At 40.4% G+C, this 72,089-nt stretch overlaps 4 protein-coding genes and 1 non-coding gene across 11 annotated transcripts in view; 2 read left to right on the top strand and 3 right to left on the bottom strand.

Moving 5' to 3' along the window:
• usp40 (ubiquitin specific peptidase 40) overlaps positions 1 to 4,386 on the top strand; it is a 12,676-nt gene extending 8,290 nt beyond the window's left edge. Inside the window, exons 27-32 of one of the 2 annotated variants that reach the window (XM_053637869.1) lie at positions 577 to 695; positions 840 to 905; positions 981 to 1,212; positions 1,438 to 1,548; positions 3,267 to 3,346; positions 3,664 to 4,386. In XM_053637869.1, coding sequence (XP_053493844.1) covers positions 577 to 695; positions 840 to 905; positions 981 to 1,212; positions 1,438 to 1,548; positions 3,267 to 3,346; positions 3,664 to 3,745 — 690 coding nt within the window. In that variant the 3' untranslated portion in view covers positions 3,746 to 4,386. Of the gene's footprint in view, positions 1 to 576; positions 696 to 839; positions 906 to 980; positions 1,213 to 1,437; positions 1,549 to 3,266; positions 3,347 to 3,663 lie in introns of those variants that run through there. The other variant, XM_053637871.1, reaches the window with a different exon arrangement.
• A 3,727-nt stretch (positions 4,387 to 8,113) lies between these two features.
• On the bottom strand, positions 8,114 to 18,435 carry LOC128615650 (SUN domain-containing protein 2-like). 4 transcript variants are annotated; one of them, XR_008387244.1, is made up of 15 exons: positions 18,393 to 18,435; positions 15,608 to 15,704; positions 15,397 to 15,494; positions 14,952 to 15,006; positions 14,765 to 14,826; positions 14,545 to 14,642; positions 14,034 to 14,087; positions 13,685 to 13,732; positions 13,335 to 13,419; positions 12,900 to 13,003; positions 12,594 to 12,761; positions 12,275 to 12,364; positions 11,948 to 12,083; positions 10,523 to 10,619; positions 8,114 to 10,332 (listed from the first exon to the last, which is right to left on the bottom strand). XR_008387244.1 is itself a non-coding variant. In XM_053637872.1 (13 exons), exons 1-13 carry the CDS (start codon positions 18,424 to 18,426, stop codon positions 11,970 to 11,972), a joined length of 1,107 nt encoding a protein of 368 aa, XP_053493847.1. In that variant the 5' UTR covers positions 18,427 to 18,435; the 3' UTR covers positions 10,928 to 11,969. The 4 variants fall into 4 exon arrangements, 1 of the variants encoding a protein (XP_053493847.1); XR_008387245.1 differs by having other exon boundaries at positions 18,387 to 18,418; XR_008387246.1 differs by lacking the exon at positions 14,034 to 14,087.
• A 23,754-nt stretch (positions 18,436 to 42,189) lies between these two features.
• Positions 42,190 to 42,271, bottom strand: trnas-cga (transfer RNA serine (anticodon CGA)). The gene has a single exon. It is a non-coding gene; the product is annotated as a tRNA-Ser (tRNA).
• A 1,150-nt stretch (positions 42,272 to 43,421) lies between these two features.
• cavin2b (caveolae associated protein 2b) lies at positions 43,422 to 50,059 on the bottom strand. Its single transcript, XM_053638357.1, has 2 exons — positions 49,194 to 50,059; positions 43,422 to 44,837 (listed from the first exon to the last, which is right to left on the bottom strand). Exons 1-2 carry the CDS (start codon positions 49,671 to 49,673, stop codon positions 43,998 to 44,000), a joined length of 1,320 nt encoding a protein of 439 aa, XP_053494332.1. The 5' UTR covers positions 49,674 to 50,059; the 3' UTR covers positions 43,422 to 43,997.
• A 21,199-nt stretch (positions 50,060 to 71,258) lies between these two features.
• slc44a2 (solute carrier family 44 member 2) overlaps positions 71,259 to 72,089 on the top strand; it is a 16,844-nt gene continuing 16,013 nt past the window's right edge. For all 3 annotated transcript variants that reach the window (XM_053638155.1, XM_053638154.1, XM_053638153.1), the window contains exon 1: positions 71,259 to 71,384. In XM_053638155.1, coding sequence (XP_053494130.1) covers positions 71,348 to 71,384 — 37 coding nt within the window. In that variant the 5' untranslated portion in view covers positions 71,259 to 71,347. The remainder of the gene's footprint in view (positions 71,385 to 72,089) is intronic.

The raw sequence follows: 72,089 nt of genomic DNA, 5'->3' as shown, positions 1-72,089 counted from the left end.
CCACCTACAAAGTCAAGAACAGACAGCGCCCACCTTAAAGCACATATCACTCCCCCCACTGCACCACGCTCCCTCTGATCCTCTAGCACTGCTCACCTGGACCCGCCATCGGGGTAGAAGGAAAACCTGCATCATGGCTCTTCTCTGTCCTGCACCCAGGTGGTGAATGAACATCCCCTGGCTTGAAAACATCTGAGTCACTGACTATCTTCACAGAAAGATTAAAGACCTACTTCTTCAACAAGCACTTAAATTAGCACTTTCTTATTTAATAAAAAAAAGTCAGTGTCCTGTGTACTCACCTCTCTAACAGGGTGTTTAGACTGATAGTGCTCTTACTCTGTGACCAGTATGAGGACATATGTTATGATAGAGCACTTCTGTACATCTCTCTGGATAAAAGGCAGCTGCCAAATGCCATGGATGCAAACGCCAACATTTTTCTAACCTTTAGTTACAAACTGCTTCACACCTCATACACCACTGAAAGCAAGACAGATAAAACCATAACGGTGCACACAAAATAATCCCTAATATATCACAATCCATTATAATGAAGACTGTGTTTGTGTGTAGGTGCTGACTCTACCTGCACTGGTGCAGGTGTGTGTTCCATCTCTTGAATGTCTACGTGTTTGGTTGGTGGAGGGAAAAAAACTCATTAGAATTCTCAGAGGAAACCAACTCACACTCAGGTACACACACATATACACATACACGTATACACTCAAATACAAATATGCATATACAAACACACATTTGCACACACATAAACACATACATATACACACATATACACACACACAGGTACACACACTCTGTCTCTCTGTGTTTCTCAGGAAGTTGAAGTTGTCTGTGGGATCTGAGGTGTGTGTGCAGAAGCTGCAGTGTGAGGAGAATCTTGGGTAAGTCAAAGTGTAACACGCACACGCACACAAACTCATTGTTGTGTGGTTAACGTGTGCGTTTTCACTGTTTAGGGTGAAGGACATCCTGCTGCGTCTGCAGGTGGGTGTGGCCAAGGAGGAGGTGGGCATGTTCGAAGAGAGTGCCTATTTCCCCACACATGAGTATGTGTGGGAGGCGGGGCTAGACTCCTCACCCAGGGGGCTGTACCATGCAGTCTCCACCCACTGCGGAATCTCACCTGAGAACCTGCTGCTCGCTAAACACCTGCCTGAACAACACACCTGGATTACCATCAACTACGAGGTGAGACGGGGGGGAGTGAGACAGCAAGAGTGACACAGAGTGTCACAGTGAGAGTGAGACCGTGAGAGTAAGACAGTAAGAGAGATATTGAGAGTGAGACAGTGACTAGTGAGACGAGTGAGACAAACCGAGAGAGAGCGACAAAGAGTGAGACAGATTGAGTAGAACAGGAATATAATGTATATATTTGTGTGTGTGTGTGTGTGTGTGTGTGTGTGTGTTCAGATTCAGTCAATGTCCAAAAAGAAGAAGAAACAGAATAAGAGTAACAGTAAAGGAGTGAACCTGCAGGGGGCGCCATACTGCCTGAGAGACGGAGACACTATAGCCGTGAAGGTACACACACGGAAACACTAACATACATATACACTCACACACAGAAACACTAACACACATACACTCACACATACCCAAACACACATACACATAGTAACACACACGCCATGGGCGTAACCACGCATTCTTTGGGGGGGGCCGTGCCCCCCCAAAGTTGAGGAAATACCAATCTGTCCCCCCAATATACAGTAGAAAATATTTTCTATATGTCCCCCATTAATGAACCCTGCCAATGGATCTGTCTTTTCTTCATCTATTCTATTTATTTATGTCTATTCCTTTTTAATATATTTCCATATGTTAAGGAAAACACGTATGTGCCCCCCTCCAGTTGTACACTTGGTTGTGCCCATACTCAATGCAAGTTCGTTGATATATTTTAGCAGCTAAGTCTGTAAGAAATGGAGACAGCAGCCAAGTGTAGAAAAGTGCAGCAGAACATACAAGCTTTTTTTCAGACAGTAAGTAACTAGATACCTAAATAGTAGGTAACCTTAGCTTAGTATAGAAGGCATTATACCATGGCTTGGTTTGTTCTTAAGAACATCAATTAACTTTTGATATTTGCACACCCACGAAGTAAGCTAGGCTAACGTCAGTTCCAGTTTTTGACCATTAACGTTACATTCACTTGCATATCCTCCCGCCGAGTTCGTTGTGAACACTCACGTTGTGACAGACTGTTATAAATGCAAGTGAAAGTGAGAAAAGTTGCACAGCATTTCGTTCCTTTACACTACATTTGGGCTAAGGACAAGTGATTTTACAAATATAAGGCTCAGCATAATGCTGAGATGTGCTAGCTTGGCAACGAGAGATATGGAACTAACGTCTGAGTTGTGGCCATATTGAGCTATCCATTCAGAACTAGTTATGGCAGTTTGTCTTTAGATTTAAGAAAAGAAAACTCCAGTACCCTTTACATAGCTAACGTTTCAGGTTACCACTATATATTGTTGTATACTTTGTACACTTATTACATAGCAAGGTAAACAGCATGATGACATTAACATAATAAATGGCACCAGTTACACAAACAGAATATTCAGTTTATCAAATTAAAATGATCATCTAAGTCAGTCATTGCTCTTCTGAGAAAATAATGGTACCTGGTCACAATGCAGGCAGCACAGCATTGCTTGGAAGCATCCGTGGGGAAATTGTATTTACAACATATATAGTGTTGAATTTAGTTTCATAGGTAGCCATCCTTTCTGAGTTTGTTTAAAAGTCGTGATTGCGTGTTTAAATGTTAGCGTGTGTGGTTTGCCTGCACACATCTTAGCTCGCCTCTGCTTGGTATGGTGGGTTTCATGGTAGGCTATGGAGCAGAGAATACATCTGCCCACAGGACGTCCACAGCACCGCACAATTTCCCCATGCTGTGGGAGCTTCTATTACTCAGAAATCATGTGAATTCAAACGGTAACTGTAATCCTAAAACTATGTTCTAAATATGCGAATTTTCAGTATCAAACTCTGGATGTCTGGGGGGCTTGGACCCCCTCAATGTCCATACCATGGTTACGCCCTTGACACATGCACAGTAACACAAACAAAGTAACTTTTATGAACAGTAATGCTTACCACAGTAACACACACACAGAGCAGTGAAGGTATATATACACACATACACACACATTTCAAGTGTAGTGTCATTGATTCAGAACCTTAACTCCTGAGACAACATTAATTTTAGTGTGTGTGTGTGTGTGTAGAATCTGATGATTGACAGTAATCGGGAGTTCGGTACAGTGAAAAATGAAGAACAAATACTCAGAGAGCAAACAGAGCAAAGGTAAGATGTACACACACACACACACACACACACACACACACACACATACAAATATATACCCACTTAAACACACAGTAACACACATACACACACACACACACACACAAATATATACCCACTTAAACACACATACACACACACACACACAGGCATAAAAATACATGTACACATACAAATACATACCCACATACACTTACAAACAGTAATACAAAAACATACAACACTCACTTACACTCATACACAAACACACACACACACAGAAGCAGTAACACGCATACCCCCCTGCTCCATGTATTAATGTGTGTTTCCTCCACTAGAGGACACAGTAGAAGCTCAGAGAAGAAAAAGAACAGGAAGCCAGAAGTGGCCTTGTCAATCAACGTGGGTGTGTTCAGATAGCCCCGCCCCCAAAACCAGACCACACTCACAATCATTGGTGCCATTTGAGATTCTCAGCCAATCAGAGAGCTGCTAAGTAAAGTTGTTTTATTGGGTAGTTGAGAGGTTGAATATATCACCTATTCACACTGTGATGTAACGGTAGGACCGCCACCTGCTGGGGATTATGGGTAAAATTATTGTGTGATTGTTCACTCTGATCCACAATGCATTAACCTTTAATGAGCTTTAACAGTGATGACATCACTGATGATGTCACCAAGGAGGGCACAGCTTAGACTGTTTATGTGGTTGAACTGTATGCAAAGTGTGTGTGTGTGTGTGTGTGTGTGAGAGAGAGAGAGAGAGAGAGAGAGAGAGAGAGAGAGAATGGGAATTATATAATGATTATATTAATGAATTACATTTTTATGTTGAGGAGGCTCAAATTATGATATTTCTGTACAGTTTAAGCTCTCTCTGACCTACACACACTTACTTTCTGTTGATTTTAATTGAACTGCGATGAATCCTATGTTGATGATAAAACGGTTAAGTTGTAATTTTTACTGTTTGATTTTTTTTCACCATTTTAAATTTTTTTTTAGTTTAATTTCAAATTGTTCAAATATAAAAAAAAATTAAATAAAATCTTGTGTCACTGAAAACTCGCCTCAGTCACATGTTTCAGCATTAAAGGGAACATTTCAGGAAAAAGGTCCTAAATGTGGCCTCTGAGCTGAAATACTCTGAAATACTGTTAGCACCCCGAAGCTGATTATTTTCAACAGCACCAAAAAAAGTTTTTTATTCCTCTTACACCATGACAACTTACCAACAATTATGATTTTTTTTAAATTACTTAATGGCACGTAATACTTTTTATCTGTTTATTGTTGCACTTAATATGTGTGAAATTAGTCAGTTCCTGTTGTCACTTACATTATAGCAGCTGTAAACAGTCGTTCCCTCACCAGCCTCTTTATTCTCTATCTTTAAGTTAATAAGACAAAAAAAACCCCACAGCTTGTCATGTTATCGAGAAACCGCAAAGAAGAATAAACTCCTCTGTCCTGAAGCTGTCGGAAAAACGTTGCAGCTTTAACTCTGACTGTTACAAAGAGCTGACACTGGAGACTCCTTCCATAAACGTTACATAAACATCTCCTTACAGGTCAATATAATTAAAACATAAATCCCTTTATTATCAGTGTAGCTTCCGCTGTACACGTCCCTGAGAATGAGCTGTTACTATGGAAATGATATCGTATTATAACGAGAACATTACTATAAACCTGCGCTACTGTCAGAGCTGCTGTTATAGAGAATTAATCGACACCTTCTGACCAATAACAATCCAGAACTTAGCAGTTACCTCAAAAGATGTGTTTCAGTAACACTATTTGTACATAAACAGTGTCATAAAATTGAATTAATTCCTTCTCATCATCTGAAGTGTAACGCTGCTTTTATAGTTGAATGAACACAAATCCCCACAGCCACGCCCCCAAATCTAGAAAGCCTTCCCAGAAGAGTGGAGCTTACTATAACAGCAAAAGGGGAATAAATCTGGAATGGGATGTTTAAAAAGCACATGAGGGTGTGACAGTCAGGGGTGCACATACTTTTGGCCTTATAGTGTAGCTCGCTAGCTGAGTATTGCTAGCTGTACAGCTAGTTTGCTAAACCTTTGCAAGTGTGTATGAAGTGTTATTGATGTCTGTCTGCAATGACAAGTGTGTGGATTTTGTTACGAGTGTGTGTTTTTGTTATGTGTGTGTGATTTTTTTGATGAGTGAGTGTGTGTTCGTTACAAGTGTGTGTTTGTGATGGGTGTGTGTGTTTGTTATAAGTGTTTTTGTCAGTTTGTTTATGTGGGAACACTCATCTGCAGTTCTCAGGTGTGAAATTTATTTATTGATTGTTTTTTTAACTGATGATTTTTTCTTATTGTTGATTGATTGGTTTGTTTGTGTGTGTGTGTGTGTGTGTGTGTGTGTGTGTGTGTGTATGTTTGTGCACACGCCTTTGAAGCAGCTACAAAACAGGACTTCACACACTGAAGATGGGTTAGCTGATCCTCTACTTTTCTGTGAACTGTTCCTTTAACCAAACTGAAAGTGAAATTGGCTGAATCCTAGTGTCACTACACATGCGCACGCAGTCCGGTATCGTTACCTGCGCATTGGCTGGTCAGTTGACTGATCGAGCTCTGTGTGTGTGTGAGAGAGTGAGTGTGTGATCTGTGTTAATACTCGGTGATGGACAGCTCGGTGTTGTTAGAGGCTCTCTCCAGTCTGACAGGACTGACGGTGAAACCGCACACCGACTCCGCGGGGCTGGATATTGATATTGGGGAGCTCACGGTGTACAACTTCGTGTCCTCGGCGCTGCTTCCACTTATCCTGTGTAAAGAGGAAGTGAGAGAGCCGCAGCCTGAAGAACCTAAAGAGCTCCGAGTTAATCTGGACACGTTTTGCGCTCCTGGATTTAATTACGACTTCCGGAACCTCAAAGATGACTCGCAGTGCGTGCGCGGCGGAGAACCGTACAAACGGCCGTGCGGATGGTTCCGGTTCGCTCTGAAGGTTCTTAATAAATACCCGGATGGAAACACCTGGCTCGGCCCCGGAGGATGGAGGAGCGAATCTGCTCCCGGTGAATGGCCCGTATCCTACCACGGAACCGGAAGAGAAGGACAGAACCAGTTTACCGGGCCGCGCGATCCGCAGGAGTTCGGTATTTTCTCCACTCCGGATATTAAACTGGCCGAGCAGGACGGAGAACTGCACAAAGAGTTCACCTCCAAAAACGGAAAGAGTTACCGGGTCATCATGCAGAACCGGATCAACCCCGAGCACCGGGTCAAAAAGTCCGACACGCTGTGGCTCGTGCGCGTCCCGCTGGAAGTTTACGCGCTCAGCGACGAGAAGAAACGGAAAGAAGAGATGAAGAAGATCGTGGATCAGTCCATCCGCCCGTACGGCGTCCTGCTGAAGGAGATGTAGAGCAGCACACACTCCTCTGACGTCATCAACAACATTACTCCTTCAGCTTTAATAAGGCTTTCATTCTGTTATGGTCTGGTCTATATATAACTGCTGTTTATTCATATCTGTTAATACCATATAAGGTCATGAGCTCTATTATTGTCTATTAAAACATAATTAATTATTGCTTCAGATGGAGGAAAACTTTACAAGCACAATTCTACTTAATTTCAGCATTAATCCAGTAGTTATTCAAAATGTCACATTATATAGATATATTAGCGAAAAAAGTATCAAAATGATTAAAATCCTGATATTTAATTTTTAATGTAATAATTCAGTGTCAGTGAGAGCTTGTAAATAAATGTATATTTTAAAAAGATTTATTAAATTTAACAGTTTTAAACACATTTTTAGTATTTTAACACACACACACAAAAAAAACAGATTTCTTGTAAATGGGAAAGTGTTGAATGTATTGTGTGTGTGTGTGTGTGTGTGTCTGTGTGTGTGAGGGAGGGAAGGAGGGAGAGCGAGAGAGAGAAACAAAACTGAAAGTAAGCATCAGTAACTTCCTTATTGAGTGTGTATAAATTTGTGACCAGGTTGCCATTCAGCAACAACAACAACACACACACACACACACACACACACACTGGAGAAATAGATGCATGTGTATGTATCAGTATCACAGTGATTAATGATTAAATGTCAGCTTTAAATCCTCAGCTGTGAGCTTTATATTAAGTGTTTTTCTATCTGCTGTATAAAATAATTACAAATTTGTCATACTGGTGTGTGTGTGTGTGTGTGTGTGTGTGTGTGTGTGTGTGTGTGTTTGTAAATGAAATGGAGAGACCTGACAACAAAAAAGAGATAAATTTTAAGCAAGACAGTGATTAAATAAACTATTTAATATCAATGATTGATGATTTTAAACTCATGCAGTTTGACTTTATTACCTCCATCACCAGGTGGTAGATTTATATATGGAATTATCATTTTAACCTGAAGATTAAACTGATTAGATTTAGGAATTGATCCAAACAGGGTCAAGGTCACAGCTAGGTCAAATGTCTGACATTTGTAAGCTTCCTTCCCATTAGAAGTATATTTGAGTATATTTGTATTTGAGGAAAACACATTAGTAAGATGAATTAATAGACTTATTGGCGATGGAGGTGTCCCAATCAGCACCACTGGCATGGAGTTCGACTTGTTCTGCACTGAGAGAGGACTGAAAATGGAAGAAACATTCAATTCAATTCAGTTTTATTTGTGTAGCACTTTTAACAATGGACATTGTCCCAAAACAGCTTTACAGAAATATATAAATTCAGGATATAGATTTTTAAATGTATTTATTCCTAATGAGCAAGCCAGAGGTGAAGGTGGTGAGGAAAAACTCCCTGAGACAATATGAGGAAGAAACCTGGTGAGGAACCAGACTCCTCATCTGGATGATACTGGATAGGGTGATTATAAATTAATCCCTTCTATAAATGTTCTAATACTACATGGTCAAATAGTGCAGTTTTGTAACCAGGAAAATTCATTACAGTTTTTACATGAAGTCTGTTTTGTTGAACTTCTCCACTGTTCACTGATGGAGACTTGAGTGCAGAACTGTTTGTGGCAATTAAAGTCCTAAAGCTATCATAGCATAACTGTGCAAATGAATTGAGGTCCAAAGCCATCTTATGGTTTTAAAGTGGTACCATCCTCAGTAATCTCAATCATCTTTAGGCTGCACCATATGGGGACATCCTCAGCAGCAGCATATAACTTCCATTTGATGAGAACTGAACCAGAAGTAGGGCATTAGGATGGAACAGGCAGTTCTGGAGAGCAGAAGGGGTCAGGATCACTGGAATCTCTGGAGTACCACTCCACCATCAACAAACCTGGGTGAAGGTGTGAAAGGGTGGGGGCTGTTTTCAGCCTGGCCTTAAAAATTGAGACTGTGTCTGAATCCCCAACACTAGTTGGAAGGTTGTTCCATAACTGTCTTTGTAAGAGAAAGCTCTTCCCCCTACAGTAGACTTTACTGTTTGAGGTACCAACAAATATTCTGCACCTTTTGATCAAAGTAGGCATGGTGTATCACAAAAGACCAAAAGTTCACTAAGGTACTGTGGCACGAGACCGTTCGGTGCTTTATAGGTCAGTAGCAGTATTATATAATACATGAGGTCTTATCTCACTTCATGTGTTATAAAATATTATAAGAAATCTCACTGCAAACAGACATGAGTTAAAAGCTGAAACCAGAATGAAGGTAAATGGGTTTAAACAGTCATGTAGATTACAGCTCCACACTGCCCACTGTTATATCACTGATGGTTTCCTTCAGTCTTGTCACTAATTATCAGTTCACTAATTACTAAAATAAAAAGTTTATGAAAGTCTGAGAAAACTCTCTCCTTTCTGAGAGAATGTCTCTTGCCCTGTAGTGAGTCTCTGGTCTGATGAACTCCATCAGTGAATTAATTTAGTCCACCAGTGTTCGACCCTGTATAGTAAATCTCACCAGGCCCTTCAGAAGTGTGTGAGAAGTGTGTGAGCACTTTAATGTAATATGTGTTTGTGTAAACATGACCTGGTACAGCTACATTCCTGACCTTTTCCTTCTCCTTTCATTTTAGCAGAGCTGTCACACCCATCTGTTCCATCACCACCTTCTACACACAACATAACACTCATTCATTACCATTTCTTCATTTAACTGTCAGTTTATCTGAAGTACAGAAATGTGCAAATATTGCAATGGGAGTAGGATGGTGTTCAGTTTAGTGTGTGTGTGTGCGTGTGCGTACATGTCTCGCAAGCTCTGCCAGCTACAGTACATCACATGCTCTCTCTCTCTCTCTCTCTCTCTCTCTCTCTCTCTCTCTCTCTCTCTCTCTCTTTCTCTTTCTCCCTCTCTCTGTCTGATTGGCAGTAATAAGATACAGGTGTGAATCAAGACATGTTATATGCTGGTATTCACATCTCATGTGATATTCCCATTTCAGAAATGTTTCTGACACACTGTAAGACACTTCCATTCGTATAAATATCTGAGCACACAGCTGTAGACTCTATCAGTGTGAACACAGATCTTCAGAACCTGTCAGGCCTCAAATCAGGAATTCATCATGCCGGGAATGGACAGAGAAGTCGTGTTGGAGGCTCTCTCCGCTCTCACCGGTGCTACAGTTAAACCTCTTGCTGACCGAAAAGCGCAGGAAGTTGCCAATAAACTGACAGTTCAAAATTTTCTTTCAGCTGCTTTAACAACGGCACTGAAAGGTGACGGGGAGATGACTATGAATGAGTTACTAAACAAGTTAAAAACCAGCGAGAGTGAAATCTCTGCATTATGGAACGAGCTATTCGTGGACATGGAGGAGTTTTTTGATCCAGATTTTGGTTATGATTTCCGAAACTTGACAGATTCCTCAGCGTGCTCGCGTGGAGGTGAGCCGTACAAGCGGCCGGTCGGGTGGTACCGCTTCGCTCTGAAGGTGCGGAATAAATACCCGGGTGGAAACGCATGGCTTGGTCCTATTAGATGGAGGAGTCACTCTGCAGCCGGTGAGTGGCCCGTTTCCTTCCACGGCACGAGCATCGAAGGCGCTAAAGAAATCGCAAGCACACATTACAAAGCGGGTCAAGGTCAGGCGTATGGTCGCGGCATTTATTCAACTCCTGACATTAGAATTGCAGAAGTTTATGCCATGAGCAAGATATTCAAATCCAAGAAAACCGGGAAAACCTACAAAGTCACCATGCAGAACCGAGTAAATCCACTGAAACGGACACTTACAGTTAAAACTGATTACTGGCTCATCCCCGTTCCTGTGGGCAGCACAGCGGAGCAGGAGAAGGAGATCGTGGAGAGTTCAATCCGTCCTTACGGCATTCTCATTAAAGAAGTGGAAAGTGTGAATAATTCAGTTACTCATTATAACTGATTCAACATTTTAAAACTTTTCTCCAGTTTGACTGTGTACTGCAAACAGGTTGGGTGTTTATTTTTTGGTGGAGGTTTCCAAAATTAAGCCTATGTTCTGATTTTCTTGAAAGTAAATAAAATTTTTGGGGAAAAGCAACATGATCACCAACCCTACTGGATAATTAGATACAACATGATGCAAGGGAAAAATAAAACATTTTTTTTAAAGTACATTTTTTAAAAAGGAAATCAATAAAACCTGTTTATAAAATGTGATTTATTAAAAAAGCTTAATTATGATGTTTGTTTAAATTGCACAATTAAAATGTGTTTGTATAGAAATGTGTTTACGTACACTGGTACAACTGGTTCTCTGTTCCACATTTTTGTTTTCTCAGAGCCGATGTGTCCAACACCAACCAAAATATTCTCACAGAAACTAATTAAAAACCTGCTTCATTTATTAATATCCATTATATAAGATCTATTAATAATGATCTTAATTTATGTTTGGTGTTGTGTACAGATGGTGGAAACAGATGGAGGTGTGTATGAATAACCTTTAACTCTTTTCTTATTTACTTTGCATCCAGAGTCATAAAATATATGCTTTTGTGTTTGTCTTCTGATTATTTGTCTAATTGTTTGTTATATTTCCCATGAGGATTATTTTGAAGCACGATTTGTGCTCCCAGTGAATGAAGCAAAAATCACTAGTGAACAGCACATGGAGTTGGTCTGATGCAGCAGCCAAATGAGTAAAATAATGAATGTTTTGCTTTAGCACCTGATTGATGAGGGTTCAAGGTCACTAATGTTTGTTTAATGTGCTTATATTTTGAATGTTTTTGTTTTTATATTAGCTTATTGCTAATTAGGCTACTTTAGTTGTAAAATAGCTGGTGCTGCTTTGTACAAAATTGTTTGTTTTGGTGTTTATTTTGTACATTTCTATGCAGAAAACACCATTTTGTATTTTATTTGTTTTATTTCTAGCTCTTACGGTGTGCAATGCGTAATAAAGGAAGATAATCACAATCATCAGTGAGGAGCAAAAATTTTTCATCAACCGGGCTGCTATGTGTGTGTTTCACAGTTTTATAACAGCTTTATATGACATCATCATCATGTCTGTAAAGAATTTCAGTCTTTTATGTCTAATTGTGTCACTGTGTAAGAATGTGTGTGATTTCTCTGCACAGTGTGAAGAAATCCTATTTATTTATTCTAAAAAAATTTGTTCATTTTGTATTATATTTGGCCTTTTTGTTTATGTGTTTGTTTGTTTGTTTGAACCTTTGATTGTAGCTTTCCTTTTTTACCAGACAGGCTGGCTGTGGACCCTAAAGCGATACACACAGGTGTATTCAGGGTGACCCCAATTACTGAGGATCCTCAGCTCCACCAGTTCATAAGCCTCACTCGGAGAGTTCTGGAAAACACAACCATCCACAATATAATACACAGGAAGTTCCAGGAGTCCGAGTCCACTACCAAGAACTGTTCATCACGTATCGCTTATCTCCAACATGTACGTTTCCTTTGAGAAACGTCATTTCTTAAAGCGTTTTCAGTAGTCGACATTGGGGGGAAAAAAAGAAAAGAAAATTTGTTCTTTCTTACCGGAATTTCGAAGGTCTGGATCGGTTCTCCGTCCTGGTCATAAGTGAATTCTCCAAGAAGTTTTCCTCCATCTTTCTTGTTAACCTTTCCCTGGAAGACGTGTAATAAAGTGTCAAATGTCATGTTTAATATTATTAAATATATTTTTTTAAAATTGTAGAGCAGAAAATAGCATTTACACATTATTATCGCTGATTGGTTGATGGATTAAATTTATTCGCTAGATAAAGTGCAACATATCAAAACTTCAGTATAGAAAAAGTTCTAAAGCTTATTAGTGATAGTTAATGTGTGTTTATGTGTTCATGTGTCGACTCACATAAACTGCAAAGTCTCTCGGCGCGCTTCTCGTGTGGCCATTGGGTGAGAGCACTCGGGGCAGGTGCTCCAGCGTCACGTGGGTGATGCGTACAGAGAAGGGCAGAGAGATGAGAAGGTAACCTTCAGAACCTTTAAATCCCCAACATTTACCAGGGAAGACCTCCGGCTGTGATCACACACACACACACAAACACACACACACACACACACACACACAAGCAAAAGACATATATTAAACCATTTACACAGGAACTAATGGCGTGATCTATGTGTGTGTGTGTGTGTGTGTGTGTGTGTTAGTTACCTGTATAGCTTTTTCAGGGCTATTAATGTTGCACCATTCACTGAAGCCGAACAATTTGCAGTATTTAGATTTATCTGTCTCTGTACTGGCTATCACAGCGGCGCCTACACACACACACACACACATTCATTAACAGTTAAAGAAATGTATTTAAAATGAGAGAGTGGGATTAATATCAGTATAATACCTCTGCCTTACAACCTAAAACTGTTTGAACTCATAAGTATTCACCCCCCTTGAAGTGTGCATTTGCACACTTTGTAGTGTTACAGCATGGGACTGTCAATTGTGTCTTTTTACCCGCACATACTCTGAGCACACAGTGAACGCTGTTCTGTCGCACCACTCGGGACTCGGGAACTCCAGTTTTATCCCATTCTAATTTTATTTTAAAATCCCGATGACTCATTTAGACGTGAAGGACGTGAGAGTTACCTAAAGACTCCAGCGCGTAATCTGCCATTCCAATACCATCAGCTCGGAAATGGCTGAGCGCCCTGCGTATGAATTCTTCACCATCCTGTGAAAGAAATCAAATCAAAAATCAATAAAATGTTCATAATGTGATGAAAAGTCAACATAAACGAATAAAGCAGCAGGCCGAGTCGTCCCATTCCCCAGCGCTTTATTTCCTTTTACTGGCCAATTCATTTCATTTCAATTAAATCACATGAAAATAATGTAGCAGAGCTGGAAAGAGAGAGAGAGTGTGTGTGTCTGTGTGTGTGTGTGTGCGTGTGTGTGTGCGCGTGTGGACGTGTGTGTGTGTGTGTGTGATTCCTCACCTTTTGTTCTAGCCTCTGTTGTCTTATCGCCAGTTTCTGGAACTCTTCCTGAAATGACAAAACAAAAAATTCCATGAAGAGGAAGTCAAAAACCCTAAACATGCTACCCTACACCCTAAACACTGCACCCTACACCCTAAACACTGCCCCTACACCCTAAACACTGCACCCTAAACCCTAAACACTGCACCCTAAACCCTAAACACTGCCCCTACACCCTAAACACTGCACCCTACACCCAAAACATTGCCCCAAACCCTAAACCCCTCAAATAATGTAGCAGAGCTGCCAATAGGTGTGTGTGTGTGTGTGTGTGTGTGTGTGTGTGTGTGTGTGTGTGATTCCTCACCTTTTGTTCTAGACTCTGTTGTCTTATCGTCAGTTTCAGGAACTTGAACTCTTCCTGAAATACCAAAACAAAAAAGACTGGAGGCAGTCAAAACCCTAAACACTGTACCCTACACCCTAAACACTGCCCCTACAAACGAAACACTACCCTCGACACACTATACTGCCCCTACACCCTAAACACTACCCTCTACACCCTAAACACTGCCAACTACAACCGAAACACTACCCTCTACACCCTAAACACTGCCTCTACATCCTAAACACTATCTCTACACCCTAAAAACCTGTCCCCCTACACCCTAAACACTGCACCCTACATCCTAAAGACTACCCTCTACACCCTAAACACTGCACCCTACACACTGCACCCAACACCATAAACACTATGCCCTATACACTACACGCTAAACACTATGCCCTACTCCCTAAACTCTATGCTCTACACTGTACAGTAATGTTAGCTAGACTGGTGTATCATCAGTAAGTGTTAAGGCAGTGATGTCACTTACAATCAGAGCTGCTTGATTCTGTATGAATGTGTCCTGTGCCAAATATGCTGCAGACTGAAACAGCTGTTTAGTAACACTCGTGTAGCAAAACCAAACACCTGCACACAAAAACACAACAACAAACACATTACATGACAGGTTTATCATGTAAAGCTAGCATGTAGTGTGTGTGTGTTTAATAACTGATGGAGAAAGATAATGAATGCATGTACACACTCACCAAACGCCAGCAGGCAGAGGAGGAGGGGAAGAAGAACCATCTTCCTCACAACTAAAAAACATCTGAGGAGAGATGGAAGCACAGTATAGTCATGCAGGAGTACACACACACACACGTGCACACACACTCATTCACACGCGCGCGCGCACACGCACTACACGCACATACACACAGAGAGAGAACTTACATCGTGGGTGGGGAAGCATGCTGAGGAGATATTTCAGATGTCAGCATGGGATCTTCTAAACAAGTATAGAAACAAAGTTTAGTTTACACAGCTCTACATAATAAACTTGAGATGTGTGTGTGTGTGTGTGTGTGTGTGTGTGTGTGTGTGTACACAAGTTTAGTTTGGCTGAGTTTATGTTGTAGTTAAGGCGGATTACATGGCCTTACAATCGAATTTGTTCCCTTCCAATATGGCGGACATGTTATTGTATCACACTAGCTAACGAGAGCGGTTAATGTGGCATCTCCTCATACCCTGGCCAGAGAAAATACTTGTTTCTGATTGTCTGGCAGATGTGCATTATTTTCTTATATCAGGACCTGACAATGAGTTTATGTCATGTCATAGTCCATCTTACTTAAAGACATGTTATACGTGATATTGCACGTTTTCAGGAACTCACTTTTTTCCAGGCTCTGGAAATCACACACATTAAATTCGCTAATTAAGTTGCGACAGGCCCCACCCACTCCGCACTTCCCTTCCCTTTTCTTGAAGATCCTGAGGTGAGAGAGAGAGAGAAAGAACAAACAAATATAGACAGGTAGAGAGGGACAATTTTGATGAATTAATAAACATGTGTTGCACACACACACACACACACACACACACACCTGATGGGGGTCTCCTTAGAGCAGATCTGTTGAATCGTGGGGTCCTCGGGATTATAGTACCCTTTTGCGAGTAATCTGGGACTGCGGCGTAACATTTCTGCAGGATGAGAGGAGAGAAACAGAACTGAGCACCATTACTGTAAACTAAAGACAAACATTGATACTGATGGAGCTAAAATACCTTCAACATTCTCGCACAGACAGCCTTGACGTATTATTATTCAGTTTATCTTCATTTAAATGACATTATTTTTTTTAAACATGTAAAATAGCACAAATATTCTATTTACAAATTTCATTGCTACAAATCCAGCTTTAAACTTTGGGAGGCGGAACCTAGGGGCCAAAAACAATACCGAACTGCACTAAGAAATAAAATGTGTATATATACAGTATCTCACAAAAGTGAGTACATCCCTCACATTTTTGTAAATATTTGATTATATCTTTTCATGTGACAGCACTGAAGAAATGACACTTTGCTACAATGTAAAGTAGTGCCTGTACAGCTTGTATAACAGTGTAAATTTGCTGTCCCCTCAAAATAACTCAACACACAGCCATTAATGTATATACCGCTGGCAACAAAAGTGAGTGCACCCCTAAGTGAAAATGTCCAAATTGGGCCCAAACTGTCAATATTTTGTGTGGCCACCATTGTGTTCCAGCACTGCCTTAACCTTCTTGGGAATGGAGTTCACCAGAGCTTCACAGGTTGCCACTGGAGTCCTCTTCCACTCCTCCATGACAAAATCACGGAGTTGGTGGATGTTAGAGACCTTGTGCTCCTCCACCTTCCGTTTGAGGATGCCCCACAGATGCTCAATAGGGTTTAGGTCTGGAGACATGCTTGGCCAGTCCATCACCTTCACCCTCAGCCTCTTTAGCAAGGCACTGGTCATCTTGGAGGTGTGTTTGGGGTCGTTATCATGCTGGAATACTGTCCTGCGGCCATGCTGTGCTTCAGTATGTCACAGTACACGTTGGCATTCATGGTTCCCTCAATGAACTGTAGCTCCCCAGTGCCAGCAGCACTCATGCAGCCCCAGACCATGACATTCCCACCACCAGGCTTGACTGTAGGCAAGACACACTTGTCTTTGTACTCCTCACCTGGTTGCCGCCACACACGCTTGACACCATCTGAACCAAATAAGTTTATCTTGGTCTCCTCAGACCACAGGACATGGTTCCAGTAATCCATGTCCTTAGTCTGCTTGTCTTCAGCGAACTTTTGCGGGCTTTCTTGTGCATCATCTTTAGAAGAGGCTTCCTTCTGGGATGACAGCCATGCAGACCAATTTGATGCAGTGTGCAGCGTATAGTCTGAGCACTGACAGGCTGACCCCCCACCCCTTCAGCCTCTGCAGCAATGCTGGCAGCACTCATACGTCTATTTCCCAAAGACAACCTCTGGATATGACACTGAGCACATGCACTCAACTTCTTTGGTCGACCATGGCGAGGCCTGTTCTGAGTGGAGCCTGTCCTGTTAAACCGCTGTATGGTCTTGGCTACCATGCTGCAGCTCAGTGTCAGGGCCTTGGCAATTTTCTTATAGCCTAGGCCATCTTTATAGTAAGTAAGTAAGTAAGTAAAATTTATTTGTATAGCACGTTTCACACAGCAACGCTGACCAAAGTGCTGAACAGAGCACAGAAAGTAAAATAGAAACAGAATTAAACCAAATAAAAGCAGACAATAGACTTATTGTAGAGCAACAATTCTTTTTTCAGATCCTCAGAGAGTTCTTTGCCATGAGGTGCCATGTTAAACTTAAAGTGACCAGTATGAGGGAGTGTGAGAGCAATGGCACCAAATTTAACACACCTGCTCCCCATTCACACCTGAGACCTTGTAACACTAACAAGTCACATGATACCGGGGAGGGAAAATGGCTAATTGGGCCCAATTTGGACATTTTCACTTAGGGGTGTACTCACTTTTGTTGCCAGCAGTTTAGACATTAATGGCTGTGTGAGTTATTTTGAGGGGACAGCAAATTTACACTCTTACACAAGCTGTACACTCACTACTTTACATTGTAGCAAAGTGTCATTTCTTCAGTGTTGTCACATGAAAAGATATAATCAAATATTTACAAAAATGTGAGGGATGTACTCACTTTTGTGAGATACTGTATATATATTAGTACAGCTTTCAGTTTACACCTTGTTCATGTTTCTAGATTGAAGTGAGTCACCGTGTGTCCTAAACCACATCAGTTACCAATATTTAAAGGTGTAATCAGTGATTTTGGTGTAAGTTAGCTAAAACTGGCTGTTTTGAACCTCAAAATCCAAAACAAGCAGCCACTCTGTGCCCCTCAAAAAAGCCACGACTCAAAACATGTAGATGAATATGATTAGCTAGTTTGTGATCAAGTACTGATGACCAAGTTATAGCAGAATTGATCAGGAGAACTTTTTAAGGTGGATTGCTAATGGCATTCAGGATCTATCCGGCATATAAACTAGCTCTAGACAATTCAAAATAAAGCAGAAGACAGAAACCCCTAGACCAGTGGTCACCAGCCCTGTTCCTGGAGCTCTACCTTCCTGAAGACTTTAGCTCTAACAATAATCATGCCCACCTGACCATCTAATCACTTCCTTAAGAAGTTCTCAATGGACTAAAACAGATGTTAGATATTGGTTGGAGATTAAACCTGAAGGAAGAGGGTTTGTGACCACTGCTCTAGAGGATATAGTCCAGTACACAGGCGCTGTTTCACTCTCACACAGCAAACAAGAAGTTGATTAAAGCAAATTACACATACATTTACCTTGATTTGCTGGTTTCTGGTTGCTTTGAAACATTGAGATGCATTTGTGAAATGTAGAACTACAGAATGAACAGCACGGGTGAACCATAGTTCTGTGATGTCATGAGAATTCTATGTAACCGTAAATTCGGAAGGGAGAACATTCTATTGAGGAGGCTTTTTTTTTGTTTTGTTTTGTTTTAAATCGGTAATTTATGTGTATGTTGGCTGAACAAGCCGACAGCTTTAACACTGAGAGAACACACTCTACACATTCAGTATTTAATTAAACCATTGGGCAGAGCAAGCACCATATATATATATATTGTAGATAGATAGATAGATAGATAATCTCATTACAACAGAATGCACTACTATTTTACAATAAGATTATATATTTTATGTAATTATTTCAAAATTAAAATATGAATTAGTTCAATTATTTCCTCGATGTGGGAATGTACAGTCAGGTCCATAAATATTTGGTTATTGTTCTTAGTTATTTTAGTTGTCAACCACAGTATAAATGAACACGATCTCAAATCGCAGACTTTTTGGGTCAGCAAATCCAAACCAGATCAGCACTTTTTATATGTGAACCCAACATCCACGCACAAACTATTATAACCACTGATTAAACAGGCATTTCTGAAATCCATAATCAGCAGACGCTGGGTTTCATCTTAAGGTGGGAATTGGGGCCGAGCTCAAGGAATATAAAATAAGATCATTCAAATGCTGACCCCACCCACTTAACCATCAGAGATCTATTCTTGAAAAAGAAAAAAGAATAATCTTACATCATGCACCTTTAAGAATTTGATTAAAACAACACCTGGAATTTTACTGAAACATTCTGCTAGTGTTGGAATTTTATAAGCAGCTGTTCAGCCAAAACTACCTTAGAACTTAATCACTGGCAGAGATAATACATTATAAGTTAATGAATAGATTTATATTGTCAACATTCAACTGGCTCGTTATAATCAGATACTTAAGGAATTTGAATGCTTAGAGCCAAAGTGCTTTTATTTCTTAATTTAAACACAGTAAACATAGCAAAATAATAACAATACTCAACAACAGACATGCCAATTTTTTTTTTTAGAAAAGTTCTTTATACAGTGAAACAAAACAAAACTTTAACAACAAATAGTTAAAAAAAGAGATAATAACAAAATTTACTTTTTCTTCTGTAAAAGTTCACAAAAAACATGAACGCACAAATAACATATTAACATTGTAATAAACCCACAACACAATTAAAAATGCGGCACCTGCATGAAGAACCTAAAATGGATGACAGAAATACCAGAACATGTTAAACAACTGACTCAAAAGACTAGCGATCAAACATGTTGACTAGATCTTTCTCAAAAACATTTCTAATTCCCATATGTGTCTGGTTATCAGAGTCTACTAATAAAATCCTGCTGTTTGCTAAACAAAAACGGTAGCTAAGTAGCTATATGAGCTCACTCATTTAAATGGTTCTCAAACTGGGGGGCCGCCAGATGGTGCCGGGGAGGACACATTGAGATTCTAGAACATTATTATTTTTTAATGAATTTTACCTGTTTGTAAGTTGGGATTGTGATCCTTTACACGATGATGTGAATAAAAATGAGAAATATGAGTAAATTATATCAGTTACACAAAGCACACTAAGACACACACCAAACAGAGACATGTTGATATACTAGTGTACAGTACTGTCATCCACACACTGATAAAACCTAAGACTATTGATAATGGATCAGTTTTTAGATAGAGAACGTAGTCTCTTAGCAAAGACATTTTATACTGTGTTTCAAACCAGGTTTTCTGTATGTAATGTAAATGAAGTTTCATTCTAAATGTGAATTAAGGATAGCATTTGATGCGATCACTTTCCGTTCTCACAGTACAGATGTTGTTACAGTAGTGACCCCAAATGCTGAGGTGTTAGGATTATCGAAACAAATGTCTTTCTGAATGCTAATTACGGTCACGTAGCCCTTTGTTCAGGGATGGTTCTTGATGTCCCACTGCTGCTCCCATGCTATAATTATATACACATATTGCTGAGACTCAGATAAATTGTCCCATTGATAGTTCTGCCTTTTTGGGGAACAAGCTTATCCTAACACAGTTCGGGGTGGAATCTGCTGAGAGGCAGTCTGCAATTTCTTACAGTCCCCACTTTGATGCTCTTGGCCCAAAAGAGGCATCATATCCACCACCTTTATACAGATTACACCTACATTGGGCAGGTGTCCAGTGGAGAATCTTACCCATCATTGGGTCATCACCTCATACACACTGGTTCCTGATCCCTCCAATTAGGCAAAACTTTAACATAAGGTTTATTTTATAATTTGGTACTATGTAAAATGTTTAGGAATAGAGGTATTCAAGAACCATCACAGGCAGCCAGAATGTCCTAACATAATCACTGAGTTATCTGCAATTTGGCATCTTAATAAAAAAACACATACAACATAACATAATGCATTGGCAAACAATGAGGAATATACATATGCAAACAACAGTTTTGAAGGTTACATCCTAAATTAAACCTGAATAAGCCATAGATAAGTCTCCATCATGCATCCGTCATGGATTGAATGACCTTGTTTGTTGGGTAACATTTACATATGGAATGTAATAATTTCCTATAGACCATGTTGTTTCTAGTCTCATATAAAATGGGGTGATATTACCAGGCAAAGTGTCTGGCTACAGTTGACAAAGATAGAGAAGTGACAGAGAAGAAGTGATCAAGAAGGGTCATAGTTGCGTAATGTTAAAAGCCTTTTTTTTATATTAGAGATGAAAGATAGGGCAGATGTGATGGTTTAAACATCCTGTGCAGTCTCTTCTTCTTCATGTAGTCCCTAATGGAGATAGTCATCTGTTTGCAAAGCCTTCAGCCTCACTAGGGCCTTAAGCTTGAGTTCATTCTTGCAGGGTTCTTGTGCACTAATCCTACAGGATATTCCCAGATTCTTCCAGATGAATCCAAGTACCCTATCCACAAATCCCAATAACTTCTGTCTGAAGGTTGTTTCCCTGGGATGATTTACTTGTATTCTGTTAGGTGGTCCGTGGATGAGCTGGTTGCTACAGCACTATTATACCTCAGGAATGCTGTTAGCGAGAGGTCTTCATACCTTCCTGTCACGCTCTCCCTGGCACTGTTCATTCAAATCTGGAGATCACACCGTCAGATTCACTAGAACTGGAACATGGATCCATTGGATGTTGTTGATTAGCACTCCGGGATAGGGTCTCGTCACCACACCCGATGGAGGAACTGGTTGCTGTCAGGAGGGCTACCATCATAATCATCGCCACATCTTTATTTCCTTTGGTTAGGAGATACTGAAAACACATGCAAACAGAAAGAATTTTTTTTGTCCCATACAACAAAGCACACAACACCTTCGAAACACACACAATAAATAAAATAATCAGTAAAACATTACAAACACATACACTCACTTGCTCACATCCTTATCTACACCTGGCCACAAGAACATGTTTTCTATCTTGTCCTTCACTTTTGTTATACCTAAGTGTCCCCCCGATTGTGGATATGATACAAAATATCATGCCGCAATCTTGTAGGTGGAACTAACACTGGAGAGTCACCACATCTGTACAGTAACATGTTGTCATGTATGATTAGCTGTGCATCATGCTTGGCAAACGGACCGTCCACAATAGATTGCTTCTGTTACTGATGGGTCTCCCTGTTGAGTGCTTTTCAGGCCTACCGGTTCTCTAATGTTGATAGCTGCAATTGATTCTAGCTCTGTGACACCTGAAAATTGTATTCCTTCCACAGCAGCTTTTGTTGCTAGCTCATCAATTATTAAATTACCATCAGCATGTTTGTCTGGTTTGCAGACAGGCCCAATTGGGGCTAATGATGGAGAAAGGCAAGGCCTATTAATACTCTGTTCTAACAGAGAATCCACAGTACACTGTATGTAGGGCTTTGCAGCATCTGGATAATTGTACTGTCTGAGAGAGGGTGGGTCACCTCCATGAACCTTCACTTCCATCACACTAGTATCAACACAGCCATAGTCCTGCTTTGAATGAACAAAAACACTTCTGTTCTGATCCAATAGTTCTGATAACTCTAACTCTCCCACCGATAACAAGGTATCTAAGTCATAATCCTCTGCCTTTTTGATTGCATGTACAGCATGTATATCAGAAATTTCCACAGCCTTATCTTTACTCTGAGGATTACGCCAAATGCAATTGTTGCCATAGTCAATGACATAGCCACGCTTAGTCATAATGTCTGAACCTAATATACTGTGACCATCACCAGTTCTACTGAGCCAGGCTTTGTCTTTGAAATTATCTTTGCCAATTTGGAACGGCATATTTTCTGTCTGGGATGCAAGAGAAATTGTTCTGTCAAAACCTTCTAAAGTTATTGCGTCTTTACCATTCTATAGGGGCTTGTCGGAATGAAGAATTGTTAATGAAGCACCAGAATCAATCAATCATCGCATCGGCTTCCAACAATGACATTTACGATTGGTCTACCATGATTATCTCGTGACAGGGGTGCTACATGTGAAATGGAGGCCTGTGATCCTTATGCTGAAGAAGGCATGGCTTTAAAGCTCTGCTTCTCCATGTGAGCACGCAGTTCCTCATTCTCTTTGATCAGTCTGTTTACCGTAGCCTGTAACTGGTTAAGATCAATTTTAGGAGCTGTTCTCCTAGACTAAAATTTGCATTCTCTAGAAATATGTCCCTCTTTGCCACATGAATAACACACTGGGGGGTTATCAGGGTTATAAGGACGTGGTCTCTCCTTTTCATCTCCAGTAGCATGACCCTCGTTTATCCAGGAAACCTTGTGACCATTTAATGCTTATTGCTGAAACAGGATAAGATTTCGTTGATTTAGCATTGCTGTTGTAAAACTGTGTCATTTTGGCAATAATGTCATTATACTCGGAGAGATGCGTCACATGCATTGCCACAGCAGAACGGGTGAGTGGGTCACACTTGCTAAGTAGGGCAGATTTGAAGCTGACATCATCTTGAATAATATCAGGATTGCCACTGAACGTTTTAAATGTCTCCAATAACCATTCCGAAAATGCCACTGGGTGCTCCCCTATCCTCATGGTCATCTCAGTTATTTTATCCCAATCAACTGACATCATTCCTAAAACTTCTAGCAATGCCTGTTTCCTTTCCAATTTATTTGCAATTCTGACCTTCACTTTCTCATTTAAGGCTCCAGACAGACACAGAGTTAGCACCACGCATGCATCTCCATTTGTAAACTTGTACACGTCTGAATATTGCTCCAGGTTTTTCAAAAAATCTAAAGGATTCTGTTAGGTGGGGTCAAATTTTCCAATAATCTTAATCACAGCTTCTAGTTCGTTTGGTTTAAACCCTCTGACCATCCTAGAAGTCATTGGCCCCTCCCCTTCTTCGCTATTTCGCATGGAAGTAGTGGAGTGAACTGGTGGCATGGGAAATCTAATTGTGCAGTCAGAGTGTTGACTACTGCTAAATGATTGAGAATCTCTCTCACAACCCTCATCACCAACTTCCTGAAAACCTGAAATTCGGTTACAAAGCATGGTACCCACAGATCTTTCACTGGTGTTTTTCTCAACTGTACTATTTTTTTTTATCATAAATTGACAAGCAGCCTGTGCTTCATCCAACTCACGGGACAGTGTTTCAATGGATGATCTAAGCATGCTATTTTTAGTTTTAAGAAGTGCGATCTCGTTCTGCATTCTTATCTTTTCCTCTTTCCAGGGGGTGTGGTGGTTTAGTGGTTAGCATGTTTGCCTCACACTTCTAGAGTTGGGGATTCGATTCCTGCCTCCTGTGCAGAGTTTGCATGTTCTCCCCAAGATTCGGGGGTTTCCTCCGATTTCATCCCCCAGTACAAAGATGGATGGGTGTTCCTCACCTCATGCCCAGAGTCCCCTGGGATAGGCTACAGGCTCCCCGTGACCTTGTGTAGCATAAGTGGTACAGAAACTGACTGAAAGTGTACTTAACTGACACACAGTCCTATGTGCAGTCATAGCAGTGGTTCTGAGCTCTGTCACAGAGACTGTTTACTTGGCATGTTTAGTTTGTTAGTCAATTTACTTGTTAAATCAGTTTACTTAGTTAAGTACCATGCTACAGCATGAAGGGTCATCTCCTCACAACTCCAGGGTTCAATCCTGAGCTAAGGATACGTTTATATTTACAGTATTTAGCAGACCGTATCCTTAACTAGGGCAACTAACAAAAGTGCTTTGTAGTCTCCATCAAAAATATCCTCATGCTTTTTCACTAAGTCATGAACTAAGCATACTATCAGTCTAAAAACCCCATTGGAGGAGGCTAGTACAGTATGAAAAGAAAACGCTACTTGTGAAGAGCGTTAATGTTTAGTTGTCATTTGAAGACTGTCAGTCACTCAGCTGATCTCCAGCCAGTGGAAGTTCATTCATCACCTGGGTACAGCACAGAGAAAAGTCCTACCTTGTAAGATGTATTTTCATTGAGGACTGCCATAAAATAGTTTTCAATAAACAACTTAGTTGTAAGAAGGTGTGGACCAGATGATTATTATCAGATAAAAGGTAAAAGTCCATGAGTTTCAGATAAGACACACCATTTCCCTGAAATCACAGAGAATGACTCTCTATAAAAGCATGTTGGTGTTTCCCAGCGTTCAGTCTCTACACAGACATGAGTAAGCCATGCCGGGGATGGACAGAGATATTGTGTTGGAGGCTCTCTCTGCTCTCACTGACCGTAAAGTGAGACCTTACACTGAACGGAAACAGAGCCATGTGAGTGTTGCGGATCTCACTGTTGAAAATTTACTTTATACAGTTCTACTTGCGCCAAAATTATTAAATTCCTCACTCAGCTCACTGTCTGCGTGGATGAGCTCTTTGTTTATACGCGATGACCAGACCGGCGACAGTGAGATTTCGGATTTACAGAACAAGCAGTTTGTGGACTTGGACAGCATTTTAGACCCACAATATGATTATGATTTCCGAGAGATGAGCGATTCCTCAGCGTGCTCTCGTGGAGGTGAGCCGTACAAGCGGCCGGTCGGGTGGTACCGCTTCGCTCTGAGGGTGCGGAATAAATACCCGGATGGAAACGCATGGCTTGGTCCTAATGGATGGAGGAGTCACTCTGCAGCCGGTGAGTGGCCCGTTTGCTTCCACGGCACGAGCATCGAAGGCGCTAAAGAAATCGCAAGCACACATTACAAAGCAGGTCAAGGTCAGGCGTATGGTCGCGGCATTTATTCAACTCCTGACATTAGAATTGCAGAAGTTTATGCCATGAGCAAGATATTCACATCCAAGAAAACTGGGAAAACCTACAGAACCATCATGCAGAACCGAGTAAATCCACTGAAACGGACACTTACAGTTAAAACTGATTACTGGCTCATCCCCGTTCCTGTGGGCAGCACAGCGGAGCAGGAGAAGGAGATCGTGGAGAGTTCAATCCGTCCATACGGCATTCTCATTAAAGAAGTGGAAAGTGTGAATAATTCAGTAACTCATAACTGATTCAACATTTTAAAACTTTTCTCCAGTTTGACTGTGTACTGCAAACAGGTTGGGTGTTTATTTTTTGGTGGAGGTTTCCAAAATTAAGCCTATGTTCTGATTTTTTTGAAATTAAATAAAATTTTGGGTAAAAAGCAACATGATCACCAATCCTACTAATAATTAGATACAACATGATGCAGGGGAAAAGATAAAACAATTTTTTTTAAATCAGACAGAACTGAAGAAGTGCAGTCTTAAGGCTTTAAAATATTCAATAACGTCTACTATTCTTTTAAACAGATTATAATGTAGACGTGTTGTTGGTGAGGTATGTTGCTGGTTGTTGGCTGTTGGTTAGGTATGATTTTGTGTGTGTTGGGGAAATCCTCTATTTCATGTTCATTCTGAATATTTTGAAGATCAGAATTTACTTACCTTCATACACTTACTAATATATTGGTGTGGTGATTGTATGGGGTTTTTTTTTTTTTTAAATAACATTTCATTATTCATTACATAAATGTGGACTAGTAATAAAATAAATAAAAGTAATAAAAGATCTACTATGACACAAAATGATCATAACAAGTAAATAATACAATTAATTAAAGTGCATTGATGTAAAGTTTATAACTGAATTTTAAATGATAACATTTTATGACATTAATAATATTCTGATTTTTCTCTATAGTGAACTGTCTTTATACACTGTGTTCATGTTCAAACTGTAAACTGTAATTAAAACAAATTAATGTACGTTAAATTGGAGGATTAGGAATTCATTAAAGTCATTAGATTACAGTCAATTTAATATGACTCAATTATTATTTTTATTACACAAAGAGAGAGGTGGAGATAGAGGGAGAGAGAGACTGGTGAAAGAGAGAGAGAGACTTACTCATGTGAAAGAGTAACACATATCAATATAGTCATAGTAACAATTTGTGTAGGAATATTTTTGTGTTAATTTTTTTAATTCTAAATGATACATATTGAGGTTTAATTGCAGTAAATAGTAACGTCACGTAAGCAAAATGAAAGTGAAACTATTTATTTATATAATATATAGTGTATTATTTTGAGAGTGACAAAGGGGGGCGCTGTGCTACAGCAAAATGTACAGTACTCACATCACTGCTGATTATTTTGTTAGCGGTTTGGGGTCTGACGGCAGGTTAGGTGAGCTGTGATGTCAGTCTTGTTGGATTTTTTTGATGAAATTAGAAATACTCATCAGTGTTACACTAGGGGCTGCCAAACTAGGGGTCATGACCCCTTTGCTTGATTTACAAATGGGGTCACGAGAGAAACTCCCAGTCTCCTATTTTGTTTCATTCATTTTACAAATTAATATTAGAAATATATTGCTGTGTCTCAAACCTCTCATATTACTTTCAGACCTAGTGAAAGCTCATTCTCAGGATTTTCTAGATCAATATCGCTGTAGTACTGAACTTTTGCCTCTCTATTGCCATATTTGTTTAAAATATAAAATTGCAAGATTTTTATGTGGGTTGTGCTTTGGCACTGCTCCTGTGCACGGATCAATCTGATGGTTTGAGTTATGCTTATCAGAGTTGCCAAGTCCGCAAGTAATGCATGACAGTGGGCTTCTTTTTTTCTGAAGAAGCTTGAAAAAAAAATGGGCTTGTTTTTAAGAATATGGGTGCTTGTTAGAAAAATCTGACAAACAACTCATAGCCTCACAATAATATCAGTGCTATAGTGTATTTTGCCCTTCCACAATTATTAAAGGTTATAACAAAAACTCATACTCATATACTAATAGTAGTTATGGTTCAAATGTAACCTCCTTTTCCATATGTCCAATCATATTCTGCTCACAGGTGATCAGAGATGAGTGGGTAGTGCCTGTCCTCCTTATAAGCTTTGTTGCTGTTTGATGATTTTTTTATTAAATAATTTCCATTTTTGTTTTTCAAGCTCCGAGTGCTGTCAGTCTAATATGTAGCAGGCTCATTTATTGAGTCTGTTTACATTCAGGCTGTAACAGGCTATAATACTGTTGGGCTTGTTTTGGGCTTGTTTTTGAAGCTGCAGTTGCTTATTTGTCTCGTGAGACTTGGCAACACTGAGGTATATGTTTGTGTTAGATATTAACTCCAATACTCGACAGCAGAGGTGGCGGTGGATAAGTTTTTTTTGGAGTAGAGGGGAGTTGCTTTCTCTCATAGCTAGCAGAAAATAAGTGCCATTTACCACACTGACCATAGCAAAACAAAACAAACAACAACATAGGAAGCTCGATACCGAGCTGAATCAAGCAAACAAGTGTCTAGCGAATAGGTGTTGGGGCTGGTATTCGTTCAGCTTTTCTAGAAATAAATCCCATTTCATTAGATGATTTCTTACAGTTCTGTCACAAATATTGACTACTGTTTCTGCCCATTTGTTTTTCATTTGTTTTGTTGTGCATTTTCTATTTTCAAGGCATATTGCTTTGAGTTTTCTATCCTGATGTTTGCCGGCTTCCTTGGTCTACATGTATGTTAACCTTCAGATTTTTTTTGTATACTTGTACTAAATTGTAGACACAGCTGGGAACAACCAACATCTTTTGCTACACTGCATGTTGGATTTCCTTCTTGAAGGAGTTTAATAATCCTTTCCATTGTTTCAATTGACATCCCTCTGGTTGGGGTCATTTTTCCTTTCAAAACGTCCAAGGTTAAGGTCTGTAAGCACTCTTTTATGGTCTGTAAGCACTCTCTGTCAGCGGTTTCCCCTGCTCACGCCGGTGCTCAGTGTGCTCAACAGCCAGTAGTGTGATAGTGCACGCTTCCGGGTTGTCACACTGTGCGTGTGTGTGTGTGTGTGTGTGTGTGTGTTTGTGTGTGTGTGTGTGTGTGTGTGTGTGTGTGTGTGTGTGTGTGTATGTTTGTATGTGAAATGGAGTGAGCTGACAGCAAAAAACAAACAAACAAAAAAAAACATTTTAAGCAAGACAGTGATTAAATAAACTATTTAATATCAATGTGTGATGATTTTAAACTCATGCAGTTTGATTTTATTACCTCCATCACCAGGTGGTGTATTTATATGGAATTATCATTTTAACCTGAAGATTAAACTGATTAGATTTAGGAATTGATCCAAACAGGGTCAAGGTCACAGCTAGGTCAAATGTCTGAGATTTGTAATAGCTTCCTTCCTGTTAGAAGTATATTTGAGTATATTTGTATTTGACGGAAACAAACATTGGTAAGATGAATTAATAGACTTATTGGCGTTGGAGGTGTTAGAATCAGCACCACTGGAATGGAGTTCGACTTGTTCTACGCTGAGAGAGAACTGAAAGTGGAAGAAACATTCAATTCAATTCAGTTTTATTTGTGTAGCGCTTTTAACAATGGGCATTTTCTCAAAGCAGCTTTACAGAAATATGTACATTCAGTATATAGGAATTTATTCCTAATGTGCAAGCCAGAGGTGATGGTGGTGAGGAAAAACTCCCTGAGATGATATGACTAAGAAACCTGGAGAGGAAGCAGACTCAAATAGGAACCCATCCTCATCTGGATGATACCAGGTAGTGTGATTATAAATTAATCCCTTCTATAAATGTGCTAATACTACATGGTCAAATAGTCCAGTTTTGTAACCAGGAAAATTCATTACAGTTTTTACATGAAGTCTGCTTTGTTGAACTTCCATTGTTCACTGATGGAGACTTGAGTGCAAAACTGTTTGTGGCAATTAAAGTCCTAAAGCTATCATAGCATAACTGTTCAAATGAATTGAGGTCCAAAGCCATCTTATGGTTTTAAAGTGGTACCATCCTCAGTAATCTCAATGATCTTTAGGCTGCACCATGTGAGGCCATCCTCAGCAGCAGCATGTGATTTTCAGTTGATGAGAACTGAACCAGAAGTAGGGCATGAGGATGGATCAGGCAAGACCGGATAGCAGAAGGGGTCAGGATCACTGGTATCTCAGGAGTACCACGCCGCCATCAACAAACCTGGGTGAAGATGTGACGGGATGGGACGGAATGGGACGGGGGTTTTCAGCCTGGACTTAAAAACTGAGACTGTGTCTGAATCCCCAACACTAATTGGAAGGCTGTTCCATAACTGTCTTTGTAACAGAAAGCTCTTCCCCCTACAGTAGCCTTCACCATTTGAGGTACCAACAAATAGCCTGCACCTTTTGATAAAACTAGGCATGGTGTATCATAAAAGATCAAAAGTTCACTATGGTACTGTGGCACGAGACCATTTGGTGCTTTATTGGTCAGTAGCAGTATTATATAATACATGAGGTCTTATGAATAAAAAATCAAATAATGTAGATTACAGCTCCACACACACAGAGAGAGCTCACTGTTATATCACTGATGCTTTCCTTGTCTTGTCTTGTGTGTCACTAATTATCAGTTCACTAATTACTAAAATACGAAGTCTATGAAAGTCTCAGAAAACTCTCTAATTTCTGAGAGAATGTCTCTCATCCTGTAGTGAGTCTCTGGTCTGATAAACTCCATCATCTAAATAATTTAGTCCACCAGTATTCGACCCTGTATAGTAAATCTCATCAGGACCTTCAGAAGTGCGTGAGAAGTTTGTGACCAGTTTAACGTAATATGTGTTTGTGTAAACATGACCCGGTACAGCTACATTCCTCATGTTTTCCTTCTCCTTTCATTTTAGCAGAACTGTCACACCCATCTGTTCCATCACCACCTTCTACACACAACATAACACTCATTCATTACCATTTCTGTGCGTGCGTATGTGTGTGTGTGTGTGTGTCATTCGAGTCTCTGAGTATTCAGGAGTCTAATGGCTTGGGGGAAGAAACTGTTACACAGTCTGGGCACGAGGGCCCGGGCACTTTGCCTCTCTGATGGCCCGGGACAGTTTGGCTCTTGCTGTTCTTAGGGCTGCCTTGTCACCTGCCTTGAAGGCAGAGTCTCGGTTCTTCATAAACACATGCACCTCCTCAGTCATCCATGTCTTCTGGTTTTAGTGTGTGGTGAAGGTCTTGGAGACAGTGACGTCAATGCACTTGCTGATGTAGCTGCTCACTGTTGCTGTGTATTCCTCCAAGTTGGTGGAGTCGCTGTCGGTTGCAGCCTCCCTGAATATGTGCCAGTCAGTGTGCTCAAAACAGTCCTGAAGAGCAGAGATGGCTCCTGCTGGCCAGTTTTTCACCTGCTTCGAAACCGGTTTGTAGAATCTGATGAGCAGTCTGTATGCTGGGATTAGCATAACAGAGATGTGGTCTAAGTAGCCGAGGTGGGGGGCAGGGCTCTGCCCAGTACGCACTAGGGATGTTTGTGTAAACAAGATCCAGCGCGTTTGCCCTGCTCATTGCAAAGTTCACAGGTTTGTGGAATTTAGGGAGCACTGATTTGATTCGCATGATTGAAATCTCCAGCGACGATAAACAGTCCATCAGGGTGTGCATTCTGCAGTTTGCTAAAAGCCCAGCTCCATACAGTTCAGAGAGCACATCATTAGCATTAGTGCTGGGGGGAATGTACACACCGATAATAAGGACAATGGTGAATTCCTATGGTAAATAAAATGTTCTGCATCTAACAGTCACAAACTCCACCAGCTATGAGCAGTAGCTAGAAACTAGCACAGACTTCTTGCACCATTTAGTGTTGATGAAAACACTCCTATTGAAATATGCACACTCTGAACACAGAGCTGTCTAACGACTTGAAGCGGTATGAGAACTGATCCGAGGCCAGTAAGAAAGTTGCTGCACAAAAACCATACCTTTATAACACACACTAATGACAGTAATAATAGAGTGTGGCAGTGGGGGCATGCACGAGCATCATCTGTGGATGGAGAGGAGGTGGGTCGAACCAGCAGGTAACATGTGATGATTCTCACCTGTGTGTTATTACCGCCAGTCTACTTTATTTGTGTCAATTTGTGCTTTCAGTAACTCCCATAACTGGCAAGAGAGAGATAGAAAGTGATACAACTTGGCTGAACGATTGAGCGAAAGCTGCAAGTCCGGGATGGAACGGTTTCTGTTGAGACCCTCAACACCAGGGTCTACATAGAGTAATGTGGCTAATCAACACTGTGTTAAAGCAGTAAATTTACTCGGCTGTATGGAGACTGAGGACTCTCTCACAGACCATGGGGTTTACACAACACTCAGTATGTCTTTGTTTTTGTCTTTGTGAGAACGTTCTAGATTCAGTGCCATGCCATGTGAAGGTTTGTACTGCATACTTGTACAGGTGCTGTTTTATCTTCCTGATATTATACAGAGAAAATGCACTGAAAATATTGAAAGATCACCACAAGCTAGCTGATGTTCCTGCTGGATGTTGATGGTAGCAGCAATGATGAGCCGTGCTCAGTGATGAAGGTGTATTAGATTTAGATTAGAGATGAAGCTCTGTCATGAATACACTGAGCTGGAAGACTGAGGTACTCTCTGGTCAGGTGTAGGTGAGGATTGTCAGCTGTGAGCGTGGATGATGCCCTAACAAGAGAACAAGAGGAGCAGCATGCACAGATTCCTGAGGTACCCCATTTATTAACTGTTTAAATTAGGGTGTTTTGACCTGTGCCATTTCTTCTCAGTAGTCCCAAGCTCAACCTATGGACTTCAAGAATGAGAAAGCTGAAGTTTATAGGTTACTGTGTGTGCTGATCTAAAGGTGAGAACACAGATGTTCTTGAGGAGAAAAGACCATGTGGAATAAAGAGTATCTACACATTTAACACAATAGAGAACTGCTTTGGGACGGTAGAAAGCAGGATGCAAAGAATGAGTAAGAATTATTTTTGTTTAAAAACACAATCTGGATTATATTATTTCTTACATAGTTCCTTATATGTAATACTTCCTTATTCTGTGCACAGATCACATATCAGAAATGTTTCTGATTCTTTTGTAAGCCACACCCATTGCCTTAAAACTCTGAATGGTAGAGATGTGATTATTTAGAGCATGCTCATATACATTCCAGTAGATTTAAGTCTCTAACTCAGTAGCAGGAACGTGAGCATGTAGAGTGGTAGATGGTGTTTTCTTGCTTAATCTGAGATAAAGGGATAAAAAAAATCTATGAAAGTCTCAGAAAACACTCTCCTTTCTGAGAGAATGTCTCTCATTCTGTAGTGAGGCTTTGGTCTGATTAACTCCATTAGTTAACTAATTGAACCCCCCCCAGTAGTCGACCATGTATAGTAAATCTCACCAGGACCTTCAGAAGTGCGTGAGCAGTGTGTGAGCAGTTTAATGTAACATGTGTTTCTGTAAATGTGATCCGGTACAGCTACACTCCTGTGTATGTGTGTGTGTGTGTGTGTGTGTGCGTACATGTCTCGCAAGCTCTGTCAGCTATCGTACATCACATGCTCTCTCTCTCTCTCTCTCTCTCTCTCTCTCTCTCTCTGTCTCTGACTGGAAGTAATAAGATGCAGGTGTGAATCAAGACATCTGATGAGACGTATCTGCTGGGATTCCCATATCATGTGATATTTACATTTCAGAAATGTTTCTGGCACGCTGTAAGACACTCCCATTCGCTTAAATATCTGAGCACAGAGCTGTAGACTCTTGGATTTCACGAGAGTTCAGTGTGAACATAGATCTTCAGACCCTGTCAGGCATCAAATCAGGAGTTCATCATGCCGGGAATGGACAGAGAAGTCGTGTTGGAGGCTCTCTCCGCTCTCACCGGTGCTACAGTTAAACCTCTTGCTGACCGAAAAGCGCAGGAAGTTGCCAATAAACTGACAGTTCAAAATTTTCTTTCAGCTGCTTTAACAACGGCATTGAAAGGTGATGGGGAGATGACTGTGAATGAGTTATTGAACAGTTTAAAAATCAGCGAGAGTGAAATCTCTGCATTACGGAACGAGCTATTCGTGGACATGGAGGAGTTTTTTGATCCAGATTTTGATTATGATTTCCGAAACTTGACAGATTCCTCAGCGTGCTCTCGTGGAGGTGAGCCGTACAAGCGGCCGGTCGGGTGGTACCGCTTCGCTCTGAGGGTGCGGAATAAATACCCGGATGGAAACGCATGGCTTGGTCCTATTGGATGGAGGAGTCACTCTGCAGCCGGTGAGTGGCCCGTTTCCTTCCACGGCACGAGCATCGAAGGCGCTAAAGAAATCGCAAGCACACATTACAAAGCGGGTCAAGGTCAGGCGTATGGTCGCGGCATTTATTCAACTCCTGACATTAGAATTGCAGAAGTTTATGCCATGAGCAAGATATTCACATCCAAGAAAACTGGGAAAACCTACAGAACCATCATGCAGAACCGAGTAAATCCACTGAAACGGACACTTACAGTTAAAACTGGTTACTGGCTCATCCCCGTTCCTGTGGGCAGCACAGCGGAGCAGGAGAAGGAGATCGTGGAGAGTTCAATCCGTCCATACGGCATTCTCATTAAAGAAGTGGAAAGTGTGAATAATTCAGTTACTCATAACTGATTCAACATTTTAAAACTTTTCTCCAGTTTGACTGTGTACTGCAAACAGGTTGGGTGTTTATTTTTTGGTGGAGGTTTCCAAAATTAAGCCTATGTTCTGATTTTGTTGAAATTAAATAAAATTTTGGGTAAAAAGCAACATGATCACCAATCCTACTAATAATTAGATACAACATGATGCAGGGGAAAAGATAAAACAATTTTTTTTTAAATCAGACATAACTGAAGAAGTGCAGTCTTAAGGCTTTAAAATATTCAATAACGTCTACTATTCTTTTAAACAGATTATAATGTAGACGTGTTGTTGGTGAGGTATGTTGCTGGTTGTTGGCTGTTGGTTAGGTATGACTTTGTGTGTGTTGGGGAAATCCTCTATTTCATGTTCATTCTGAATATTTTGAAGGTCAGAATTTACTTACCTTCATACACTTACTAATATATTGGTGTGGTGATTGTATGGGTTTTTTTTTTTTTAATAACATTTCATTATTCATTACATAAATGTGGACTAGTAATAAAATAAATAAAAGTAATAAAAGATCTACTATGACACAAAATGATCATAACAAGTAAATAATACAATTAATTAAAGTGCATTGATGTAAAGTTTATAACTGAATTTTAAATGATAACATTTTATGACATTAATAATATTCTGATTTTTCTCTATAGTGAACTGTCTTTATACACTGTGTTCATGTTCAAACTGTAAACTGTAATTAAAACAAATTAATGTACGTTAAATTGGAGGATTAGGAATTCATTAAAGTCATTAGATTACAGTCAATTTAATATGACTCAATTATTCTTTTTATTACACAAAGAGAGAGATGGAGAGAGAGGGAGAGAGAGACTGGTGAAAGAGAGAGAGAGACTTACTCATGTGAAAGAGTAACACATATCAATATAGTCATAGTAACAATTTGTGTAGGAATATTTTTGTGTTAATTTTTTTAATTCTAAATGATACATATTGAGGTTTAATTGCAGTAAATAGTAACGTCACGTAAGCAAAATGAAAGTGAAACTATTTATTTATATAATATATAGTGTATTATTTTGAGAGTGACAAAGGGGGGCGCTGTGCTACAGCAAAATGTACAGTACTCACATCACTGCTGATTATTTTGTTAGCGGTTTGGGGTCTGACGGCAGGTTAGGTGAGCTGTGATGTCAGTCTTGTTGGATTTTTTTGATGAAATTAGAAATACTCATCAGTGTTACACTAGGGGCTGCCAAACTAGGGGTCATGACCCCTTTGCTTGATTTACAAATGGAGTCACGAGAGAAACTCCCAGTCTCCTATTTTGTTTCATTCATTTTACAAATTAATATTAGAAATATTATATTGCTGTGTCTCAAACCTCTCATATTACTTTCAGACCTAGTGAAAGCTCATTCTCAGGATTTTCTTGATCAATATCGCTGTAGTACTGAATTTTTGCCTCTCTATTGCCATATTTGTTTAAAATATAAAATTGCAAGATTTTTATGTGGGTTGTGCTTTGGCACTGCTCCTGTGCACGGATCAATCTGATGGTTTGAGTTATGCTTATCAGAGTTGCCAAGTCCGCAAGTAATGCATGACAGTGGGCTTCTTTTTTTCTGAAGAAGCTTGAAAAAAAATGGGCTTGTTTTTAAGAATATGGGTGCTTGTTAGAAAAATCTGACAAACAACTCATAGCCTCACAATAATATCAGTGCTATAGTGTATTTTGCCCTTCCACAATTATTAAAGGTTATAACAAAAACTCATACTCATATATACTAATAGTAGTTATGGTTCAAATGTAATCTCCTTTTCCATATGTCCAATCATATTCTGCTCACAGGTGATCAGAGATGAGTGGATAGTGCCTGTCCTCCTTACAAGCTTTGTTGCTGTTTGATGAATTTTTTATTAAATAATTTCCATTTTTGTTTTTCAAGCTCCGAGTGCTGTCAGTTTAATATGTAGCAGGCTCATTTATTGAGTCTGTTTACATTCAGGCTCTAACAGGCTATAATACTGTTGGGCTTGTTTTGAGCTTGTTTTTGAAGCTGCAGTTGCTTATTTGTCTCGTGAGACTTGGCAACACTGAGGTATATGTTTGTGTTAGATATTAACTCCAATACTCGACAGCAGAGGTGGCGGTGGATAAGTTTTTTTTGGAGTAGAGGGGAGTTGCTTTCTCTCATAGCTAGCAGAAAATAAGTGCCATTTACCACACTGACCATAGCAAAACAAAACAAACAACAACATAGGAAGCTCGATACCGAGCTGAATCAAGCAAACAAGTGTCTAGCGAATAGGTGTTGGGGCTGGTATTCGTTCAGCTTTTCTAGAAATAAATCCCATTTCATTAGATGATTTCTTACAGTTCTGTCACAAATATTGACTACTGTTTCTGCCCATTTGTTTTTCATTTGTTTTGTTGTGCATTTTCTATTTTCAAGGCATATTGCTTTGAGTTTTCTATCCTGATGTTTGCCGGCTTCCTTGGTCTACACGTATGTTAACCTTCAGATTTTTTTCTGTATACTTGTACTAAATTGTAGACACAGCTGGGAACAACCAACATCTTTTGCTACACTGCATGTTGGACTTCCTTCTTGAAGGAGTTTAATAATCCTTTCCATTGTTTCAATTGACATCCCTCTGGTTGGGGTCATTTTTCCTTTCAAAATGTCCAAGGTTAAGGTCTGTAAGCACTCTTTTATGGTCTGTAAGCACTCTCTGTCAGCGGTTTCCCCTGCTCACGCTGGTGCTCAGTGTGCTCAACAGCCAGTAGTGTGACAGTGCACGCTTCCGGGTTGTCACACTGTGCGTGTGTGTGTGTGTGTGTGTGTGTGTGTGTGTGTGTGTGTGTATGTTTGTATGTGAAATGGAGAGAGCTGACAGCAAAAAACAAACAAACAAAAAAAACATTTTAAGCAAGACAGTGATTAAATAAACTATTTAATATCAATGTGTGATGATTTTAAACTCATGCAGTTTGATTTTATTACCTCCATCACCAGGTGGTGTATTTATATGGAATTATCATTTTAACCTGAAGATTAAACTGATTAGATTTAGGAATTGATCCAAACAGGGTCAAGGTCACAGCTAGGTCAAATGTCTGAGATTTGTAATAGCTTCCTTCCTGTTAGAAGTATATTTGAGTATATTTGTATTTGACTGAAACAAACATTGGTAAGATGAATTGATAGACTTATTGTCGTTGGAGGTGTCACAATCAGCACCACTGGAATGGAGTTCGACTTGTTCTACGCTGAGAGAGAACTGAAAGTGGAAGAAACATTCAATTCAATTCAGTTTTATTTGTGTAGCGCTTTTAACAATGGGCATTTTCTCAAAGCAGCTTTACAGAAATATGTACATTCAGTATATAGGAATTTGTTCCTAATGTGCAAGCCAGAGGTGATGGTGGTGAGGAAAAACTGCCTGAGATGATATGACTAAGAAACCTGGAGAGGAACCAGACTCAAATAGGAACCCAACCTCATCTGGGTGACACCAGGTAGTGTGATTATAAATTAATCCCTTCTATAAATGTGCTAATACTACATGGTCAAATAGTCCAGTTTTGTAACCAGGAAAATTCATTACAGTTTTTACATGAAGTCTGTTTTGTTGTACTTCTCCACTGTTCACTGATGGAGACTTGAGTGCAAAACTGTTTGTGGCAATTAAAGTCCTAAAGCTATCATAGCATAACTGTTCAAATGAATTGAGGTCCAAAGCCATCTTATGGTTTTTAATTGGTACCATCCTCAGTAATCTCAATGATCTTTAGGCTGCACCATGTGAGGCCATCCTCAGCAGCAGCATGTGATTTTCAGTTGATGAGAACTGAACCAGAAGTAGGGCATCAGGATGGATCAGGCAGTTCTGGAGAGCAGAAGGGGTCAGGATCACTGGCATCTCAGGAGTACCTCTCCATCAACAAACCTGGGTGAAGGTGTGAAAGGGTGGGGGCTGTTTTCAGCCTGGACTTAAAAACTGAGACTGTGTCTGAATCCCCAACACTAATTGGAAGGCTGTTCCATAACTGTGGGGCCTGTAAGAGAAAGCTCTTCCCCCTACTGTAGCCTTCACTATTCATGGTACCAACAAATAGGCTGCACCTTTTGATCAAAGCAGACGTGGTGTATCATAAAAGATCAAAAGTTCACTAAGGTACTGTGGCACGAGACCATTCGGTGCTTTATAGGCCTCTAGCAGTATTTTATAATACATGAGGTCTTATGAATAAAAAAATCTCACTGCAAACAGATATGAGTTAAAAGCTGATACCAGAATGAAGGTAAATGGCTTTAAACAGTCATGTAAATTACAGCTCCACACACAGAGAGAGATCACTGTTATATCACTGGTGCTTTCCTTCAGTCTTGTGTGCAATTAATTATCAGTTCACTAATTACTAAAATAAAAATTCTATGAAAGTCTGAGAAAACACTCTCCTTTCTGAGAGAATCTCTCATCTCTCATCTCTCATCCTGTAGTGGGTCTCTGGTGAATGAACTCCATCAGTGAACTAATTGAGCCCCCCAGTATTCGACCATGTACAGTAAATCTCACCAGACCCTTCAGAAGTGCGTGAAAAGTGTGTGAGAGGTTTAATGTAATAATTTCACGCAAACACCGGGAAAAACATTCGCTTATCAATCGTACGCACGCAATCACAGACACACCACACATCCGCATTCCTGCCGACATAGCGTTCTTCCTCCTTTTTAAAAAACGCACAATCTTCTCCTCTCCAATCCCTGTGCAGCACGTCAGCACGTTGAATTAGGGTTTAGTGACCTGTGAGAGCGAAGCAGGGAGAGGGAGAGAGAGAGCGCACACAGTGTGGCAGTGGGGGCACTAATGACAATAAGGAGCAGGAATGAGGAAGCATTATTTTCATATAACCGCAAACCTGGAGTGTGTTATTCCTTACATCGTTCCTTATATTTAATAGTTCATTATTCCTTACATAATTCACTGTAGCCCCTGGTGTGTGAGATTGTGGAGGAAGACTCTAGAGACTGGCGGAATTTTAGATGACTCGCATTTATTCACTAGCTTTCGCTCAGTCAAGTTCACGTTCACGTTCACACTCTGCGGTGGTGTGTGTGTGTGTGTGTGTGCATGCATGTCTCGCAAGCTCTGCCAGCTACAGTATATCACATGCTCTCTCTCTCTTTCTTTCTCTTTCACTCTCTCTTGCTGGTTACAGGAGACACTGAAAGCGCAAAGAGACGCAAATAGATAGACTGGCAGTAATAAGATACAGCTTAGAATAAAGACCTGCTGGTATTCACATATCATGTGATATTCACATTTCAGAAATGTTTCTGGCACGCTGTAAGCCACTCCCATTTACTTAAACATCTGAGCACAGAGCTGTAGACGTTTAGATTTCACAAGTGTTCAGTGTGATCTCAGCTCTTCAGAACCTGTCAGGCCTCAAATCAGAAGTTCATCATGCCGGGGATGGACAGAGATATTGTGTTGGAGGCTCTCTCTGCTCTCACTGACCGTAAAGTGAGACCTTACACTGAACGGAAACAGAGCCATGTGAGTGTTGCGGATCTCACTACTGAAAATTTACTTTATACAGTTCTACTTGAGCCAGCATTATTAAATTCCTCACTGAGCTCACTGTCTGCGTGGATGAGCTCTTTGTTTCTACGCGATGACCAGACCGGCGACAGTGAGATTTCGGATTTACGGAACGAGCTGTTTGTGGACTTGGACAGCTTTTTAGACCCACAATATGATTATGATTTCCGAGAGATGAGCGATTCCTCAGCGTGCTCTCGTGGAGGTGAGCCATACAAGCGGCCGGGCGGGTGGTACCGCTTCGCTCTGAAGGTGAAGGATAAATACCCAGACGGAAACGCATGGCTCGGCTCTGTACACTGGAGGAGTTATTCTGAAGCCGGTGAGTGGCCCGTTTCCTTCCACGGCACAAGCATCGAAGGCGCTAAAGGAATCGCAAGTTCACATTACAAAGCTGGTCCACGTGAGGCATACGGGCGTGGAGTTTATTCAACTCCTGACATTACAATTGCAGATAGTTATGCAATGACCAAGAAATTCACATCCAAGAAAACCGGGAAAACCTACAAAGTCATCATGCAGAACCGAGTTAATCCAACAAAACGGAAGATTATCAAAGATAAAAACTTCTGGCTCATTGAGGTTCCTAGCAAAAGCACAGCAGCGCAAGAGAAAGAGATTGTGGAGAGTTCAATCCGTCCTTACGGCATTCTCATTACAGAAGTGTAAATCACACAGAACTGAAGAAGTGCAGTCTTAAGGCTTTAAAATGTTCAATAACGTCTACTATTCTTTTAAACAAATAATAATGTAGGCGTGTTGTTGGTGAGGTATTTTTTTGTTGACTGTTGGTTAGGTATGTTTTTGTGTGTGTTGGGGAAATCCTCTATTTCATGTTCATTCTGAATATTTTGAAGATCAGAATTTACTTACCTTCATACAATAAATAATATATTGGTGTGGTGATTGTATGGGTTTAAAAAAAATGACATTTCATTATTCATTACATAAATGTGGCCTAGTAATAAAATTAATAAAAGTAATAAAAGATCTACTATGACACAAAATGATAATAAAATTATCATAAAGGAAATAGTACAATTAATTAAAGTCCATTAATGTAAAGTTTAAATTTAATATGACTCAATTATTCTTTTTATTAGAGAGAGAGAGAGAGAGAGAGAGAGAGAGGGAGAGAGAGAGAGAAAGACTTGTGAAAGAGAGAGAGACTTACTCATGTGAAAGAGTAACACAGATCAATATAGTCATAGTAACAATTTGTGTAGGAATATTTTTGTGTTAATTAATTAAATCCCAAATGATACATGTCGAGGTTTACTTTAAGTAAATGGCAACGTCACATGTAAGCAAAATGAAAGTGAAACCATATATTTATACAATATAGAGTGTATTAGTTTGAGAGTGACTAGAGGGGGGCGCTGTGCTACAAAATGAACAGTACTTACATCACTGCTGATTATTTTGTTAGCGGTTTGGGGTCTAACGGCAGGTTAGGTGAGCTGTGATGTCAGTCTTGTTGGATTTTTTGATGAAATAAGAAAATACTCATCAGTGGTACACTAGGGGCTGCCAATCTAGGGGTCATGACCCCTTTGCTTGATTTACAAATGGGGTCACGAGAGAAAATCCCAGTCTCCTATTTTGTTTCATTCATTTTACAAATTAATATTAGAAATATTATATTGCTATGTCTCAAACCTCTTATATTGCGACAGCTTCCCGATGCAGCTATGAGAATGACTTCAATACGTTCTTCTTTTGTCAAAGATTTTTAAAGGCTATCTGAAAAGTTATATAAATATACACACACATATACACATATATAGAAGTGGATGTCCACCAACATCCACTGACGAAGGAACAACTGACGTGATGATAGTCCTCTATAATATAGAATGTATATAAGCAAGATCAATTTTGGAAGACATTTTGCTAAAAAGTGTTAATTTCTCTCTCTACATGGAGACTTTTGGGACACCCTGTACAATAAAGTTATAAAAATTCTTGCAGACTGTATTTATGATAGTTATTCCTGAACTTTGGAGCTGACAGTGTGCAAATTTCTGCTGACTGATGTGTGTAGAAACATTTTACACACAGCACATTAGGAGCATTTTAAAATACACTTTACTGTATATCTGTACATACAAATGTGGAATAGGATATATTCCTTCTGTTTGAACCCAGAATCATTTGCACTAAACTATTAAATGAGGTGTTTAAATTTTATATCTGACTCTTTAGTGGAAGTTAAAAGTGGATCGTCACGAACAGGATTCGAACCTGTGCGGGGAAACCCCATTGGATTTCGAGTCCAACGCCTTAACCTCTCGGCCACCGTGACAGCGCGGCGATAAAACTCTGATTATTTTATTATATATAAAATTAGATATAAATTATACAATTAATACATACAAATAATACAAATTATTAAAAAAATTCTATTTATCATAAATTAGGTGATTAAATGACGAATGCAACCTGCGTTTAACGCGAAATCGAGTGATATTCAGAGTCAGTAAACAGCGCAGCTTCGAAGCTTTCAATATCTGAAGGACAAAAAAAATCACTTTTAAATTTACTGGCGAACTTTACTTTTATCTAACACCGACCTTAACAACACAACAACATTATTTTACCGCCTGTTTTTTTCTAATGTGGTATTTAAAAGGTTTTTTTTTACGTGCCCGCCATGTTGTTGTTCAGATAAAGAGAAAAAACTACAGTGAAGCGAACAGACCACTGGGAGGCGCTAAATGACGAACAGCAGCATTAATGAGAACCTACAGTACACGCTTACAAACATAACGGTTCTGTAATGGTTCTTTCAATAATTCTGAACCCTGTTTTAGTCTGTGTACCCCAATAAACTCAGGGCTGAATATTCTATAACAGACTGTGTGATAGCGTGCGTCTCTGTGTCACATTATACGATGAAGATCCGCTAATGATGGACCTGAGGTTAAAGACATCATTATGTTCGGCTCACGTCATCCATCATGATCCGGAAATTACCTGGTGCAGAAAATAAACACACACATTCTTCACAGAGAGCTTAGAGGAGATTTTTCTGTCCATTAGCATGTTTCGTTTACGTTTCTCCATCGTCACTACCGTATCTGTAGCTGTGTCTTGAGTTTGTCGTCATCCTATTGGTGAATTTTAGACGAGCACAATAGCAGTGCTCTCACTCTGAGACTTTAATTTGACTGTCTTTGGTTGCAGTGGCAATAAATGTTATGTTACATTCTAAGATGCTGATCTCAACTCACTACCATTCTTTTACGATGTGACATTTTTCCCTGTGAGAGCAAAATTTGGCTGAATATTGTACCATGTAAAGCTGGCATTAGTTTCCAAAAACTAGAGTTCTGCTTGGTTCTCTGTGTGAAATGTTCATGTGGTGTAGCTGCTAAGTTTCTAAACACAACAACCAGCAGAAATCTGCACACTGTCTGCTCCAAAGTTCATAAATAACGATCATAAACACAGTCTGAGAGTTCAGAATCTTTATTTCTTTATTGTAGCACAATACAGAAAGAGGTGCACAGGCAACAAGGCAAGTGAAGACGGTTATGAGTTATTCATCATCATCACGTTCTTTGGCAGCATCAGTTATTTCTATAATAGCTTTAAGAGTGAAAATAAAGATTAAGGTTTAGTACTTCACTAATATTTCAGTAAAGTTTAGAGAGTCACACAAATAAAGATCAGAGATTAAAGACGTTAAACTGTAGTGTTCAAATATTGTAGTGTACTTTTTTAAAGACGTTCAATTCACACCTAAAGACAGTATGTGGTGTATAGACAGTGTTTTAGTAAACTTTTAAATAAAAGTTTACATTATACACTCGAAATATTAAAATTTTGGATTTTAGAGACATCAGCAGAGGCGTTTCTGATAAACACTGTTTACACTTACATGGTTTTTCCTCTTTATATTAATTCCAATAAAAATGTAGACTTATTGAGCTCTCAGCTCACTCTGGAGATGCTCGCTTTTCATCAAAACATAATCATTTCCTATTTATCATCACCAAGGTCAGCAGTAGGAGCAGAATGAACCAGCTTTAAGACCTTTTCTCTACAGCAGTGCTCTCTTCTTCACCTTCATCACCTTCCTCTCTCTCTCTCTGCTCCTCCTCCTCCTCTTCCTCTCTGTGCAGTGCATTGTGGTATATGTGGGAGGTTTCCTGTGGCAGAGTGGCTGAGAGTGCATACTCAGCCCTGAGCCCCTCTGTGATTGACAGCTCGTTCTCGTCACCATCATCCAGTGACACTTCCTCCTTCTCCATTTCCACTTCCTCCTTCTCCACTTCCACTTCTTCTTTCTCCATTTCCACTTCCTCTTTCTCCACTTCCACTTCCACTTCCACCTCCTCCTTCTCCACTTCCTGTTTCTCAGCCCCTCCCATCTTCTCCTTGGCCAGTTCCTCGGGCTCCACATCCTCCTCCTGAGCTGGAGCGAGGTCAGTGTGGATCTCACTGAAGGTCTCGTGCTCAGCATGTTTCTCACCTCCTTCTCGATTCTTCCTTGTGTGGAAGATTTTAAACGAACCGTCCTTGTTCTTCTGACTCAGACTATTCTTTATCTTCTCACGTTTCTCCACTGAGACTATCTTGTTCATCTTCTTCTCAAAGTTCTCACGGGAGAAGGCCTTCTTCAGACTGTCCACCTTCTTCAGACTGGAGCGTTTCATCTTCTCAGCGCGAGATTTCTTTAGAGGCTCCATCACTTCCAAAATCTCATCCTCATCCTCCTCTTCAGCAAGATCCTCGTCTGAGGAAAGCTGGACGGTGTGAAGCTCCGCTTCTTCCTGTGTGCGGTTAGCATCAGGAGAGAGGGATTTGTTTTCAGCATCATGAATCGAATCCTTCATGAACACACTGGAGGGGATCTCATTCTTGTCCTGCAAAAAACAAACACACACACTCGTCATGTTTTACAACAAATATGAACACACACACACACACACACACAAACACCATCTCATATAACTCCCTGGGTGAATACCAAAGGAGACCAGGAATTTAATAACAGTGTGAATTGACGAGAGAAAGAATTTATCTACTGTGAAATGCAGTAGATAAAACATCCTCGGCTCACAGCAGCAAGTGACAAAGCGACATGAAGCTTGGAAGGAAGTAGCAGAAATCCTTGGTGTCTCTGGTGAGTGTCTGTAGCAGAAATTAACACAAAATCAAGCAAACTCTGCAACAGTCAGAGGAGTTTACAATTTTTAAAATTACTGCAGATTTGGGCCGAGACTCATCATGTGACGTCATCACCACGCGCTTTCAGCCAAAGCCCTTTTCAATTCACGTGTCGAACATGAATACAGATAAAACCATTTACCAACAAACTTCACTGTGAAAGAGCATGCAAAACAATTTCCTGCAATTGCAATTTAGCTAATTCAAGTAGTTTTCTGCAAAAAAAAAAAGCACAAAAAACTCTGCAAGTCGCATCACAACAATCATAAAAAAACGTCACGAAATCCTGTACGGACTGATATACAGCTACTATTGTTTCTCACTGCAACTAAAAAAATTAGCTGGATGGGCCACACCCACAAACGACAAACCAACACCCGAAAATCGTTACCTGCTAATTTACCGTTCATGTGCCTTCATTCCTTTCACAAAATCTTAAAACTGATTTTTATTGTTTGTGAACTTACGTTATTTTGAAATGCATTGTTTTAGTCAAAGACCGAGTCACTGAGGCACTCGAACACTACAGAGCTAATCTCTAAACTTTTAATCATTCTGTCTTCAGCTGTTTATACATTAAAGCAACTGTGGAGAGAAGCATCTGCCAAAGGATAAGATTTCTGGGACTGAGAGAGAGAGAGAGAGAGAGAGAGAGAGAGAGAAAGACTTTGAAAGTCTTTTATTTTAACCATTCATGATGTGTCCACCATTTTCACATCAAATGAATATTTTAGCTATTTTAAATACCTACTTAAATAAATAAATAGTGAGAAAGAGAGACAGACAGAGAGAGAGAGAGAGAGACATCGAGGAAGACAGGGTGAAGGAAGCCAAACCTAGCAGAACTCAGAGTTTCCACTGAAGGGGGGGGGGGGGGTTGATGGAGGCAGCTGGACCACAGTACCACACACACTACATGGTTATCGGAGTGTATGTGAGGAATCCATGAAGGAGTTGGAGTTGTTGCTGTTAGTGATACCATAAAGCATTCCAATCAGAAATCAGAATGAGATCACACAAGAGTGTGTATGTGTGTGTATGTGTGTGTGTGTGTGTGTGTGTGTGTGTGTGTGTGTGTGTGTGTGTGTGTGTGTGTGTGTGTGTGTGTGTGTGTGTGTGTGTGTGTGTGTGTGTGTGTGTGTGTGTCTTGCCCGTGGCTTCGTTCTAATCTCCTCAGTCAGGAGAGCTCTTGTAGGAAAGCCTACATGACCGACCTGAATAACAGGAAGTGTGAGAACTCAGGAAGTGGAAACTTCACTCAGAATGAATGTGAGACGGAGCGGGACTGAGAGTGTAAACCATGTCACACTGCGGGGACCTTGTTTTAATCCTTTAATATATTAAACACACACACACACACACACACACCCTACATTACTGCCCTGACCCCTAAAAATTAGGGTTCTAATCAGGCCTCTCTTCTGTGTAACTCTGCCCACACACCCACACACTCTTGACCCCACCCCTTCTCTCTAATCCCCACCTCTTATTCCTTTTAGGAATATGTAAAAGGATCATCTCACCTGATTGGTGCAAATAGAATTGTTTTATTTTGAAATGTGATGAACATAACACACTACAGAACCATTAACTATAACACACACACACACACACACACACACACACACACGGATACTGGAGTGTGTCGTGTGAGGAATTCATGAAGGGGTTGGAGTTGTTGCTCTTAGCAATAAGTTTGAAGCATTCCAGTCAGAATTAGGTGTGTGTGTGTGTGTGTGTGTGTGTGTTTTGGTTTGAAAAACTTGCATAAAATTATTAGCATGTGATTTGTTAAGTGTAGCAGTACACACACACACACACACACACACACACACACACACAGACATTCCCACACAAACACACACACACAAACAACTCACACACATATGCACACACACAAACAGATAACAGTGCACTCCATAATAGGGAGCGTGCTGATATGTTCCCACTAAGACTCTTGTCTCTGTGTGTGTGTGTGCGCGTCTAGTACTTTTCACATGGTGCTCTGGAATGTAGAGTGTTATGGATTGGAGCTTCAGGGTTTGCTGCCAAATAACCCTTTAAACCTTTAAGTATTTCTCCACTGAGGTGGTTCTGATAAACAGAACCTGTAGAACCTTCAGAACCTGTAGAACGGTTGTGTGTTTCAACCAGAATGAGAAACAAACTTTTATCTAATGTGTGTGTATAATGAGAGCAAAACTTGTGGTTTTGAAGAACCTTTGACTTCGCCCCAAACACTTAATATCATCGGTTCTCACACCCCCTAAAGTGAGAGCTCAGTGTATATTAAAATGTGGTGTGTGTAGTGTACATGGTGAGGACACGCCCATCTCTGTGATATATACACCTCACTAATCCTGTCTGAATCATTCAGAATTACTACACATGTCCTCTACACTGTACACACACACACACACACACACACACACACACACACACTGCACTTTAACACACACACAGTCTCTCTCTCTCTCTAGATAGCCTTTTTAGGCATTGACGAGACTATGCTATAAAACACACATTTTCTGCTCTAAACTTCAACTGTGTGTGTGTGTGTGCCTTAGTCTCTCAGGAATGTCACACAATACATGAGCAATTAACATAACACCCTGATTCTCATCTGTATTCACACACACACAGAGTTTTCACTGTCACACACACAGAAAAAATACATGGAAAATTTTAATGAAGGAAAGAGACATTCATGTTTCAGAGGAAAATGTAAGAGTTTGTTTGTGTGTGTGTGTGTGTACTTTAGGAATGCAGTGCTCTGTCCAAATGCTCCACCCTTTACCCTACTCGGTGGGAGTTAAGAGAAACACACACACACACACACACACACACACACACACACTTTTACTTAGGTTTCAGAGTAGAGACCCTGAGACACACCCTGCCTAATTTTTCAGTGTGTGTGTGTGTGTGTGTGTGTGTGTGTGTGTGTGTGTGTGTTAACTTAAACCTAACCATTGACTAAAGTAGAGTCTAACACACACACACACACACACACACACACACACACACACAGTGTTTTGCAAACCCTAATCACACCTCATGGATTGTTACGCAGGAGTGTTAAAGCAGGAGAAAGTGGATGCACTAATCCCTAACCACTAAACCCACACCTCTAACTAATCTGTATGATTTCAGAGATGTTTTAAGGTGATTCCTGTAGGAGATCTGGTACAATAACCTCAGGGCTGAATATTCTATAACAGACTGTGTGATAGCGTGTGTCTCTGTGTCAGATTATACGATGAAGATCCTCTAACAATGGACCTGAGGTTAAAGACATCACTACGTTCGGCTCACGTCATCAATCAACGTGATCCGGAAATTACCTGGTGCAGAAAATATACACACATTCTTCACAGAGAGCTTAGAGGAGATTATTTTCTGTCCATTAGCATGTTTTGTTTATGTTTCTGCATCGTCACTACCGTATCTGTAGCTGTGCCGTGAGTTTGCCGTTGTCCTATTGGTGGATTTTTAACAAACACAATAGCAGCGCTCTCACTCTGAGACTTTAATCACTGCTTTCTCACACTGATTTTGTCGTCCATCACAGTGGCACTAAATTGGAAATTGTGAGCATCGCAGTTTACATTCGAACACCAAGGATCTCAACTCACACGCAAAGAATTATTTTACGATATGAGGTTTTTTTTTGTCTTAAGCAGCAAAATCAGGCAGAAAATCACACTACAAAAAACATGTTGGATTAAACCATAATCCATAAAAGAATGACTCCTGAATTCATTTGACTTAATCTGTTATCCATTGTAAAAAAAAAAAAATCCCTAAACTAATCCCGATTACACCCTAATCACTAAACCCTACACTCTAATACCAATCTCCTTTCCATAATCCAAATAATCCTATATCCCAAACTCTAATCTTAATCCTGAAATCCTAACAGCAAATCTAATCACAACTAATTCTTCAATTTTAACCCCTTAAACAGATGTTCCCAGATTACCAGAAACAACTGAATCACACACCCACACACACACACACACACACACACACACACACACACACACACAGACCTGGAAGATGAGCACTCTGAAGTTGTCTCTGTGCAGCAGGTAGTTGTGGTTGTCCTCCAACTTCTTCACTTGAACTGTCTGTCTCTCCATCTTCTCCCTCACATCCTTCATGACAGCGCTGATCTTGAGGTTCTTCTCCAGGAGTTTGCTCACGCTGTTCGTCGTCATGCTGTTGCTCTTCACCAGTTTGTTCATGTCGTTCTGGATGTTACGGACCGATCCCTCCATCACACGCTGCCACTCCTCCATATGCTGCTGCTTCTCCTGCACCGAGTCCAACATTTTCACCAGCTGGTCCAGCAGCGTCAGCACCGTAATGGCGTTCACCTCATGGGTCTCGTCCAGCTGCAGAGGTTGAGACGGGTCGCTGTGGGACGGGTCGCTGTGAGATGGCTGGGGGTCAGACGGCACCAGCAGCTCCTGACTTTCGTGTTCCATCTCCATGTTGCTCTTCTCCAACTGCACCTCGTCTTCACCCATGTTCCCTTTTTGTCTGCACTCGTGCACTACGCCTTACACACTGTCTGCTCTGTGTGTGTGTGTGTGTGTGTGTGTGTGTGTGTGTGTGTGTGTCTTGGAGCCGCCTGAGCTTGTTGGGAAAAGTTTTCTGCTGCCAGAATCAGTTGCTCCACCCCTCTGTCTCTCTCACTGTTTCTGTCTCTCTCTTTATTCCTGTTTCTCTGTTTTTGTTTCTCGATCTTTTTCTTTCTTTCTCTCTCTCTCTCTCTCTCTCTCTCAATCTGTCTATCTAGCTATCATGCTTTCATTCCCTCTTTCTGTATATTTCTATCTTCAGACACGCAGAAGTTTTGAGGTTTTTTGTCCTGCAGCTTAAATATCGGTCCCCACCCTAAAGAGGTGGAGTTCAGTTGCCATGGCAGCTTCACACAGTATTGAGAAAGTCACTGTGTGTGTGTGTGTGTGTGTGTGTGTGTGTGTGTGTGTGTGTGTGTGTGTGTTTAGTGGGATATAAGCAGCACTCACTGCCAGTGCAAACTCTCTGCTTTTGGTCTTCTGCCAGTTAAAGGAGCAGCAGGAAAATGTGTGTGTGTGTGTGTGTGTGTGTGTGTGTGTGTGTGTGTGTGTGTGTGTGTGTGTGTGTGTGTGTGTGTGTGTGTGTGTGTGTGTGTGTGTGAGAGAGAGAGTGTGTGAGTGTGTGTGTGAAGCTAAACAATGAGCTCATGTTTGCCAGACAACAAACTGAAGGTGTGTTTGAGTCCCAGCAGAGCTCTGTACCACTTGGTGTGTCTGTGTGTGTGTGTGTGTGTGTGTGCGCTATCTACATTGATTAGTTTCCTCTGTGTGTTCTATTGTTTTCTGTAACAACATAATGTTCGTCTTTCCGCTTTTTTTCTGGGAGCAGAAATTCACACACACACACACACACACACACACACACACACACACACACAAACACACACACAGCTCAAATAGTTTCTGCCCTTGGTGTGAGTTCATTTACACACTCCGCTGTGCTCTATCTCTGAGACAAAAACACAAAACATTTCAGTCGCTTTACATCTTACAGCAACTACACATTACACAGCAGCTACACATTCACGTTACACAACATCTAGACATTAAACTGCAACTACACATTAAACTGCAACTACACATTACACTGCAACTACCCATTATACAACAACTACACATTACACTACACTACTACACATTACACAACAACTACTACACATTACACAGCAACTACTACACATTACACAACTATACATTATGCTACACCTACTACACATTACACTACACCTACTACACATTACACTACACCTACTACACATTACACAACTATACATTGCACTACACCTACTACATATTACACAGCAACTACTACACATTACACAACTATACATTACACAACACCTACTACACATTACATAACTATACATTATGCTACACCTACTACACATTACACTACACATTACACTACACCTACTACACATTACACAACTATACATTACACTACACCTACTACATATTACACAGCAACTACTACACATTACACAACTATACATTACACAACACCTACTACACATTACATAACTATACATTATGCTACACCTACTACACATTACACTACACCTACTACACATTACACAACTATACATTACACTACACCTACTACACGTTACACAACTATATATTACACTACACCTACTACACATTACACTACACCTGCTACACATTACACAGCATCTAGACATTACACTACACCTACTACACATTACACAACTATACATCACACTACACCTACTACACATTACACAGCAACTACTACACATTACACAGCATCTAGACATTACACAACACCTACACATTGCACTGCAACTACACATTGCACTGCAACTACACATTACACAACATCTACACATTACACTACAACTACACATTACACAGTAACTACACATTAAACTGCAACTACACATTACACAACTACTCAACATTACACTAAAAGTACACATTACACTACAACTACACATTACACCAAAACTACACATTACACTACAACTACACAACAGTAGCACATTACACTGCAACTACACATTACACAACAACTACACATTATCACTAATTTACACTAATTAGATGGACAGGTGTGTTGTGTTATAAATGTAAGAACTTCATGAACCTAAAATATCTACGTTTTTATCGAGTTTATCAGTAATAATAAATATGTTTATTATAATAAATACATTTCATTTAATTAAAATTAGTAAATAAAAGTGACAACACGAGTTTAGATGTAGCTTAAAGTGAGCTAGTTGCTGTAGTTGCAGTTTGGTGCTGGGTTGGTGGGTGATGAACTTCCCGATAAATATGCAAAGGAAGCACTTCATGTAAATAACGTGCAAATCAATGTGAGGTTGAGCAAGTCAGAGGCAAAGGGAATCGTTAACATTTTAATGTAAACGAACTGACAATAAGAAAGAGGTAAGGACAGCAGAAAGCACAACAGTGCAGCAGTGTGAAGGACAAAAGAGGAAAAAGAGGAGAGAAGAAGTGTTGTCTAGAATGAGGCACCGGCTTAAAATATACTTTATTTATTTAACACACACACACACACAAACACGCATAGCAAATATGAAAGGGGGGGGGGGAGGCACAGTCAACCATGTAATTAACGTGTGAAAAGTAATGCAACAATAATCCAGATAGCACACATAGGTGATGGAGACGTCTCTGAAAGAGCAGAGTATCTGATAAACATCGCGTTCCCTTTTTTTTTTTTTTAATAGATGGAACGTTGTTAGTTTTTAAATGAGCCGTCTTTCTTACCTCAAAACGACGTCCAAACGAATCTTCAACATTCGATATCCCATCAGGTTTGTTGGTGCTGCCATGCATCACCAGTGGCTCGCAGCAAGCAAGCAGATCAGCAGAGAACTCGAGTTTTTAATGTAATTAAAAAATTCACTTAAAAATGACATTCTATAAAATGCATATATATTCATGGCTCATTTGTTCACATTTGATTGGCATTTAACTATTTGGCAAGCACTGAATAAAAACCATATTCTGTTGCAATTTATTCCAAGTACGTGCATACCTTATGTGTAAAAACAAAAGCATTACCATTATGCCTTTATTTAGAGATTTTTTATCGATTATTTTCACTTATCCATTTGGTCTTGCTATATTAATATTTACGAAGGGGCACCTACACTTAAATTGAATTTTTGATTTGTGCAGGATAATAGAATACATCAAAAAGGCACTCGGGATAAGCATTGTGTACATAGACTTTTTAATAATGCTCTAAAATAATTACCAAAAGGCGACTTCATAATCTTGTTTACAAATCAGAATGTATAACTTAAAATAATAATAATAAACAAACACACGAACACTTTCCTGTAACCCATCATTCACATCAGCCTTTAAATCTGTTTGCTTGATCCCTCTGTAATAGAAAAAAGAAATTATATATATACATGCATACAAAAAAATTGCCAGCCCAGCTGCACATTTGAGTTTTCATGCTAACTGCAATTCTGCCTGCTTATTATAGTTATAGGTGGGGTTCACATTTCTTGTCTGTCATATTTTGCAGAGAGCATAATAAATTAGACCCTTCTTTAGCCTACCATGCTTGACTGCTGCTTAGAATTTCAAGTTTGTAACATTACAAGCTTGGTGATTGGAGTAACAATTCAATTTATACTATGGTCTATATAACGGGTGATCCATTGCTTTAAAATAGTGTAATAAACACCTAGCCATTTTCATAACATTTTTTTTTTTAAATAATGATGCTTACAAACACTAATGAGCAAGCCAAAGGTGACAATGGCAAAGAAACCCCTTGTGTCATACATCAAGGAGGTAACTCTGGACTTCAATTCCCATCAGCCACTGCACTGTACTACAATATGTCACATGACCACCTGCACCTGAATCACATCTCTGTTAAGGAGCACACTTATATATAGCCATTGTTTACACTGCTTCCCTGTCTTACGTAAGATTAGATTACCTTTGTCCAAGTTATCGTGTTTTGGTCCTGTTAGTTTTTTTTTTTTAGTCCTTGCCACAGTGTTTTGCATATGTCGTAGTATCTTTTGTGTTTTGTTGGTTTATATAATAAAACGTTGAAAATCTGTAATTGTTTCTGCACCCATCTTTGAAACGTAACAGAACGTAAGACCTACAACGGAAGCAGCAGGTCGCGATGAAGTACCTGGGCTTCACTCTACCACCTACGTTCATGGAGAACTATGCCACGCCACGACAACAGGAGGAGGAGTACCAATCTGAGCCATGTAAGCAGCAGGTCGCCATGAAGTACATGGGCTTCACCCTACCACCTGTGTTCGTGGAGGACTACGCCAAGTCACGCTAACAGGAGGAGGAATACGGGTACAAGTGGGAGTCTGCGGTCTGGGCTAGTACCATCTCCCACCCTCCCTCCCCTTCAATGGAACTAGTCAGTGGAGAACGAAAGTCAACCGCCTTGCTTGTCTGAGGATGCCGCTCAGCTTTTCGGTTCAGCTGAGGATGTCGCTCAGTCACCTGGGTTGGCTGAAGACGTTGCTCTGTGTCTTGACATACCCAAGTGCTCCCCTCTGTTCGCTAACCCCACGCACAACGCCGCTGTGCTTGCCGGTTCAGCTGAGGAAGACTTTTCTGCCCGGTGGAGGCTGTCGCTCTGCCTTCCTGTTCGACTGAGAACGCCACTCAGCCTTTCTCTTCAGCTGAGGACGTCGCTCTGCCTTCCTGCTCTGCTGAGGACATCGCTCTGCCTTCCTGATTGACTGAGGAAGTTGCTCTGCCTTCCTGCTCGGCTGAGGACCTCACTCCGCCTTCCTGCTCGGCTGAGGTTGTCGCTCTGCCTTCCTGCTCGGCTGAGGTCATCACTCTGCCATCCTGCTTCACTGAGGACGTCGCTCTGCCTCCACGTTCCGCTGAAGACGTCGTTCCTCTTCTTTGCTGTGTGCCGTATGTCACTCCCCCTTCCTGCTCCACGGAGGGCATTGTTCCCCCCTCATGCTCCGCGGAGAGCATCGTTCCTCCCTTTGGCCTCGCAGAGAACCTCGCTCCCCTCCCTGGCCTTGCGGAGAACCTCGCTCCCCTCTATAGCCTTGGGAAATCTTGGAGCTTTCCTCGGGCCTCGCGGAGAACATCGCTCCCCTCTCCTGTCCTGCGGAGGAAGTTGTCCCGCTGTCCTGCCACGCAGACGTCACTCTGAGCTCCAGCCCTGCTGAGGACGTCGCTCTGAGCTCCAGCCGCGCTGAGGATGTTGCTCTGCTAACCTGTTCTGCTGAGGACGTCACTCTGCTTACCTATTACACTGAGAACGTTGCATTGCTTTCTTGCTCCACTGAGGATGCCGCTCAGTCTACTAGTTCTGCTGGGGACATATTGCCCAAGGGGCCAGGACCACCAGATGGAGGGAGTGCATTTTTGGGTGCTCCGGGAGAAGTGCTCTTGGGGGTGGGGGGGGGGGGTTCTGTCATATATCAAGGAGGTAACGCTGGACTTCAGTTCCCATCAGCCACTGCACTGTACTACAATATGTCACATGACCACCTGCACCTGAATCACGTTTCTGTTCACCAGCACACTTATATATAGCCATTGTTTGCACTGCTTCCATGTCTTACGTTTGTCTTAGACTACCGTTGTCCATGTTATTGTGTTTTGGTCCTGTTAGTTTTTGTTTAGTCCTTGCCAAAGTGTTTTGCATTTGTCGTAGTATCTTTTGTGTTTTGTTGGTTTATATAATAAAATGTTGAAAATCTGCGATTGCTTCCGCACCCATCTTTGTAACGTGACACCTTGTAGATGTTTAACTTTATGAGGAAGAAGCCTTTGGAGAAAACACACTATATAAATGTTCATTTGACTCATATTGCCTCACAGCATTAATGAAACTAACTTTTTCATTTATAAAACAAATTGTTCAATGGCTATATCCAAAATACAGCACAGCTATGATGTTGACCAGCTCATAATATCATTGGACAAATCCCAGGATTGATTACGACACTTTCCCCTGGTTTCAGACAAGGCTTAAGCCTAGTCCCAGACTAAAATGCACGTTTTGAGCTGTTTTAACAGAAAGCAACTTGCACTGACATACCTTAAAATATGTCATTGCCATTGTTTTGTCTCAAGATGCACACCAGTAATATTTTTTTCTAAGGCACGTTTATAAAAGCTACTTAAATGTCTTCATTGATTGAAGGCTTAATCCTGGCTTAATGTAAACCCTGTCTGTGAAACAGGGCTTTTATCTTCTAGTGAAGGAAAAGAAAATTCACTGAGACTGTAATAAACTTTAAAACAACCTTTAAATAGTAAAAAATGAAGGACACTTTAATGTAGTAACCACTGAAAGCATAATGGTGAATATAGTCACAAATAAGGTCAAATGTTTCACAAGACCTTGAGGGGGGATCATTGTGACTTTTTTTCACAATAAAACAGCCTCTACACAATACCAGTCTCAAAGGTTATAATGAGCTCTATTACAACAAAAATATATAACATTTGTAATGGACAAGGTATGCACCTTGGACAGCTGGTTATGGATTGCCAGATGGGACACAGGTGTGGGGATGATGGTGAGCTGTGCATTTTAGGACGAACCATCTCTATGGAAGTATAATAGTGCCAAATGTCCTCAAGGCAAAATGGCATGTTGAATTACATAAACTGAATAAAAACATATCACAGTAACAATACTTGAATTTTTCTGCCCAGCAATTTGATGCAATTTGGGGGGGGGGGGGGGACCCACAGCAATAACAATGCTTGAATTAGTTTCCTCTGCAATTCATTGGGTTTGTATATTTTGATTGAAAACAACATTCAAAATTCACCTTCCTAAAATACAGTTCTAAAATATTCCTAAAATACGGTTTCAAAATATTCAGTTGTTAAAATACCAGCTTCATTATTTCTTTTATAATTAATTGGGTTAAACTGGTTTCTGCTTTACATCTCTGGACAAAAAGTTGTTTAATATTTTATTATTTAGAATGTATTTAAAACCTTTTTTCATGGTGAATTGTACATCCTACATTTTAAACAATTTGTTCTCAAAGCCTTCAATTTGAACACTGGGAATGATGTGGAATAACTAGCTTTTGCAATATATACAGAAAATAAAATGTTGCTGTTTATCCAATTAATCTCAGATATCATTAGATTATTAAAATAATCCCTAGTTGCAGCCCTAATAAAATTAACCATGCATATATAACAACAGTCTGCTAAACAATTCATTAGCTTGTCTACATGTGGGAAGAGGTTTGGTGGTGGAAGGTGGAGGAGAGATCCTCACCCAAGATTTGGCCTGCACTTTCCACAGATGGTGCACCCAGTGGTCCCGATTTGAAGTTTGCTGAGACCCCTAGTGGTCACTGGCCACTGATTGAGATTTACACACAAGCTATTTTAGGTTGGGTGGTATGACAATATATACCATGGTGACAATATAAAGTCTCTACCAATGAAGATTTTGCTATATCGTTTATATTGGTATGTAAATATATCCATGACGTGCAGGAATACTTAAAGTTGTTGATATGTTAGAGTGATAAAAAACATGCATGAATGAGAATAAAGTGCAGGACATGTCTGATGTAATAATAATAATAATAAAAAAAAAGAGTTGAATGAAATAAGCGTAACAGTATTTTTGCTGTCTGACACACTTAAAGTGCTGTTCGTGTGCTGTTGCGCAACTATTGCATCTGGAAGGAAAAAGGAAAAAGGATGTGCAAAATATTTATATATATTTATATATGTACAAGGGGTGTAATGGTTCAAATTACTCACATATTGGTCTGCACTCATCCATAGTCAAAACCTAGGTGTCACACAAAACCTAGTCATAAATTCAACTCTTTTGCTGTTCTTTATACCAGTGTAACATATGTAACCACAAAAAAATCATTCAATTCCTCTAATTATTATTTACAGACCCCCAGGGCTATATACGGAATTCCTTAGTGAATTTGATGATTTTATCTCAAACCTGGTTGTTTCTCTAGATAAAGCATTAATTGTTGGTGATTTTGATATTCATTTTGATAACCCGGAAGATCCTCTGAGAACAGCGGTTGTGTCCATTTTAGATTCAGTGGGGGTCAATCAGAATGTAATAGGACCTACTCATAATGGTGGTCACACTCTTGACCTGATACTAACATACGGATTAAATATAGAAAATATTGTACAGTAATATTTCCTCAGTCTGAAGTTGTCTCAGACCATTATCTTATCTCGTTCAAAATACGTATTGATCATAATATTTGCACCTCGCCTCGCTACCGCGTAAAACGTACTTTCACGTCAGCTACTGCACCGAGCTTCATCAATAACCTCCGAGACACATCAATTAGATTTGGATCACCATCTGATCCCATAGAACTCGATCGGGCGATTGATTGCTTAGAGTCAACGCTCTGCTACACAATAGATAGAGTGGCTACACTCAAAAGAAAAATAATTCGAGAGAAAAAGCTAGCAACCTGGTATATGATCAAATGCGTACCTTAAAACAGACAACTCAACAATTAGAACGTAAATGGCGCCAAACCAAATTGGTAATATTTCAAACAGCATGGAAGGAGAGCCTCCTGAACTATAGAAAATCTCTTATAGAAAAGTCTATCTCTCCACCTTAATTGTAGATAACAAAATCAATTCGAGATTTCTATTCAACAAGGTAGCAAAATTAACTAGGAATAAAACCACCACAGAAACAGGCACACAATCATTATATAGCAGCGAAGATTTCATGAATTTTGTTGAAAATATTAGTTGAAAATATTAGATGTGAAATTCAGGCTATTAAATTAAAACCAGACCGTTTTATAACTAACCCTGTAGATGATAATTGAGCAATATCTGATCAACAATTAGAATGTTTTACTCCCCTTAGAGAGACTGAACTAGCTTCATTAATCTCTTCAGCGAACTCATCAACTTGTATACTAGATCCCTTACCTACATGTTTCCTAGGTGGCTTTGCATAGTGGCACCGCCTCGGGGTACCGGGTGGCGTAGTCCAGGATGACAAGTATGTACTAGTGGCCCCAGGCGGACTTGGTGAGGGGCCCTACGAGGAGGGACGCATATGATGGGAATAGGGATCGGGGTGCCGGCAGGGGCTTCCTGGGGGCAGTACACTGACACTGAGGGCACCGTTGACAGTCCCAGTCCTCTGCATCCGTCCCCGGCCAGATGAAGTGGTCCTTCAGTTTTTCCCCGGTGTATTCGGGCCCCCAGGTGACCCCCGAGTGGATGGGCATGGGCCAGGTGCATCAGCGTTTGGGTTCAGGTTTTGGGGACTACCAGGAGGTCCACGTTTTCCCCTCTGCGTTGGGTCTGGTGGTATAGCAGGCCTCCCCTGACTAAAAAGTAGGAGGCGGTTAGCCTGTGTTCTGGAGTTTGGTCGAACCCCTCAATCTGGCGCACCTGGGCCCAGCAATACTTCAGGCGGTCATCCTCTTTCTGCTCCTGGCCGAAGTTCCTCTGCCAGTTCACCTGTTGAAATACAGACGAGAATGGGTTAGGGCGTGTGTGCGGCTCACCTCCAGCTGGGCGTTCTCCTTGCCCGGGGCCATGTAGGCCGGCCGGGCTGGGACCTCCTTCCTTCGCTGGCTGGTTTTGGCAGGTCCGGAGTGTGGCGGCCCCCTCTGGCCGGCCCAGAGACTTGACTCTCCTTCGGCATCCACCGATCCGGTTTCATCGGCATGGCCTCCTCCTGGGGTGTCCCGTAGGCGGGGCGGTTTCAGATGACCTCTTTTCCTTCGGCAGCGTGCTGGCAGTCGGGCCGATGAGGCGGCCCCCTTCCGGGCAGGCTATAGGGTCGCTGACCATCCCTGCCGAACTCCAAGAGGGGCAGGGCGAGTTCTAGGGCAGTTAGCAGCTCCTTGGGGGTTCCGGGCGCACGTATTCCCACGGCTTGGCGCTCTGGGGGCAGCAGAGCTCTCAGGAACCGGTCCATGGCCACCTTTTCTGCCACCTCGGTGGCGGTGCACTGGACTGGGTGCACTGGACTGGCGCAGGAGGGTGTTCATTTGTCCATGGGGCTGGGCTCCACTGGTGGAACTCCGCTGCCACCTGGTGGGAAGTTCGGCCATACCATGCCAGGATCTCCTTCTTTACATCTCCATTGTCCGCCGCATCCTCCGAAGAGAGGGCGTAGTATGCGGTGCTTGCCTCTCCAGAGAGCAAAGGACCGAGGATGCGTGGCCAGGCTTCCACGCCCCAGCCTTCTCGGTGGGCGACCTGTTCAAAGGCCTCGTGGTAGGTCTCGATGTCGTCTTCTGGGGTCAGGCGGGGGAGAAGGTGCCGGACTTCTCGGCCAGGGTCCCGGAGCTGCTGTGTCATGGCCTGCTGCTGGAGGTTAGTCTCCATGAGACGATGTAGCATGGGGTCCATGTTAACGATATCCATATATATCTATATACATACACACAAACACTTTTTTTTTTATGTGTGGGTTTTCTTCTGTGTGTTTAAGTGGGTGTGTCTGCACTCAATGCCCGCATCCTCCACCAGTGTAGGGAATTTAGTCAGTGGTGGGCGGAGCACAGACACACAGGAGGCCGTTTTAGTGTTTCCCATAATCTATTTGTACAATCTCATTCTTAGGGACATATCCCTTTTTTGTTCTTAATATTCTTCCAAAATTTGAACGTCTAGTATAGGCATTGTAAATAACCACAGAGGTATCACCTCGTCTCTAATCAAGATGTGAAGGGGTAATTGACACTTGCTTCAAAGAAATTAAACCACACCCCCATTCCAAGATGTATTTAATTCTTTTATTTCACAGATGAAGTCTTTGAGATACTCATCCAGTAAGCTAGGTTTACCAGCACCACAAAATAAAACTATTGTCACAGGTTCCTCCTGCACCAAGTTTTGCACAGTTACAAGAATAGGCTAGAATTGAGTTGCTGAAATCTTGTAGAGAGGCAGGCCATCAATCTTCACCTGGAGCTCCAAATTGCTCATGTTCCTCAAAATGTCATTGTTCTTATAGGAGTACCCCAGAAATGGATTTCAGAAGGCCAAAATAATAGTACCGGCCACCAGCCTTGTTCTCTATTTCAGTTCTGTTGGAACACACTATTCCTAACAGTGTTCTAGCATATTTTGGCAGATTCAAATCATGCTCACGGAGAATACTGAGCAAGGAATTTAATGCCACATGTGTTATTTTGTGTTCTGTTGCCCAGGTTGCCAAGTCATCATCCAGGGATCTTGGATGCAGTTCAGTGCACAATTCTGTGTCTGAGTCTGTGTCAGATTCACTGTTATATAAAGCACTTGCCATGGTGACACATTCAGGCTTATCAATATGGGACAGACAATCCATATATTCATCATTGTCATCATCACCAGTGCTGCTTGTGTCACTGTGCATGCTACCATACTCCTCCCTCCATGATGGTGATGATACTGCTTGCATTGACTGCAGTTGTTTGTCCACCTTAGCTTTGGCTTTTCTACGCAACGTCCAATAAGATTTGTTTTTTGCAAGCCATGGTGCTGATACACAAAAAAAGTGCATTGTACTAACCTGCCTAAGTCAAATGCAGTGGTTCACAACTCCAGTCCTGGAAGACCCTTGAATTGCACATTTTGGATGTCTCCATTAGTACATATGATTCAACTCTTCATATAATAGAATCTCCATGAACTGAACAACACATGTTAGATGAGAGAGACATCCAGTATGTGTAGTGTTGTGGGTCCCCCAGGATCAGAATTCAGAACCACTGGCTTAATGCTTAAGGGGTGGGGCTGGTAATGTGATTGTCTGGTGCACTTGTAGTCTGAGACCAAAGCAAACTTTAAGCTTAAAGTAAACACGAGGCTGGTTAGCTCAGTTGGTTAGAGCGTGGTGCTAATAATGCCAATCACATGGCCAGCCCTGCCCCTTAAGCCTTGTTTATACTTTTGCCTGGTTCCGCACCTTGATCCTCCGCTGACTGCGCGCGCATCTCACCAAACAGACGAGACGTTTATACTTGACGCGCTCTGTCACGACCCGGAGTTGGCACAGAAGCAGAAGCGGGTGCGTAGTAAATTGTAGTTCCAAAGACGTAGTCGTAAAACAAGCAAGGGTCAGGCGATCGGACAAACAAAGCACAAGGGGACAGGCAGAAAGCGTAGTCGTAAACGGGAAAAGAGGTCGAGATAACAAAGATAGCAAACGAATGTGAAAGGCTTGGAAACGCAGAGAACAAGTCTACTGAACGTATACTTCGCAATGAACATTAGGCGAATGACTCTCTAAATACTAGTGGAGAGAGTGTGTGTGTGTGTGTGTGTGTGTGTGATTAGTGACAGGTGTGGGAGATTAGAACTCCGGGGATGGTGAGCGCATGCGTGCATGCGCATGCGTGCATGGGAGGTGAGTGTTGCTTCTTGGGAAACTGAGGCCTGGCCGGGTTGAGATATGACACGCTCGCTGTGGTAATAATCCTATAATTAGGTAATCGTCCTTTAAACCAACAGGTTTACTACAACTAATAAAAATAATAATTACTTACAATTATATAGCGGTGTTCTAGACACTCCCCACCATGACTACGCCTCAATATCATGTCCATGGATATCACAAACAGGATTGATGACAACGCGCAGCCCTGATGGAGACCAACCCCCACCTGCAACGAGTACGACTTTTTGCCGAGAATCCGGACACAGCTCTCACTTTGGGCATACAGCGATTGGATAGCCCTAAGAAGGGAACCCCTCACCCCATACTCCCTCAGCACCTCCCACAGTAAACCCCTGGGGACCCGGTCATACGCCTTCTCCAGATCCACAAAACACATGTAGACCAGATGGGCATACTCCCAGGCCCCCAAAATATAGCTATAAATATGAGAACATGTATAAAAGTAAATTGAACATTTCATTCATTTCATTAACATTTTTATTAAGCATGGACCTTTACTTTCATTAAATGGACTTATTTTTTATTGTAGGCTCATTTTGTAAATGTTAGCAATTACTGTAGACGTAAGCACAGAGTGGGTGTTTCCTGCAAATGTCATTTCTCACATTTACAAAATCGGGTGTTCAAACGATTACTGCCCATCAATGCAAATATCTCATTATGTATAGAGACAAAACATATATATTGCATTATATATTATATTATATTTATTTACTTATTTATTTATTTATTTATTTATTTATTTACAAGAGAAACAGGTTTAATTTGCTGTTTATCATTCCCAGAAATGATAAATGTTGTTGTTTGTGAACAACAAATGATTCATTGGGCTATTCAACAAAGAAGAAATTCTTCTAGAATTCGAATTAATTTCCACATAAAAATGACACCAGACACTATTATTTGCCTTTGTAACTGTAGGAAGCTACTATTTATTAAATATATATTGATATACTAGAACTAGAATTGTATGCTTTTGATAAGCACTTCTTTTTTTTTTATTTTTATTTTTTAAATATTTTTATTGAAAGGTTTTGCATATAGAGTAGAACACACATTCATACATTCGTACATACTCACTAAAAATGTCTAGCTAAAAATAAATAAATGAATAAATAAATAAATAAATAAAAATTAAAATAAATGAATAAACTAAATAGAATTTTAATAGAATGATGACTCTGAATGGCCGCCCATACATGTAAATGTCTCTATGTGTTAAGAGAAATGAATGAGGTTGAATCACCTTGCAGAAGTGGTTCCTAAGCTTGACACAAATGAAGGCATAGAGCAGTGGGTTGAGGCAGCAGTGCGGGTAGTCCAGGCGTTCATTGAGGATCAGCAGAAGCAGTTCGGTGCTTGGTTTACATTTTTTCCACATGCATGAAAATTCAAATTTGTTTCCCTCCTTTATTGCCTGCTTTAACAACTGTCTCTTCCTGCTACTCATACAATACCCAGCATTATGAGAGCATCCGCTGCATCTTTCCACCATCTAACACACTCGAACTAGCCACCTGTTTTTGCTAAACGCTTTCTCAAAATTTGTAATAATTTGTGATTTTGTTTAGCTTTGAATTCATTTCTTCCTGGCTAATGTATGCTAACAGCTGAGGTAAAACTGACTAGCCTGCTGATAAAAACAACAGAGACCCTCATAGAATTTGTAATGGATTTAATGGTTATAATTGGAATTGTATTGGTTTTATTGGAAACTGTAATGGTCTCTGTGGGTGTCTACTGGTAATTTGTTGCTGTCTAATGGTGGCATGTTATGTCTACTGAACACCATTACGGACCAATAATGGTAATGGTTTTAATGGCCAACAGCTGATGGTTTGTAATGGTATTTGTCATGGAAACCATTAGAATGTCTGTGATGGTGAAGGGTATTACAGTATATAGCACCCGTGTTTTTACACCTCATTTAACTTTAACAAGACGTACAGACATACAGCCTGTTTATTAAATGACATTAGCATAATTTTAAATGTTACATATACTTTATTTAAATGTGACGTCACACCACAAAAACTATCAAACATCTTGTGATTTCTTTTTACTCAGGTGGTTATTGATGTGTGTGTGTGTGTTCAGTGAGGTGGACTTGAGGACACATTAACACTAATCCGGTGTTAAACCCTCCTGTAAGAAGAAGTGATGTCATTGGAGCGATAATTGGTTTAGGACACTTTTGGCCTTGTACAGTTAGTGTTCTTATTAGAAACAGAATGTCGGCTAGTTTAAGATACAAACACACACACACACACACACACACATATACTATTCTTGATTGTGTGTATTTGATGGAGTGTTCATTAAGGGTGTGTGGGTATTACCCATAATGCACTGCGGTTTACATTCAGATGAGTGTGTAAATAAATAAAGTGTTAAGTTAAACATGATGTGACACTGAGTTATCTTAATCCTGTATCCTGTAAATAAATAAATAAATAAAAGTCCTCTGAAAAGCTGCTTGGCCATAAATCCAGGATTATTGCTGACCTTTGACCTTTAGAGACATCACCTGCCTCAGTGAGAACATCTGAACTGCCAAAAAAAACCCTGGTGATGTTAAGTCACTTCTCCAGAGATGAGAGAATGAAGAATGATGAGAAATGAAGAAAAATGTAATCACTCATAAATTGTGATAAATGAAACCAAACAAACGTTTTCTCATTAAATCTGAATTTCTAGTTAAATCTGAAAAAGGGACACATTTAAAGGTCAAAGAGGCAAGTGGATTAAAAGCTGATAGTAAGGGGCAATTTAGGGTGGAAGGGGTCAGTTAGGGTTAAAAATAGTTGTCAGGAGGAATTTTATTGGGACTCCAGACCTCAGGCAGCCGAGGTAAGTGACTTCGGGGTAATAGTACATGGGGTAAGAGTGTGTGGGGTAAGAGTGCATGGGGCAGTGGAGGGCTGTTGAAGAAGTTGGGGATGTAGGGGACAACAGTAAGCAGGGGGCTGGACTGCAGACTCTCGTCTTGGGGCAGAGGAATCATCACATCATCCTGATCCCACAGGTGAAAGGCATTGGGGTGAGATGGGGGGAGAGGTGCAGGGATGTGGGCAGAGCTAGGCATGTCCCCTTCACCGTTCTCCTTCAGATCCTCATCCTGTGGACCCAGAGTGTAGTCTGCCAAGAGAAACAGAGTTAATTAAGATATAAACGTTTTCAGGAAGTGTTGTTATAGTAAAATAATCAACTTCAGAGGGGTGTGATGAAGCGGAGTATTGTCACTTCCCTGAAGCTCATTATTTTCCTGTAAAAATGTTTTATTCCTCTTATACCACAGCAATTTAACAATTACAAAAAAATTGTATTAATTATAAAATGAAACGTCATAGTCTTTATCCAATTATGGCTACATTTAATGTTGTGGAACTTCAGTGAAACGAGTTAGTTTCTGTTGTCCCTTCTGTTATAGCAGCTATAAACAGCTGTTCCCTCACCAGCCTCTCCTTATTCTCTGTCCTCAAGTCAATAAGGAAAAAAATCGCAGTTTGTTAGGCATGTTGCCCAGAAACCGCAGAGAAGCATAAACTCTGATCTGAAGGTGTTGGAAAACTTAAAGTTACAGCTTTACATCTGACTGTTACAAAGCGCTGACACTGGAGACTCCTTCCATAAAAGTTAAACAAACATTTTTTTTTTTTAGAAAACTTCATAATATCAACAATTACACACGTTTTTAAATCTGTTTATTATTAGCAGAGCATCTATGTACTGTTGCTGTAGAAACGATAAGACATTAGAACGAGCGCATGAACGAGTGCTGTTGTTTTTGAAAATTATTCAACACCTTTTGATCAATCACAATCCAGAACTCAGCAGCAGCGTGGTGTGAGATGGATACTTTTAATGATAAGTTTGTAATTTAAGGTTTTATGTGCAGAATTCAGAACTCTTAAGTAATTTCCTTAATTATTATTTACCAGTACGTGTGAGTTTAAAGGTGTGTGTGTGTGTGCGTGTGCGTGTGTGTTTTACCTAGGCAGGCGTGCACGAGGTCTTTGATCAGGTGTCCCACAATAGCGTAAGCGACCACCAGCACGACCGCAGCGCCTATGGTAGCGTAGAGATGCGCGCGCGGTGGATCAAATATGTCTCGCGCCGGTGGTTTGTACTCCACATACACTGGCGCGAGCTCCTCATCATCGCCGGTTTCCAGCAGCGCGCGCGATTCCGCCAGGTCCATGAGTGTGTGTGTGTGTGTGTGAGAGAGAGAGAGAGAGAGAGAGAGAGAGCGTGTGAAATCTGCTCAGCAGGTAATAGTTCACGCATGCTCAGAAAAGTTGCTGCGCGTGCAGAATTATCACACGCAAAAGTACAAATTGGGAAACTATTCTACATATTAATGTGAACATTATTATCAGTGTTGTGTTGTGTTATAGTCTTGTATTGTGTTGTGTTATAGTGTTGTGATATAGTGATGTGTTGTATTGTGTTATAGTATTGTGTTGTGTTATAGTCTTGTATTGTGTTTTGTTATAGTGTTTTGTTATAATAATGTGTTGTGTTGTGTTATAGTCTTGTCTTGTGTTATAGTGTTGTGTTATAGTATTGTGTTATAGTGATGTGCTGTGTTATAGTGTTGTGTTGTGTTATAGTGTTATAGTATTATAGTGTTGTGTTGTGTTAGTGTTGTTATAGTGCTGTGCTGTTATGTGATCTGTTATAGTGTTGTGTTATAGTGTTGTGTTATAGTCTTGTGTTGTGTTGTGTTATAGTGTTGTTATAGTGATGTATTATAGTCTTGTGTTGTGTTGTGTTTTAATGTTGTGTTGTGTTATAGTGATGTGTTGTGTTGTATTGTAGTGATGTGTTGTGTTATAGTGTTGTGTTGTGTTATAGTGATGTGTTGTGTTGTGTTATAATCTTGTGTTGTGTTATAGTGTTGTGTTATAGTGTTGTGTTGTCTTATAGTGTTTTGTTGTGTTATAGTGTTTTGTTATTGTGTTGTGTTGTGTTATAGTGATGTGTTATAGTGTTGTGTGGTGCTATAGTGTTGTGTTGTGTTATAATGCTCTGTTGTGTTGTGTTATAGTACTGTGTTGTGTTACGTTAAAGTGTTGTGTTATAGTGTTGTGTTGTGTTGTGTTATACTGTTTGTACGCCACATACACTGGCGCGAGCTCCTCATCATCGCCGGTTTCCAGCAGCGCGCGCGATTCCGCTGGGTCCATCAGTGTGTGTGTGTGTGAGAGAGAGAGAGAGAGAGAGAGAGAGAGAGAGAGAGCGCGTGTGAAATCTGCTCAGCAGAATTATCACACGCAAAAGTACAAATTGGGAAGCTATTCTGCATTTTAATGTGAACATTATTATCACTCTCTCTCTCTCTCTCTCTCACACTCTCTCTCTCTCTCTCACTCTATCTCTCTCCCTCGCGCGCTCTGTTCTTTTAAAGAAAGGTCTGTAGATCCGTGCTACTGTGTTTCGTTATAGTGGTGTGTTATAGTGTTGTGTTTTAGGGCTGCACAATTATGGCCAAAATGATAATCCCGGTTATTTTGATCAATATTGAGATCTCGATTATTTATCACGATTATTAATTGATTTTAGTGACAACATATTTTTATTGCACTTTCACATTTATTAAATTTTTTCATGCCACAATATAACACACAAGTAGGCATGAGAAAACTTGAGCTGGTCAATTATGACAGAATTTAGGAACATAGTGTGAGCCATGACACATTAATTTACCTTCTGATCAACTAAATTTAGTATTTTCAGTTCATTTTACAGACTGTATGCAAAAAAACAAACGTTAACCTGTTCCACCTTGTAAACAAATACAATAAACATCAATGTTCAGTCTTTGAAGTCTGCTCCTCTTAAATATATTTAAAGCTACACTATTAGACATTTTCCACTGTCATGGTTCTGGGCTGGAGTCAGTTCTCAAACCGCTCTGCGTATATTGTGTATATATCTGAATAATCTCATATGTGATTGGGTGATTTCATTTACCCGTCAGATGCAAAGTGCTTTAGTTTAATGGTGTTCATTACTGATGCTCCGATCAGGATTTTTACAGATGATACAATCCAGATACCACTCTTTTTTTGTTTAAACTTTAATCAGGAGGTCATAAACAGTTAAATGTAAGCTCTCTGCTCATGGTCACTGTTAATTGAGTTAAAATAATAGCAATGAGATACTGTTGGTTAACTGATAAATAAACAAGCATAAAATATTTATTTTTAAATATCAAAAACAATAAAGAATCCTAATAAAGAGTAGACTAACACAAAAATGATCCATATTACGAAAAAGGCTAATAGCTTTCTAAGGAAATAGCGAACTAAGCTTAAAGTCACATTGATATTAAAAGCAACCCATAGTAATTAAACATTATTTCATTTCTTATTTTATTTATATTTAATGAAGTTATTATAATATCTATTTTTATATTAAATGATTTATTCATAACTAAGCACATTTTCTGTCTTTACATTTTAGTAGTTTTATTTTTGTTTGTTTATCAGTTTTAGATTGTTTTCCCCAGTACAGTGTTCCATGTCTGCTGATAGGAGTGTGTTTTGGGGGGATAAATCAAAACATGGCCACTGATGTTGACTTTTCTAGTGATATCTGGCAACCGTGAGTTTAAATGAAGTGAATTAGCGTTAGTGATGGAGAGAGGCAGTGTACTGTATGTTTACAGACCGAACAGTTGCTGCTCTTGATTATGATTGGTGAGGAATTTTTTAATAAAGAAGTTTGAATTAAACCCACCTTGTAGCATTAGCATTATTATTAATTTACTCCGCGCGAAGCCGCTGTTTCTACACGAGCAGCTCACAGTAGAGGGTTCAGGTCATTTTGCGGGATCAATTTTGTGTGATGGCGGTTGTGAGATTGGGAAGTTGAAGCAGATGATGTACAGAGTTACTTGTCATCATAATGGCTTCTCTGCAGTATTTACACACTTGTTCAGTTGACTGAGGAGATGAAAACCAGTGTGAAAGTAACTGTAGATGCATTTGGACTTCCTGTAGTTTTCATTCTGATTGTATTCTACAACTCCGAACAGGTCACTCGCACCGGTGCGAATAAATATTTATTCACAGTCGCACAAAATACTTTTCAGTCACAAATGCTAGTGAAATGGTCGCACTGTAGAGCCCTGAGTTTATCTGCAAAGTTTTTTCCCGTTCAGCGTGATGTTGAATGTGGCATCATGTTAATGTCATGATTTCTCCTGGCGCAAAGCGCTGGAGCTTGGAGCGAAGCTGCCCGCTAGAGGGCTAAAATCCTAACTCCGTTTGGCACTACAAAATGACATCATCCCTGCGCCGCTCTTTGGTGATTGGCTGTAGTGTAGGAAGCGCTTGATTTGATCTGCAGCGGAGTTTTCTATTAGCGGAGGACGAACTTTAAACGTTAATATCGAAGTCGATCATATTCATTTAATCGTGGGCAGTCAAAATCGTAATCGCGATCGATATTCGATTAATTATGAGTCCTATTTGAAGTATTTATATTTATGTTTACATTTGTATTTATATAATATCTGTGCTTGGTATTAATATTTAGTGATTAGTGTTGTTAGTGTAACTGATCTAACACCGATCTAATTCACACACCATGAATCAGAAAACAGTGGAGATGTTAGATCTGATCTGATTTTTATCCAGTTAGTCTGGTGTTGACATGACCAGTTATTACTGTGGCTTTTGTATCATGTACAGTGTGTGTGTGTGTGTGTGTGTGTGTGTGTGTGTGTGTGTGTGTGCGCGTGTGTCTGTGTGTTCACAGATCTAATTGCTCTGGGTTTAAATTTCCCAAATAGCATCATACACTCATCACTCAGTGGGTGTTTCTTGAAACGTGATGCTCTTTAATACATTATTCATGCAAGCGCGCACACACACACACACACACACACCAGTCTACATTATCAATTACATCTCATTTCCAAGAAATTTCCGTCTTTCCACAGTGTGTGTGTTACACTGTGCACCTGAGCCGTCCTCTACCCTCTTGGTTTGTTTGTTTCTTTCATTTGTTCTTCATCTTCTTTTCTCCATTTATCTTTATCCATTTGTCTTAATTGATCCCTTTATTTATCTAATTTTCTCACCGCTCATCCCTCAGTTTATCATGACTTATTTATTACTCAGCTAATTTTTATCTCTGAAGTTCCTTAAGAACTCGCTGTGCTACAACAACTTCTTCATCACCATCATCATTATCATTGTCATGTAAGGAGGTCGAGGACAGTTTTAAATTCAGATAAGAGTATTATTATAGGAGATAAAGGCAGACAAATCCAAATCATGAAACAGTAGCGTGGCCAAAACTGGCAAATGGTCAGACAATCAGCAAACAGGATAAACTAGACCAAGACAAGACTCAATTAACGAGGATGAGAACCAGATCAAAACCATGAAACATTAAGCCATGAATAAAGGCTTGATACATGACAGAGACTATGGCAACTGAGGGTAATACTTCGCAAAGACTGTGTTTGAACAGTCTGTTATGTGTGTGGATTGCGAGTGTAAATTGGATGCAGGAGTGTGTGATTAGAATGAAAGTGTGTTCTGGGAATTGCTGTCCATGACGGCCATGTTTGTAGGCCACAGTGCAGGATGGGAATTATAGTCACTGGTTTGATGTGATATGACAATTATTATCTTCATCACCATCACCACCATCATCATCTTTATCTTCATCATCACCATCACCACCATCTTCATCACCATTACCATCTTCATCTTCATCACCACCATCATCTTCATCACCATTATCATCATCTTCCTCACCATCTTCATCACTATCATCTTCATCAACATCATCATCTTCATCATCATCATTACCATCACCACCATCATCGCCATCATCTTCATCACCATCATCTTCATCATCATCCTTACCACTATCACCACAATCATCTTCATCATCTTCATCACCCTCATCATCACCCTCATCATCATCTTCATCATCATCTTAACACAGCGTAGTGTAGTATAATATAATAATTTTGCATTATCGTGCGATATAATATTAGACGTTATTTTTGTGTTCAGCTGCTATTGGTTGGAGAGGCTGTTTGTCATGTCCTTGCGCTCTGATTCGAAGACTGAGGTCTCGTGCTCTGTGGGCGGACAAACAGAGTGAGAGAGCGAGAGAGAGAGAGAGCGAGCAGTTGATGGAGTGTGTTGTGTACTGTTTATTTTCATTATAAATCAGAACAGTGATGAAGGCGGAGGAGACAGAGCCCGAGTCTAAATTCGGTGAGTGTGTGTGTAGTCTTTTTTTAAAATCGCTTTGTTTCCAGCGCGGTGATGTAGCTGAGACAGACAGCAGCTGACGGGTGGAGCTGTGCATCTTCCACACGCACACACACACACACACACACACACACACACACACAAACGCGCGCGCTTATATTTGATTATACGGTTTTCTGTGTAAAATAGCTTCATGTTTATAATGTTTATAATGTGTTTATTATCAGTGGAGCGTCTACTGTACACGTCCCTGTGAACGAACTGTTACTATAGAAACGATAACGCATCAGATCGAGCGCATTAATAATAATAAACCTGCGCTACTGTCAGAGCTGCTGTTATAGAGAATTAATCAACACTTTCTGACCAATCACAATCCAGAGCTCGGCAGTTATTAAGTAGCAGTTTGGGTTTATCGTTTCCTGTTAGACTGCATCCTGTCCTCCGACACACACACACACACACACACACACACAACAAAAACAATGTGTGTCTGTGTGCAGATAGTGTGTAAATACAGGAAGCTTGTGAAGTGAACCACAGACCTCATAGAAGACCTTGTAAAGAAGAAATTTAGCTTTTGTCCCTTGCGCACAGATGCCGTTGTTATACCCAGTCATGTTACAGACTGGTTGCCAATTAACCTCCAGTTGTTTCTTTTTAGTAACACTTACTTTTCCAGCCTTTTGTTGCCCCGTCCCAACTTTT

The sequence above is a fragment of the Ictalurus furcatus genome, chromosome 12 (assembly GCF_023375685.1).
Source record: "Ictalurus furcatus strain D&B chromosome 12, Billie_1.0, whole genome shotgun sequence".
Classification (NCBI taxonomy): Eukaryota; Metazoa; Chordata; class Actinopteri; order Siluriformes; family Ictaluridae; genus Ictalurus; species Ictalurus furcatus.
Note: the sequence above shows the minus strand (reverse complement) of the source record. Positions and strands in the feature narration are given on the sequence as shown.

Excerpts from the sequence above, each read along its gene's own strand:
- LOC128615650 (XM_053637872.1), bottom strand. The coding sequence starts at position 18,426 with ATGTTTCAAAGCAACCAGAAACCAGCAAATCAAG. Across the intron at positions 13,004-13,334 it reads TTACGCGCTGGAGTCTTTAG|GCGCCGCTGTGATAGCCAGT; the intron begins GTAACTCTCACG and ends GTGTGTGTGTAG. Across the intron at positions 12,762-12,899 it reads GCCCTGAAAAAGCTATACAG|CCGGAGGTCTTCCCTGGTAA; the intron begins GTAACTAACACA and ends GTGTGATCACAG.
- cavin2b (XM_053638357.1), bottom strand. The coding sequence starts at position 49,673 with ATGGGTGAAGACGAGGTGCAGTTGGAGAAGAGCAACATGGAGATGGAA. Across the intron at positions 44,838-49,193 it reads TCAGAGTGCTCATCTTCCAG|GACAAGAATGAGATCCCCTC; the intron begins GTCTGTGTGTGT and ends TGTTTTTTGCAG.